General features: G+C 34.2%; 2 protein-coding genes and 1 long non-coding RNA gene across 3 annotated transcripts; 1 reads left to right on the top strand and 2 right to left on the bottom strand.

Annotated features, from left to right (window-relative positions):
* Positions 1 to 24,763: 24,763 nt before the first annotated feature.
* Shy (leucine rich repeat protein) lies at positions 24,764 to 26,589 on the bottom strand. The gene is made up of 2 exons (NM_001247517.2): positions 26,494 to 26,589; positions 24,764 to 25,822 (listed from the first exon to the last, which is right to left on the bottom strand). Exon 2 carries the CDS (start codon positions 25,814 to 25,816, stop codon positions 24,764 to 24,766), a length of 1,053 nt encoding a protein of 350 aa, NP_001234446.2. The 5' UTR covers positions 25,817 to 25,822; positions 26,494 to 26,589.
* Positions 26,590 to 31,196: 4,607 nt separating this feature from the next.
* On the top strand, positions 31,197 to 38,098 carry LOC101244105 (leucine-rich repeat (LRR) family protein). The gene is made up of 11 exons (NM_001318123.1): positions 31,197 to 31,497; positions 33,279 to 33,426; positions 33,558 to 33,629; positions 33,985 to 34,056; positions 34,713 to 34,784; positions 34,881 to 35,024; positions 35,112 to 35,192; positions 35,299 to 35,370; positions 35,495 to 35,566; positions 37,542 to 37,613; positions 37,690 to 38,098. Exons 1-11 carry the CDS (start codon positions 31,398 to 31,400, stop codon positions 37,778 to 37,780), a joined length of 996 nt encoding a protein of 331 aa, NP_001305052.1. The 5' UTR covers positions 31,197 to 31,397; the 3' UTR covers positions 37,781 to 38,098.
* A 5,425-nt stretch (positions 38,099 to 43,523) lies between these two features.
* Positions 43,524 to 47,991, bottom strand: LOC101244403 (uncharacterized). The gene is made up of 2 exons (XR_011220524.1): positions 47,815 to 47,991; positions 43,524 to 44,935 (listed from the first exon to the last, which is right to left on the bottom strand). It is a non-coding gene; the product is annotated as an uncharacterized lncRNA (long non-coding RNA).
* Positions 47,992 to 72,089: the final 24,098 nt, after the last annotated feature.

The following is a 72,089-nucleotide window of genomic DNA, read 5'->3' as shown; positions in this document are numbered from 1 at the left end:
ATACTCAACAGATAGCAACAACAAGTACTATTATCATTAATAAGTATGCCAAGTACACCCATGAGGACTCACGCCTCAATACCATACTCATTTGGGAAATAAGTTCATTAATCTGAGTATATTAGCAAAATTCAAGATTCATGTACTGAGTAGATATCATCGGCCAACTCAAAATAGAAAACAGTATATATCAGATAATATCATAAAATCAACTACAATACTCAACAGGTAGCAACAACAAGTACTATAATCATTAATAAGTACGCCAAGTACACCCATGAGCACTCACGCCTCAATACCATACTCATTTGGGAAATAGGTTCATTAAATCTGAGTATATTAGCAAAATTCAAGATTCATTCTCTTTATTCCTCTTGTGTCGGAACGTGACACTCCGATCCCCTAATACTATGTGTCGGTTCGTGACACCCGATCCCCTAATACTACGTTTCGAGTCTAACACCCGATCCCCCCTAATACTACGTGTCGGTTCGTGACACCCGATCCCCCCTATTACTACGTGTCGGTTCGTGACACCCGATCCCCCCTATTACTACATGTCGGTTCGTGACACCCGATCCCCCTAATACTACGTGTCGATTCGTGACACCGGATCCTCTAACCTCATTCTTTTAGTTCATCAAGCCTTCTTTTATACCAAGGCATCATCATTAACAAGAGGTTTTCAAGATTTAGGATTCAATAGCTTCATCATGCTTATTTCATCACAATTATATCATCACATCATGCAAACACACAATTAAGCATATAGAAGGGTTTTACAATACTACCCAATACATATCATTCCCTATTAAGAGTTTACTATGAAATAGCATAAAAACCATAACCTACCTCCACCAAAGAATTCGTGATCAAGAATCTACTTTTCAATGCTTTGCTTTCCTCTTCGTTCTCTCTTCTTGATCGATCGTTTCTCCCTCTCTCTGTTCTTTCTCTTTTTCTTATTCAAACCCTCTTTATTTTACCCTAATTAGCATATAATTAAGTATAAAAGATGATGAATTAACCCATTAAGTAATTCAAGGTTATCTCCTTTAACCCTCAAGTAGTTAAATTATTAACATTAACCCACTAGATTTATAAGTATAGAAGGAATAGTCCAAAACGCCCCTTAAAACATTTAACAGAAATCCGACCCAGCCTGGGATTACGCAGTCAGTGACGGTCCGTCGTGCCTGCGAAGGTCCGTCCTGCTGCTTCCGTCATAAAGTTCAGAGACTAAATTTCACTAAAGGATCTGTGACGGCCCGTCACGCCTGTGACGGTCCGTCCTGTCATTCCGTCACGAAGTTCAGAGAGTCAATTTCAGTACCCAAATTTCAGAATTCTAAGTGTTTTGGAACGAGACCCCCTCGATGGTCCGTCGTGCCCATGACGGTCCGTCGTGGGGTCCGTCGACTCCGACTGTTATTACCAAAAATACTATACTGCTCAAAACGACTAAACAGGTCATTACAATAGATACCAATTTACCCATCGTTCGTCCTCGAACGATCACAAGAAGAAAAACAAGGGCAAGAAGGAGTACCTGAATCTGTAAACAGGTGTGGGTATCTTTCTTGCATATCAGTCTCCTTCTCCCAAGTGGATTCTTCAACTGGTCGATTCTTCCATTGAACTTTGATGGATGCAATCTCTCTTGACCTCAACTTGCGGACTTCTCTATCTAAAATAGCAACAGACTCCTCCTCATAAGACAAATTCTCATCAAGCAGGACTAAATCCCAACGAATGATGTAGTTTCCATCCCCATGGTATCTTTTCAACATAGACACATGAAATACCGGATGCACTCCTGACAGTCCTGGGGGGTAAGGCCAATTCATAAGCTACCTCCCCCACGCGCTTCAGAACTTCAAATGGACCAATGTACCTTGGACTAATTTTACCTCGCTTACCAAACCGCATCACCCCTTTCATGGGCGAAACCTTCAGTAAGACTTGCTCACCCTTCATAAACTCCAAGTCTCTAACCTTTCGATCTGCATATTCTTTATTCCTACTTTGAGCCGCTAAAAGCTTTTCTTGAATGCATTTCACTTTGTCTAGCGATTCCCTCAGAAGGTCAGTACCCCAAGGTCTAACTTCAAATGCATCAAACCACCCAATGGGAGACCTACATCTTCTCCCATACAGTGCTTCAAATGCGGCCATATCAATACTTGAGTGATAGTTATTGTTGTAGCAGAACTCTGCTAAGGGTAAGAAGTTATCCCAATGGCTACCAAATTCTATCACACATGCACGAAGCATATCTTCCAACACTTGGATCGTTCGCTCAGACTAACCATCGGTCTGAGGGTGAAATGCGGTACTAAGATCCAACCTAGTACCCAATTCCGCATGTAATGTCTTCCAAAACTTAGAAGTAAACTGCGTACCTCGATCTGATATGATGGAAAATGGAACCCCATGCAATCGAACAATTTCCGAGATGTAAAGTTTGGCTAACTTCTCTGCATTGTAAGTCACCTTGACCGGAATGAAGTGGGCAGACTTAGTTAACCTATCAACAATTACCCAAATGGAGTCATACTTACCCATTGTCTTGGGAAGACCAACCACGAAGTCCATTGCAATTCTCTCCCACTTCCATTCAGGAATGGGCATTCTCTAAAGTGTCCCTCCAGGCCTCTGGTGTTCATACTTTACTTGCTGACAATTTGGGCATTGAGCAACAAACTCAACAATGTCACGCTTCATCTTACTCTACCAAAAATGTTGCTTTAGGTCACGATACATCTTGGTTGCACCAGGGTGTATAGAATACCTTGAACTACGGGCCTCGGTAAGAATGGTGGGAATCAAATCATCGACGCGGGGTACACATACCCTTCCCTTAATCCTCAAAACACCTTCCTCATCAATTTTTGCTTCTTTAGCCTCTTCTCGCAATACCTTATCTCGAATCCGGTTCAGTTTCTCATCAGTAAACTGCTTCCCCTTAATCTTGTCAAGAAAGGAAGATCTTGCCTCCATACATGCCAAAAACCCTCCCTTCTCATTTACTTCTAGCCTCATGAGGTCATTAGCTAGAGTCTGAACCTCCCTAGCCAACGGGCATCTAGAAACCTGCAAGTGAGCTAGACTTCCCATGCTCCCTGCCTTTCTACTCAACGCATCTGCCACAACGTTAGCTTTTCCCGGATGATACAAGATAGTGATGTCATAGTCCTTCAGTAGTTCCATCCATCTCCTCTGTCTCAAATTCAAATCTTTCTGAGTAAAGACATACTGTAGGCTACGATGATCCGTATAGACTTCACACTTAACCCCATATAGATAGTGTCTCCATTGCTTTAAAGCAAACACTACTGCAGCCAACTCCAAATCATGGGTCGGATAATTACGTTCGTGCACTTTTAATTGACTTGAAGTATAAGCAATTACATTATTCTCTTGCATTAGCACTGCACCCAAACCCGAATAGGATGCATCATAATAGACAATGAAATTCTTACCTTCCACTGGCAGGGTAAGGATTGGTGCGGTAGTCAACAAAGTCTTGAGCTTCTGAAAGCTTTCTTCACACTCGTTCGACCATACAAATGGAACACTCTGCTTAGTCAAATTTGTCAATTGGGAAGCAACGGAGGAAAATCCCGTGACAAATCGGCGGTAGTAGCTAGCTAAACCAACAAAGCTCCTTACCTCTGTAACATTAGTAGGTCTCTCCCAATTCTTCACAACTTCAATATTAGATGGATCCACCATCACTCCATCCTTAGAGACCACGTGCCCCAAGAAGGACACTGAATCTAGCCAAAACTCACACTTGGAGAATTTGGCATAAAGTTTTTTCTCCTTTAAAATTTCCAATACAATTCTCAAGTGTTCCTCATGTTCTTTCTTGCTCTTTGAGTATACCAGTATATCATCAATGAATACAATGACAAAGAGATCCAGATATGGCTTAAAAATCACATTCATCAAGCTCATGAAAGCAGCAGGGGCATTCGTAAGCCCAAAGGATATCACTAAGAACTCATAATGCCCATACCTGGTCCGAAAAGCAGTCTTGGGCACATCCGTTGCCCGTATTTTCAATTGATGGTAGCCAGATCTCAAATCGATTTTTGAGAAGGTACAAGCACCTTGTAACTGATCGAACAAATCATCGATGCAAGGAAGAGGATACTTGTTCTTAACCGTTACCTTATTCAGTTGTTTGTATTCTATGCACATCCGAAAGCTTCCATCCTTCTTCTTTACAAACAAAACAGGAGCACCCCAAGGGGATGCACTTGGTCTAATAAAGTCTTTGCTTAACAACTCTTGAAGTTGGGCCTTTAACTCTCTTAACTCCGCGGGAGCCTATCTATAAGGGGGTATAGAAATGGGGTGAGTACCCGGCTCCAGATCAATACAGAAATCATTATCTCTATCCGGTGGCATACCAGGAAGATCTGCAGGGAACACATCCAGAAACTCACGGACTATCGAAACCGACTCAATTGAAGGTACTTGGGTAGTATCATCCCTGAGGTGCACCAAGAAAGCTAAACAACACTTACTAACCATTCTCTTAGCACGAAGAAAGGAGATGATATGAACTGGAGTGGAAGTGTAGTCACCCTCCCACACTAACGGATCTGTCCCAGGCTTGGCCAACGTTACAGTTTTAGCATTACAATCTAAGATTGCAAAATTTGGAGAAATCCAAGTCATACCCAGAATTACATCGAAATCAACCATTTCTAAGATAACCAAGTCTACATGAGTATTGCTCCCCTCAAAAGTTACAAAACAGGACCTATACACCTTTTCAACTATTACAGACTCACCCACCGGAGTAGAAACACGAATAGACATGTCAAGCAATTCACAATGTAAATTAAGACCAGTAGCAAATGAGGAAGATACATATGAAAATGTGGATCCAGGATCAAATAATACAAAACCATGCAATCACAAACCAAAAGATTACCTGTGATAACAGCATCTGATGTCTCCGCTTCAGATCTCCCAGGGAAAGCATAACAATGGGCCCTATCACCTGTCAGCCTGTTGCCCCTACCATGTTGTGCCGCAGTAGTCCCAATTTGCCCGTCACCCCGGCCGTTTTGGTGACCACCATTACCTCGGACACCACGTCCTCCAGAATGACAGCCTCTTTCATGACCACCTCTACCTCTGATTATTGGGGGTCTGTAACTCGGTTTTGGACAATTCCTCCTAATGTCCCATCTCTCCACATCCATAACATTCTCTGGATTCAAGCATAGGTCTCTGTGAGAACGACGGAGTCTGGGGATAACTTCCAAACTCAGATAAATGTTGACCGGTCTGCGGTGGACCCCCAACTGCAGTCTGTAGTGAAGACTGCATAGGTCGGGCTAAGTAACCTTCTGAACCCTGCCCTCTGGAGTAAGAACCATTAAACTCACCTCCCTTACGAAACCTTTTTGATGTCGATGCCATGGTGAAGTCATCTGGTTTCACCCCCTCCACTTCTATCACGAAGTCTACCACTTCCTGAAAGGATTTTGCTGTAGACGCTACCTGTAAGGCTGAAATCCGCAAATCTGACCTCAACCCTTTCACAAAACGGCGAATCCGCTCTTGTGGACTGAAGCAAAGCTGGGTGGCATATCTGGATAGTGTATGAAACCGAGCCTCATAAGCAGTAACCGACATCCTGCCTTGCTCTAGGTTTAGAAACTCATCTCTCCTCCTATCCCTCAAAGTACGGGGTATATACTTCTCCATGAATAAGTTAGAGAACGACGCCCAAGTCATAGGTGGTGCTTGTGCGGGTTGACACTCAACATGTGACTGCCACCACATTTTGGCATTTCCCTGAAACTGATAGGTAACAAACTCAATGCCAAATCGTTCCACTATGCCCATTTTATATAGTAACTCATGACAGTCAACAAGAAAATCGTAGGCATCCTCAGATTCAGCACCCTTGAAGACTGGAGGATTCAATTTCAAGAACTTACTGAAAAGTTCATGCTGATCACTTGTCATTATAGGCTCTGTAGTCAACCGAGGAAACGTGCCTATTTCCAATGAGGCATCCATGCGGAGAGCCATAGTAGCTGCATGTTGTACCTCCGGAACCTGAGGTGCTGGTGCAGAAAACACTGGAGGTGTCTAGCCCTGATCAGATAACCCGCTAAGATAAGCAAGAACCTGATTAATCATCTCTGGGGTAGGTTAGGGTGGTAATTCCTCATTCTGCACTTGCTCATTCTCCCCTTCATCCCCCTCTCTTACTACTTCCTCAGCCGGTGGAGGAGTCACCGCCCTAGTACCAGATAGGCTAGGTGCTTGTCCTCTTCCTCTAAAGGACGTCCTCCCATGATCTCTTCCACGGCCTCTTACCACTGCTTCTCTTCGAGCTATAGCCTTGTGGCTTGCTCAGACGCATCTTGTCTTGCCTGTGTTGGTGTTGGCGCAATTTTTGCTCTAGTTCTAACCATCTGCGAAATAGAGTGAAGATGGTCAGATACCAATTTGTATCACCTAGATACCAATTGGATCCAAGTAATAGCACGAAAGAAAGAAAGAATGGAATTTTCCTAAAGTCCTATAGCCTCTCAAAGAAAAGTAAAGGCGTCCCCCTACCGTTCCTCAAGACTCTACTAGACTCGTTCTTGTGTGATGAGACCAACGAACCTAATGCTCTGATAACAAGTTTGTCACGACCCAAAACGAGCCGCGAGTGGCACCCACACTTATCCTACTATGTGAGCGAACCAACCAATCTAAACCCCAACATTTCAAACATAATGAAAAAAATACACTGCGGAAGACTTAAAACTCATTAACAAAATCAATTAATAACTTCTAAAAACTCAAACGCTTATTATTCCCCTAAATCTAGAAGTCATCACCACAAGAACATCTATACTCAAATTACTAAAGCTAAGAGTATCTAAGAAACTAAACATAAATAATAGCTAGTCTATGCATGAACTTCAAGGCATCAAGACATGAAGAAGAAGATCCAGTCCAAGCTAGAAGCTTTAGCTCACCCTGAAATCTGGTGTGATGAAGACTGGCTAGAGTTGCGGTTGAGTGGAAGACGACGGTACGTTTGCTACACTCCACAATGAACAGAAAGAAAACATACAAGTAGGGGTCAGTACAAAACACGAGTACTGAGTAGATATCATCGGCCAACTCAAAACAGAAAACAGTATATATCAGATAATATCATAAAATCAACTACAATACTCAACAGGTAGCAACAACAAGTACTATAATCATTAATAAGTACGCCAAGTACACCCATGAGGACTCACGCCTCAATACCATACTCATTTGGAAAATAGGTTCATTAAATCTGAGTATATTAGCAAAATTCAAGATTCATGTACTGAGTAGATATCATCGGCCAACTCAAAATAGAAAACAGTATGTATCAGATAATATCATAAAATCAACTACAATACTCAACAGGTAGCAACAACAAGTACTATAATCATTAATAAGTACGCCAAGTACACCCATGAGGACTCATGCCTCAATACCATACTCATTTGGGAAATAGGTTCATTAAATCTGAGTATATTAGCAAAATTCAAGATTCATTCTCTTTATTCCTCTTGTGTCGGAACGTGACACTCCGATCCCCTAATACTATGTGTCGGTTCGTGACACCCGATCCCCTAATACTACGTTTCGGTTCATGACACCCGATCCCCCTAATACTACGTGTCGGTTCGTGACACCCGATCCCCCCTATTACTACATGTCGGTTCGTGACACCCGATCCCCCCTATTACTACGTGTCGGTTCGTGACACCCGATCCCCCCTATTACTACGTGTCGGTTCATTACACCCGATCCCTCCTATTACTACGTGTCGGTTCGTGACACCTGATCCCCCTAATACTACGTGTCGGTTCGTGACACCCGATCCCCTAACCTCATTCTTTTAGTTCATCAAGCCTTCTTTTATACCAAGGCATCATCATTAACAAGAGGTTTTCAAGATTTAGGATTCAATAGCTTCATCATGCTTATTTCATCACAATTATATCATCACATCATGCAAACACACAATTAAGCATATAGAAGGGTTTTACAATACTACCCAATACATATCATTCCCTATTAAGAGTTTACTATGAAATAGCATAAAAACCATAACCTACCTCCACCAAAGAATTCGTGATCAAGAATCTACTTTTCAATGCTTTGCTTTCCTCTTCGTTCTCTCTTCTTGATCGATCGTTTCTCCCTCTCTCTGTTCTTTCTCTTTTTCTTATTCAAACCCTCTTTATTTTACCCTAATTAGCATATAATTAAGTATAAAAGATGATGAATTAACCCATTAAGTAATTCAAGGTTATCTCCTTTAACCCTCAAGTAGTTAAATTATTAACATTAACCCACTAGATTTATAAGTATAGAAGGAATAGTCCAAAACGCCCCTTAAAACATTTAACAGAAATCCGACCCAGCCTGGGATTACGCAGTCTGTGACGGCCCGTCGTGCCTACGACGATCCGTCCTGCTGCTTCCGTCACAAAGTTCAGAGGCTAAATTTCACTAAAGGATCTGTGACGGCCCGTCACGCCTTTGACGGTCCGCCCTGCCATTCCGTCACGAAGTTTAGAGAGTCGATTTCAGTACCCAAATTTCAAAATTCTAAGTGTTTTGGAACGAGACCCCCTCGACAGTCCGTCGTGCCCATGACGGTCCGTCGTGGGGTCCGTCGACTCCGACTGTTATTACCAGAAATGCTTTACTGCTCAAAACGACTAAACAGGTCGTTACAATTTGTTTACACCCAAAGTTAGAGGCATATATGTTAGTTGAGACCAAGTCAAATGACATGTTTATATATTATGTCATATCTATATTTATATATATTTATTTACTTATCTATATTATGTATTTAGAGATATGTGTACAAAAACACTTTAATTATTTTTTTTTGTTTAATACTTAAACTATTGAGAGTGTCAATTTCATACATAAATTATGACTTAATAGTTTGAGAAACGCACCTCAGTGGTGTGTAATATAATCTCTTTTATTTGCAAAAGAATTCACAAGAATAAAATATTTCACCTTGAAAAAATTAAATTAACTATTAATATTAATCAAAAATAAGAGAATAAAGTATTACTATCCAAAAATTAATTGTTTTTTTAAAAAAAATTAAAATATTTTTTTCACCCCACTCTACCATACCATTAATATTAATAAAGAGCTAAAAGATTAAAATACTACTATCCAAGAAAATATTTATCTTTTCAAAAAGTAAAAATTTGAAATATTTTTTCACCTCACTCTATCATCCCTCCACCCCGGACAATCTCTCGTCCTTCACCCCCCCCCCCCCCCCGCTCCTTCCTAATTTTTTTTGTTTTTTAATTTATTAAAATTATAATAAAATTCTACCCCCACCCTGTGTAGCCCTCCCCTCCAAATAAATTTCTACCCCACCCAACCCACTTCTTCTTAGATGTGTACATATATTTTAGAAAATATTTTTTCTACTCGTGCATCAAATATAACAGAAATAATTTTTAAAAAAAGTCTTGTTTCAAAAAAAAAATAAATAAATAAATATATATATATATATATATATATATATATATATATATATATATATATATATATATATATATATATATATATATATATATATATATATATATATATATATATACACATACATATACACACACACACACACACACACACACATATATATATATATATACATATATATATGTATACATACATACATACATATATATATATATATATATATATATATATATATATATATATATATATATATATATATATATATATATATATATATATATATATATATATATATATATATATATATATATATATCCACATGGCCTACTTGACAAACGCTAGTGACGGAGACATCGTAAATTGGTTGCAGGCATCGCGATAAGTCCTCTGTCCTACTACAGGTGCTGCGACAACCTTTACCAAGTCCGAACGATTGTCGATCAGGTGGTCTGCAATATTCACCCCGGCCTACAAGCACAAATCCTCTGCACGGAATGTAATCCTAAAGTACTCCAAAGACTCAAATATAGTAAATCAAGAAGGTGGTAAAACCCTTGCAGAGTTTCCCAATAGCATAGAGCTTGGGAAGCTTGGATCCAGTCAAGATCCAAACAACAATGAGCACTCAACTACTAGTAAAAGGGGAGAAAGTTGACTTTGACATAAGAAAGAAAAGAAGGTGCTTCTTGCCGCTTTATTAGTAAGTAAGCTTGTTTTATATCTCCTCAATAAAGGCGGAAGATCAAGTCTTTTTTGGAGCTCCTTCCAAAGAGGTTTGTAAGGCGGAATGAGGCCACCCTAGCCCATTGAGTGCTCTATCTCGGACCATCGACATCATACGCTCTACTAAAATAGATTTTGCAGAAAACTAGCTATATCCGATCTTGGTTGGCCTTTCACCCCTAGCCACAAGTCATCCCCGTATTTTGTGACATACGTGAGTTCGGTCCTCCAAGGCCTGTTAGAGCTCTCTTCAACCTGCTCATGGCTAGATCGATCGGTTTCAAGTCAAATAGGAAGAACTAGAAGATTCCACCTCTGGAAAGCGCCTACACCTAATGGCTTAAGCCGATGTTCCCATTTCCTCGCTGACCCATCAAGCAAAAGGTATGCCGTTAGCGTGAGTGCGCTTTACATAAAGTAAAGGCTCTAAGCTCCGCTCCTTCGACTGATTGTTAGCATCGGATCTCAGGTTCACTATTGCACTCCCTAAATAGGGTTATTTTCACCATTCCCTCATGGTACTTGTACGCTGACTTGGATCTTGGGTGACGGAATAAGGTGGCCAGAAGTGACGAGCAGTCGCGGTCGAAGCTTGGCTCTAACCGATAGGCTAGCTGTAAGCTTGGCTACAGCAAAGCGCTTACCAAGCGCGAAGGAAAGGGCCTCCCCCATTTTCTATAATATAAGGTAAGCTTTTTGGAACAATAGTTTTGGAGTTTTCCCCAACCAACCTATACCTTACTAATAAAAAGGGCTTCCCTTTTTTAGTTGCATTGCACTACCACATAAAAAATGGATCTGCTGGGCTGGATGAGCAACCTTCTATCTAGCCTCTGTACAAGTAGTATAGTAGCTTGCTACTTCCAATTTATAAAGGAAGATTGAGCAAGGCAAAGGAGTTTTCCCCCCTTCTCTGGTATCCCATCGCCGCATATGTAGAAATAAAGGAGCGGAGAAGGAAGGACAACCATTTTACTTTGACACATGAGGTGAAGAATTGTCTAGGTAACATAATAGAAATGTATCGGACTGCAAATCCTGAAATGACGGTTCGACTCCGTCCTTGCGCTCGATGAGTGGTGAGCAGCACCAAACTATATATATTATTTGAAGGGATTGGTGGGGGAGGGGGGTTGAGAGGAGGGAAGAGGTTGAAAGATGAATTCTCAAAAGATTGTAAGTGGAGGTTTATGTTGGGTGGGATAGAATTTTTAAAGAAAAATATTAAGATAATATCTAAATTGTTATTTGAAGGAATTGGGAGTTTTTTTTTTTTTTTTTTTTGGGGGGGGGGGGGGGATGAAGCATGAATTTTGTTTTAAAAAAGCTTTTATAAAAGAATTCTTTAAACAAAATTTGGAATGGTGGAGGACGGTGAGAGGAGGGGTGGAGTGGCGAAAAAAATATATTACATTCTATTCTATAATTTTTTAAAATATTAGTACTTTAATCTTTAAATTTAATTAATGCTAGTAATTTATTTAATTTTTGTTAAGGTAAAATATTTTATTCATGCGCAGTGTGAATCGAAATTTTTTAAAAATAAAACAGAGAATATATTATCCACACCATAATGAGAGTGTAATAAAAGAGAAAAGCATGTCAAATATGTATCTATATCTATTTATTTACTTTATCTATATTATTTATACCAAGTGAAGTGACAAGTAGGTATGGGTAGAGTTTTAAAATAAAATTTCAAAAAAAAAAACAATAGTATGAATCGTTTTAGGACAAATGCTCAAGATAATGCTGCTAAAACTTAGGGATTAGAAATTTATTCAAATTAAACACGTTCTTGAACACAAATTAATTTTGGATTAAGGCTTTACATAAATTTTAAATGTCTTGAAGATAAGTTGCCGATATTGTTTATTCATTTCCATGCTGTGGTCTTTTACATATTGTTTAATTTATATGTTGAGAAAGTAATATGTTTCTGTCCTTTCGTATACATTAGGGGTACGATCTGTATCAGTACGAACTTAGTATTATAAAAAAATAATTTTTTAATATATCTTTGTCAAAATAGTTGTTATCAATAAGAAATATATGTATAATTTATTGATTAATAAATACATGCATTGTCTATTGATGTTATAGTTAAATTCTAAATTCTTAATTATTTAGGAATATAGTATAAGCATCGGGCCAAATGTTTTTTCAAACCTTGTAGTTGATTATAGATAGGAAAATTGTATATAAGAGCAAACTATTAATTTAAATTAAATGCTATAAATATATTTTGATTTAATTGTATCCTACAGCAAACTATAGCTATTTTTGTCATTCTCCTTGGTGGAATCTTGCTCGCCTCTTTCCTTTGGTGGCAGTCTCGCTCGCCTCTCTCGCGTTTTATACAAACATAAATGTATAAAATGTGTTTGTATTTGTATAAAGCGAGAGGAATTGTTATAATACGTATATTTTTGTTCCTCTCTCTCCCTTCTCCCATATCTCGCTTACCACTATCCCTGATCTCGCTCGCCAACCTCGCCTCTCTCGCTTATATAAACAAAAATGAAATGCATAAATTGTATTTTTGTTTGTATAAAGTGAGACAAAATTGTATATACACATGCAAATACATATATTTTCGTCATATACACTTATAATTATACAATAAAAATACTCCCCAGCTAGTTTCTTTTGTCTCTCTTTTTCTCATTTTATACAAATTCAAATTGGATATAATTTCTCTCTTTCTCATTTTATACAGTTCGATTCAAATTGTATATTCCCTGCCCAAGTCTCTTTTGCCTTTCCCTCTTTCTCATTTTATACAAATTCAAATTGTATATAATCGTCGTATACACTTATAATTAAGCAACACAAATATTTCCCTATCCAAGTCTCTTTTGTCTTTCTCTCTTTCTCGTTTTATACAATTTATATATATATATATATATATATATATATATATAGCGCAATTATGCAAACTACCCACATTGAAGAAATTTAAATGTATTACTTTTTTTTATTTTGTATGACATTGTTTTTACACTTTAAAGAAATATTATTATATTTAAAAATAATTTTAACCGTAGAGATTTTAGTTTTTCAAATCTTGTACATTAAAATCTATAATTATGGACACAAATATGTTGATATTGTCGAAAATAGAGTTATCAAGCTTACTGAACCTCCATTAATAGAGGTGAGATAAATTCTCTAAATTGTAATTGAGCAAAGAGACAAATTGAAGAAGATTGGGGAAAAGAAAAGTATCTTATTCCTAGTACTGTCATTCATATATATACATTTATGAACGTTTAAGCAAAATATCTAATCTACACGACCTAATCCTAACTTACTTAACTAACTTTATATACAACAATAGTTAACTGGTCTACCCCAATTGGATTCTCTAACTAACTGAAACAGTACTAACATTGAAAAGTGTATCATCTCAACGCCCCTCTCAAGTTGGAAGTGAGGATGTCACAAGCAACTTGCTTAAGAGATGCGTATGTTTAATTCATGTGAGAGTCTTAGTTAGAATGTCGGCCAACTGATTTACAGTAGAAATGTGGTGAGAGATCTGAACCCATCTTGTATCTTATTACGAACAAAATGACAATCTACCTCAATATATTTAATTTGTTCATGAAACACTGGGTTTCGAGCAATATGGAAGCAGCTTGACTATCAAAAAACACTGGAGTGGGATCAGAAAATGGAATGGTCATTTTAACCAAGAACCTTCTAAGACAAACCAATTCTCCAACAACTTTCCTAATGGACCTATATTCTGCTTTGGCAAATGATAATGACATGGTTTTTTGCTTCTTTGATTTCCAGCTAAACAATCTCCTAGTAGAACGAGGTATCCGCTGACTGATTTCCTGGAATCTAGGCATGAGGCTAATCGGAGTCACAATAAGCCTTGAGTTCATAGTTTGGGGCATTTGAAAAAAATAAACCCAAGGTAGGATCACTTTCCAAGTATCCGAGGACATGTATGGCAGCTTTCAAGTAGGGTTCTTTGGGATATTGCATAACTAATTTAAGTGTTGTACACTATAAGCAATGTCTAAACGTGTGTTGCTGAGAAAGTTTAGCTTTCCAACTAACTTCTTATAGTGAGTAGGATTAGGTAATAATTCCCCCTCTGAAGCATGCAGTTTGACAGAACTATCAAGAGGACAAGAAACAGGAGAATATCCAAAACAATCAAAATCTTTGAGAAGATATAATGTGAATTTTCTTTGAGAATTAAGAAGCCCATTAGTCTGATAGAGAACTTCCAGTCCCAGAAAATAGCGTAATATGCCCAGATCTTTTATCTTGAACTGAAGGTGCAAGAAATACTTAAGGTCTTGAATTTCCTGAAGGTCATCTCCTATAAGAATAATATCGTCCACATACACAGCAACAAACACTTTTGAAGATGATGTTCCTTTGTAGAATAGGGAGTAATCACTTGCTAAGTTAACAAAACCTTTTGTGCAGAGAGATTCAGTAAGTTATCATCCATTGCCTGCTAGCCTATTTCAAACCATATAAAGATTTCTTCAATTTACAAACCAAGTCAGGACTTTCAACATGCAACCCTTATGGGACTTCCATGTAAACCTCTTCATGTAGATCACCATGTAAAAATGCATTGTTAACATCTAATTGATACATGCCCCAACTCTTTTTGACAACAACATTGAGCAATGTGACTATAGCCATTTTGACCACAGGTGAAGGTTTTTGTGTAATCAATGCCTTCTTGTTGGGTATATATTTTCACTACAAGCCTTTTTTGAATCTTTCAACATCGTCATCATCTTTATGTTTGAATATGTACATCCATTTATAGCCTATGGTCTTCTTACATGCAGGAAAAGGAACTAAATTCCAAGTGTGATTAGTATGTAGAGCATCAAATTCTTGGTTCATAACTACTTATCAAGAAGGGTTCATGGCAGCCTCCTCATAAGAGTTGGGCTCCCTGTCATGTGAAAAACTTCTCAAAGATTGTTGATTGTCACAACTAAGGGCAATGAAAGAAATGTGGTTTCTATTTGTAAAAGGAGCATTTAAAGTATCATGGGTCTGGAAGAAACTTAATCTGTAAAGGTAGGCATTGTGCAAACATATTCTTGGAGATATGAAGGTTTGGTATGTGTCCTGGTAGATCTTCTAGGTTCAGTTGTGAGGTTGGGAAGAACAGGTTGAATGAGGTGTGTGTTGGCAAGAATATGTGAGGTGGATGATAGTGTTGTAGTGGTACGAGAACTATCACCTGTTGTGGTCATCGACCATGGTGAAAAATTACTTGTTGTAGTCATGTGTTTCTACATGATAGGGCCTCCATGGGTCTAAACGTAAAAGATCAAAAGGTTACTGGAGATTGAGTTGCTGGTAGGAAAAGGTAGTCTTGTTTGCTAGGCCATTAGACAAATTATTTGTGAGCAAAACTCACAAGGAAGATAGATATACTTCTCATTTTCGCAAATGGTACATGTCCCAATCTAATATGCCACAAGTAATCAATACAAGTATCAATAAAATTTGAACAAATTGAAGACGCATTTGATGAACCAACAATATTATTTGTGTGAACATAAACTGTTTACAAGAGACTAGAAAATGGGAATAGGGTTGTTGGTTGTGCAGCATGTATTTTTATTGCTCCAAGCAATTAGATCAACAAACCTTGTACAATCAGAATGGTTACAATCAGACACAGAAGAAGGAATTTTAAGAACAGACACAGAATAAGAATAAGAATAACAGACATTATGATACTCGATAGAATTTGAAGTCGAACTGGTCAATTGACACTTTGAGCAAAGGTAGTACAATCCATTCCTTGCTCTACCAATCTCCATAGACTTCCTCACTGAAGGGGCCTGCAACGTACACGAATAAGAAGAAAAATTAACAATGAAGTTGAGTTGAACTGTTAAGGAATGAATGAATATGAGGTTATATTTAAAACTATGGACGAATAACACTTTGTTCAGAGTCAACTTTGGGCTCAAGAAAACATCACAAATCTTAGTTACTTTCACTTTATAACCATTAGTCAATGTGACTCAAAAAGGATAAGGTAAAGGTCGAGTGTTGGTGAGAAATTTTCTATTGTAGGACATGTGATTTGAGGCACAAGAATCTAAAAGACAATACTTAGCAGAAGAATTAAAGCACGACATATTATTCATAATCTCTTTATAAGTAGAGCAAGCCAATATACCTGTAAAGTTGGCAGCCTTACCAAGATTGTTTAAGAACTTAAGATCATTTCCTAGATGAAATTTTTCCATAGTTGCAAAAGTTGTTAGGTTATTGGCCTTGATGTTGCTAGTAATTTTCATCAGTCTCAGACCCAACTCCTTGAACATTTGTTGTTGAACATGTATTTCTCCCATTTATGAACTTAAAATTAGTTGGGAACCTATGTAACCTGTAACATTTCTCCCTAATGTGCCCCGACTTTTTACAATAGTCACAACAAATATGAGAGAGTCTTTCTGTGTGTGACTTATGTGATGATTGTTTTGCTCTATATGCATTACTTTCACTCGTACCAGCGTTAGAATTGTGAGGATTGGTGTGTTGAGTGTAGTTTGTCATGAAATTTTTTTTTCCAGTATTGTATACACAAGCATTTAGAGACGTGAACTCCATGAGAGAATGATTTGGAGGTCGGACTTCTCTTTGCTTTTCTTCCTTAATAAAAATGGAGAAAACTTGTGATATGGATTGCAGAGGGTTCATCATCAAGATATTCTTCCTCACCACACTATAGATCAAGTTAAGCCCCATCAAAAATTGAATTAATTATTTGTCTAGTTCAGTTTTGTGCACATTTGTCTATGCTCCACATGTGCAGGTACAACTACAGGAAACACTCACATCCAATGCATTTGGATCTTCCCGCAACTACTTCAATTTTGTATAGTATTAGGTGATGTCAAGTGTTCTCTGACTTAGATCAGTGATCTTTCTTTGGAGTTGATAGTTCTTCGCACCATTCAGTTGATCGTATCTATCCTCCAACTCTTGCCATAGTCCAATACAGTGTTGACGTATTGAAGGCTATCTGTAATGTCTTTGAAATGTGAATTCAGAATCCACGAAGTGACAATGTTGTCACATCTCTCCCATTGCCCGTAGATCGTATATGTTGCAGCAGGCTTGATGCATTTCCCATTGATGAATCCTATTTTATTTTTCACCGAGATACCCCACAGAATTCCTCTCCTCCAAGATCTATATCTAGTATCCTCGAAAACGACCGGCAAAAGTGTAGAATCAACACTTTCAGCTGGATGCAACCAGAGTGAATGAGTTCCTGTATGATCAACTTGAGTTTCTGTATCAATTTGAGTTTCAGTTGAAACCATGGTTGATGAATGGGAGAACGAAAAAAATATTCAATGGATTCGTAATGGAGACTGAAATTTATGTGATTAAACTTGAGAGATAAGCACACTATGCTCTTATACCATGTCAAAAACAGATTTAGCAAGCTTACTGAAGCTCCATTAATGGAGATAAGATGAATTCTCTAAATTGTAAATGAGCAGAGAGACGAATTGAAGAAGATTGATTGAGAAACGAAAAGTATATTATTCCAAGTATTGTCATCCATATATATATACACATGTATGAACATTTAAGCAAAATATCTAATCTACACGACTTAATTCTAACTGACTCAACTAACTCTGTATACAACAATAATTATCTGGTCCACTAACTTAATTCTCTAACTAACTGAAACAGTGCTAACTGAAAAGTGTATCATTTTAGCAGATATAAAGGTTTTTAATCCTAAATAACATCTGTTTATATTTTAAAGAGTAAAAATTAAGTATATCGATATTTAATTAAAGGATTTTTCGCTCTTTCTTTTCATAACTTCATTTTGATAATAAAAAGTAACTCAATTTTTTTCAATAAGAAAAACTTCTTATTAATCTTACGAAATTATTTGAGAGTTGAGTAAAACAACTTTTTCTAAAATTAAAAATCTTTCAAGCAAAAATATGTTATAATTTCTTATACTTTTGATGTTAATAAATTTCATGTTGAATATAAACTCTACAAATATATATTGATGAACTGTATTTACCCCTTACAAGGGTAAAATCTTATTTGAGTGGTTATGTCAAGTCAATAAATATATTTTGAGGTTGTTTTTAATTGATTTATATTAATTTGATGTCATTCTTGATAAAATATTTATTAGGAGTTCAATTCTTTTAATTAATTTTATTAATTATGCTTTAAAATATAATTATTTCTATTAATATCGTATATGTTATAAAATCAAGCTCATAGCAATATAAGTATAAAGAGAAGAAGACAAGATATAGAGATGAAGAAGAGAACTTTCTTCTATTTAAGTGTATAAACAAAAGGTGAAAGATATCTCGATTTATAGAGTTGAGATATCACCCCAAAGACCACCACGATAAATTCCCAATTAGTAGATAGATAGTTATTCAAATGATTCTTATCAACTTGGAAACATGTGTACATGAATACAATAAAGTCTCTAGTATATCTAAAGGACAATCTACACAATTCAATGGATTTAAAACACTTCCCCTTGGATGTCCATAGATAATGTACCTCGTTAAAATCTTACTAGAAAAAAATTCCAGTGAGAAAAAATTCAAGGGAAAGAAAAAGAGTACACATATCTTTTGATACGCATTATTTGTTGCCTCATTAAAATCCTTGTCAGGGAAACCCAGTGGGACAAAATCTCAGTCAATGAAAAAAGGGTGCAACGCATACTATACTCCTTATGATTAAAACATCAATTAATTTCGTGCGATGATGTCTCCAATCTTCGTACATTGTGGTTGTTATATTCTTTTTGAAAGGAAAACCACACATTTCCTGAGTATTGTGTGTCATTTATCTCAACCAGACGCACTCTTGACTTGGAGGGATTTTATTTATGCATAACAACATTTGCTTCATTCATCGCCAGGATATTATTGTTCCTCTACATGCAAACAAATAGCGTATTTGAGATCGTAATTTATGCGGATCAGATAAATATTTTGCATCTGCATAACCAATCAGCTCTGACTTGAATTCTTCGGGATAAAATGGACACATGTCTATTGTCCTTCAAAGATATTCAAGTATATACATAACACCATTTCAATGTCCTTTTGTTGGGGAGGAACCGAATCTTGCCAGTAAATTTACTGCAAAACAGATATTAGGTTGAGTATTGTTAGCAAGATGCATTAGTACCCTGATTGCACTAAGATATGGAGTTTCATCACCAAGAAGCTCTTCATCCTTATCTTGAGATCAAAATAAATCATCATTTATTTCAAGTGATCTCATAATCATTGGGGTACTCGATGAATGTGATTTATCCATGTAAAATCACATCAAAACTTTTCTGCGTATTTTGATTGACAGACAAATATTTCATTCGTCAAATTCTCTATCTTAGGTAAAGAAAATTTTGCCTTTCCAGAATCTTTTCATTTTAGATTCCCTTCTCATATACAAAATAGCTTTTAAGAGTGTTAGTAATTTCAAGTCTTCAACATACATAATTTATAACAAATTCAGATCATAACCTTTTCATAAATTTCAAGGACAAATAGGGTCATTCTTTTTGTACCCTTTTCTTCCTTGATTATTTTAATTTTATATAAAGATTCTTGAAGCTTTATTGAAAATGTTTCCTTCAAACTTTTATATGCTTCAGACACCTCGATTGTTCAAGGATTTCCATATAACCTTCATTGTCTAGCTAGACATTAAAATTATTCATTATATGCATTAAAGTTTTTCATATGTTGCAAGTTCAAAACAAACATCATTGCATCCACCATAGGAGAAAGCATCTCCAATAATGTCAGGTTTTTGCGACAAACATTTATGCCCCAAGGCGCAAACCGTACTTGATATCTTACGGTTATACTATCGCATAATAAGTATTTGTACCCCATTGACATTATACCTTGATTTATGGACTATCAGTCCAAAACATCACTTTTCTAAGTGAAACAAAATATACTTGAATTATGCATTTTACTTGGTCAACCATTTATCTCTCCACACTATAACAGATTTGAATTCAAGATCCTCGTCAAAATTTATATCATTGAGCTCTACCTCATATCAAAGATACCATCGACGGTTATTTTATATAAATTTTAACATGACATAACTTATCGAGATCTCTTTATTTTTCATCATTTTTCAGGTACCTGAACCTTTTCCAAGGTTTTATAAAGTGTTATGTCGTGGTGCTCTCTTATAGAACTTGCCTCATTATCATGACCATATTGATCATTTGCTCCTCTCCTTCTTCAAGAAATTTTATATTTGGAATTGATTGGTCTATTACGCTTTCGGCGTATCATAGACTCCGTCCTTCAAGGACTTCACATTGGAGCGTTTGTAGCTGAATTATATCATAGGGTCAGTATATTCATCTAGCAATTGATTTGCAACATTATGCAAATGAATTATCACTTGAACTTTAAGTTCACATATTTATTTAACGAGGACCCGATAATTCATAATTAACCTCGTAAATAATTTTCAGTTGTCAATCATCTCTCCCCCCTAATGTTAGGAAATCTAACATTCATCCCAACCTTATTTGGGAATTCATCCTTGTGCATGGTTGAACAATTAAAATCATAACTGCACATGCAATATTTTAGATGAAAATTATTTGGCTCCTGACCCTAAATCAATTTTAATGGAAAACCCTTGTTGGCTTGATGCATACATGTGTTGCAACATGTCAAATAAACTATCTCATACCAAATCTTATTTGGGAGTTTTGTTCGCATAACCATGATTTAGCTATAATTGGAGGCATACAATTTATGCTAAATCAACCAACATTATCAATATAATTTCATAGTTTGGAACTGCGCTCTTAATTTAACAATTCAAGCAAACAACCTTACAAACACCAATTTGTAAGTTGAAAATAAAGAACATGTGATATATCATTGATACATCTATCATATAGTTGTAAATGATCCACATGACAGGTGAATGGGCTCGTATTCACCTTTTTATATGTTTCAAAAACTTCAGGGGATCATAATCCCAACCTTAGCTGGTACAATGATTATTTTATAAAGAGAATAAACAACATAAGAGAATTGTTGAAAAATTTTTATTTCTTCATCATATAAGCCACCTGAATTCTCAATTGCATTTGCATCACATTTAAATCAGAATGGTCAACCAATCATGCCAACTGATCTTTATTTCAGTACACTTATAGTTTACTTTTGCTATAGTTTACTTTTGCATGTGATTCCATCAGCATGCCCATGTTTGTGTGCAACAAATATGAGGAAAAAATGGGTAATATTTATAACCCGTTTCGGTTGTAGTAATTTAAAGACATTAAATATTTTCATAATTTATAGTCTAAATATTTCTTTTCAATTCATCCGAAACTTAAAAAGTTTATTTTGAGACTTACTACAACCCATTTATTATTACTCTGGTAGTAACACAACTCGTTAAAGTTTGTTATTAATTTTGTGTACTATCACATATTGCATGAACCATCCCTATGGTGAGCATCTCCTTCAAGGAGGAAATTATATTATTGTTGTCATGGTCAAAACATTACGAGCAACACATGATTCTTGCTTTAATTTTATTGTACCATATGTACACAACCAATGACAAATTTATATTGTCACACAGTATACTTGATCATGGCCACAACCTTTATAGGCAAGAATTATTTCTTTCTTTTTGCCCTTTTAGTAGTTCATAACAAACATATCATAATATTCATGATGTATAAACGCACACTACCATTGATTGTTCATGTCAAATAAAATTTATTTATTTCTCTCAAACCTCTCGTAGAGATGAGATGTGACATATATCATTTTTTTCTTCCATAGAGGTGAGTTGTGGCATATATCCAACCCATAATGATTTTATCACATCTTCACCCTTTCTCTTATAGAATGGTCGAGCATTCACGATACTCATCACAAGTCACATTCTCTTCAAGGAATGGACTAATCATTTATATATACTTCATAAATTTGCATTATATGCACATTGCCTTGGCTTTAAAATTCATCATATTACCTTGACACACCTCAACATCACTTTGAAACATCAAGTGTACCATCACTTTATATTCTTTTCTTTCGATGGAGGATTTATAAATTTGTCAAATTATTGGGTCGACAACATTCACAAGTCCAATGACCTTTCATATCATTTCAATAATAAAAATTGCCTTCACATTTTGAAGGATTATTTGGAGAACTCATAGTGTTCTTCCTTTAATAATTACCACAATAATGACTATTATAATTTTGTCCCTCCACGCCCTTATTAATATCATTAATTATTTGTCATCTTTCAGACTAATTATTCAGTGCTACCACATTCATATGATTAAATAGAGCAAGCCAACAGGCGAATCTCAAAGTTATCACATGTTGCTACCACATTCTTTTCAAGGAATGGAGCAAATTCAATATGATAAATTTCAAGAATTTTCATCAAAAATATATTCTTTTTCCTCAATCATCATTTTATCACCACTATGATGCATTGAGACTCAAACTCAGTGGCTTATCCATACAAGGCACATTAGGTCATAGTTTTATGGTACTTGAACCCAATACAGTATCATCACAGTGCATCAAAACTCAAATTGATGTCTTACACTCTTGGTGCGATAGAATTTGAATCTATCGTCTTATCCTCAAATATTTTTTTTATGTGCAGCTAGACTTAACCTGATGTCTTACCCTTTTGGTGCAATGAAACTTGAATCCACCGTCTTAACCTTAACCAATGATATAACAAACCGATGTACAACGTGACAGCCTTTGAGTTTTACAAAACAATCAAACTAATATTCAAACTCACGCTATTAAAACATTATACCTTCTTCCATATAAGAAATTTTGTATAGTATGTCATATTCAACCAATAGTAGTATATGCCTTTGGTTCTTGGTAATTGTTAGTGACTGAATACTATTTTATTCTAAATCATAAAAAAAATTAAAAAAATACATACCTGATTTTATGCAAATAATATCTTGATTCTCATAACGAGATAAACCAAAACATGAGTTAAAGAAAAACTAAATCTCACCCTCAATTGGCTAGAGACTCGTGCTGATAGCGTGTTATAAAATCAAGCTCATAGCAATATAAGTATAAAGAGAAGAAGACAAGATATAGAGATGAAGAAGAGAACTTTTCTTCTATTCAAGTGTATTATACAAAAGGTGAAAGATATCTCTATTTATAGAGTTGAGATATCACCCCAAAGGTTGCCACGATAAATGCCAATTAGTAGATACATAGTTATCCAAATGATTCTTATCACCTTGGAAACATGTTATAAATACAATTAAGTCTTGAGTATATCTAAAGGACAATCCACACAACAATTCAATAGATTTATGTAACACCCCGTAGCCAAAATAGACCAAAAATCAGTTTTTTTTCAGAAAAATATGCAGGTGCAACCAACGGTGGCATCGACGGTCCGTCCTGCACAACCGTCGATGGGATCATAAACTCCCAAAAATTCAGCCGGGAAAATTTGGATAAGTCTTGATCGATGATCCGTAGGTCAGACGACGGTCCGTGACCGTCGATCGAGGTCCCCATTCACCCACTCTCTGTCAAGAGCTATGGAGGACCAGCACGGTCCGTAGGTCTGACCGTATGTGGAAAATTTACAGACAGTTAAGGGCAAATGCAGTTGGGTAAACTTTAAATAGTCATAACTCTTATCACAAAATGAATTATGGTCCCATGACCTACCCACATATTGATAATTGAATTAGCCTTCCATACCCACCGACCTTGCTAAAATCCGACCTCCGAGTAAAAAGTTATGTCCATTTTAGTAAAGGTCTGTCGAACAGGCCCTAACAACGAACCCAACGACGGAGCGTCAGGCAGACGATGGACCGTCAGTCCTGACCGTCGTTTGGCCTGACAACAACTTTCCCAGGGGTCTTTTGGATGAGGAAGAGAAGGAGGAAGAAGCAGCAAGTATAACGTGGTACAATTTTCAAAATTTTATATTTCAAACAAAAGAGAAGAAAACATTGCTTATTGCACATTATACTAAAGAAATAGGATTGTTAATAATCCAAAACTATATTTTATAATTTGTTTCACTTAAAATATATTTTTGTCTTAAAGTTGTTGGCTCGTGTTAATTTCTACTATAAGTTGTATTAGATTAGTAAATAAGATGAATATTGAAATTTAATTATAAAAAATCTCAACATTTTAATATTTTCTTGCACCGCGCGAGTATGTATACTTATCAGAAATTAAAGTTAAAAGAGTACTCGAAAATAAAAACAAAGGAAGTACTTTATGCATTAGATTTTTTTCATACTAGCCAGTGATTCTGGCTAGTTGGAGTCTCATATAACATAGAGATAATAAGTAAACACACTAAGGTTTTTTTTTTTTGGGTTATTGTAGACATACATAACATTTCAAATGGAGGCATTTTTGGATTTCCTTCATAATTCCTGGCTCCTTCACTGTTTTTGTACTCCCATAGGAAGAGTGGCTGTACGTTTGAATGGTACGTCGACATCTAATAAGTACTTGAATGATGAAAGGCATCCAGGTAATGGTCCATGAATCTTGTTTTGAGAAACATACAATACACTTAGCTCAGTAAGACCACACATCGTCGTTGGCAACGTCTCAACAGATAAATTGTTGTTATTGACCTTCAACATTTGCAATTGCTTTATGTTTCCCAAACTAGAAGGAATAGATCCTGTTAGTTGATTATTTGATATAGATAGTGATGAAAGTGTTGTCAAATAACCAATTGAATCAGGTATGACTCCAGTAAGTGCATTGTTGTCAAGAGACAAAGTTTTAATTGAAGGCCATTGGGAAGGAGTTAAAGGCAATTGTATTTCACCAACAAGTTGATTTTTTTCTAAGTGGATTGTGGAAATGGAATGTAGTTTTGTGATTGAAAGTGGAATTTTTCCGGTGAACGAATTGTTTGACAAGAAAAGCTTTTGAAGTGCTTGTAAGTTGCAAATATTCTCCGAAATTTCTCCTGTTAAGTGGTTGTTTTCAAGGTTCAAGGTTGTTAGAGACGTCAATGTGAATACTGACTCTGGGATTGTACTAGAGATTTGATTGGTTTGTAAGTTGAGTTCTTTGAGATCCTTGAGAACCCCAATGGACTCAGGAATTTGCCCAGTTAGTCCGACTAGTTTGTTAAGATCAATAACTTGTAGTGAAGTGAGAAGTGAAATTGAAGGGGAGATTGAACCACTCATTGTACTTGACACGAAGTTTGGAGATTCATCGTCACCAGATACATAGTGACCAGGTAAATAGATTTGTACAACTCTATAAGTTGTAGAGTTGCAAGAAATGCCTGGCCAATTGCAACAATCTTGGCCAATCCATTTGCTTAGTCTGCCTGAAGTATCAGAATGTATGCCAGCTTTGAAGTCATTGAGACCCTTGAGATCATCAGGGTGGCATGCATTGTTTGCACTAATATTGATAATCATAAGAGATATCATTGCTAGGAAACAAATAAATTGATGAGATGCCATTTTGGCCTGCCCAAAAAAGGATGATTATGTCAAATTCAACAGCTCGGTACATTAAACATCTCATGTTGTCAGTTTTTTTAATCAAGCCATGTTGATTTTTAAGAAAGTAAACAAATAGACAAGTTACTACAACATCATTTTATAAAACACAATATTTTGTCACCCCTTAGTATGTTTTTTCGTTTTTGTGGAAATAGCTTTGTAATTGCTTAGAATATTAGTACTGAAGTTTAATCTCGTAAAGTGGGATCTGAGAGGATAATGTATATAAATACATTATCCCTACCCATGTGGATAAAATAATTGTTTCTGATAGACACTCTGCTCAAGAAAACAATTCATAACAATTAAAGCAACAAAAATTAGTAAAAATGTCATGACAAATAATATGGAAAGCCTTTCTACTATTATAGTCACAAACATAGTCTTAACCAATTAATGTAGTTAATTTCGTTGATGGAGGGTATCATTGTTCCCATTCTATGATATTTTTGTTTTATCAACAAATTGACCAATTAAGCCTCTAAAAGCCATATTTTTAAGAACATATCAAATTGTTGAGCTTAACTAGATAAGTGATGCAGACTGTTTGAACGAACCCATCGAACAAAAAATTACATTGTATATACATAAATTCATGAATAAAGGAGCAATAGATAGTGCGATGAAGTAATTACCAATTGTTTATGTTCCTTAAAAAGTTTGATGTCACCCTGTATAAAAGATTTTTCGATAATACCTACTTAGATTAGATATATTTAACAATTTTTGTTAAAAATGTTTTAGGTAATACCTATTTGGGTTTACAAATATAATGTTAACATTTCGATATTTATAGGCTAAACATATTGTTGCAAAATTTGAGGTAATGCAAAAGAAGTTGAGGAAGTTAAGATACAAACCACAGACAAATTAAAATAGAAAGATAGTTTTATTGAACATTTGATATCCATTCATGTATAACAACCTTGACTTTTTCTTCTACTTTTTTTTTTTTTTTTGGGGGGGGGGGGGGATGATTTTAGGCTTTGTACGATTATCATGAAATTTATTTTTAAGGTTTTTTTTAAAAGGATAAATTAACATTTTTGGGATAAATATTGGGTTTTGTAAACTGATCAAGAATTGTATATAATATATATTTAGGACACTTCTGTTTTGTAGTCCCTTAAGAGTAAATCTTAATTAAATGTAAACCGATCCAAATTGTGATTAACTTTAAACCAATTTTTCTTTAGTAAATCAATTTATTTGGGACTACTATTATCCTCCTTTCATCCAACTCAAAACAAAAGACCGTAAGGAGTATTCTCTTTAGATAACAAAGTTGACTCAAACGAATTATATGATTGATTTTCACTTGTTTTTTTTTATATACGTCTGACAAGAATATTGGAGTTATGCAATTTTAATGATTGACAAATATAAGATGAAACGCGTCAATAAATATATCAATATTCTAAAATAATAAATTCATGAAATTTTTCAAAAATGCATGATCAATCGAGTTATTACAGTATCACATTTATAAGTTTGAAGGAGTTGATCTTACATTTTAAATAAAAGCCAATTTTAATTAAATGTGTGTTATTAGACTTCTTGAAGATTATTGAGAGAAGTATTAAAACACTCATAAATTCAGTGTGAATTATTAGCTTTGTTTTTGAACTATTGGCAGCCTTAAAAATTCTCTTTTACTTGACTAACTGAACTTATAAACATCCCCGATCTTGCAACATGAGTAAATTATATCCTTAAATTCTCACTTAGTTTAAGGCGTTTTCAACACTTTTCCCAACTTTTTATTAAGAGTTTTATACTTTTACAAAAATTTAAAATCACTTACTATGTTATATAGCACATCAAAGATACATGTATCTAAGTTTAGTTAATCAAATAGAGTGGCGTTTTTAAGATTGTCAATAGTTTAAGAATAAAATAATTTGTAAAGGTAAAAGTGATTTCAGTCTTTCTCAAAAAATTATTGGATGATACTAAATCCAAAATTTGAAAGCTTTTGATATCAATTTGAGGAGGACTGAATTCAAAATTTGAAAGCTAAAAAATTAAATAGAATCAATTTTACACATTTAAGTGGAACTATTTGGGTGAAATTTTAGATAAAATGTCAGATTACGAACAATTCTTTTTTGATACTTTCGTTGTCTATTTTTATTTATTATGTTGTCCTTTTCAAACGTTAATTTAACTAATTTTTAAAATTAAGTTATATTAATTTAATATTTGCAAAAGAAAAATTAAATATTCAAAAACTATAAAAACTATAAATTGGATTTTTTTTGCATATCAATATAATAAAAAAATACATTATAAAATGTTGATCAAAATTTTTATCATTTCATTCTATAAAAGAAACCATAATAAATAAAAACGGACGAAGGAAATATTTATTTGGATTTTGTTAGATTCGTGTAGCAACTCCAGATTTACAGATCTAATGATAATTTTTTAGTGACTCTTGCAGTAAAAGATAAAGATAAAAAAGAAGAAGATAAGTATATCTTAACTAAGGTCCTCAAAGTGGCTCTTCCTAATTTCCTATTACGAATAATTTTCAAATAAAATATACTTGAATTAGTGATTAAAAAATAACTTTTATCTTTACTTATTATTTTTAACTTATATAATAGAAAATTATTTTGTTATCAACATTAATTACTTATTTTTCAATCATATTTTAAGACGTAAGCGATAGGACTCTAAACTAATTCACATAGATATTATGATTAGAAAAAAGAGGGGATAATCATGTCACATAGCCCTTCGACAAATATTGATGATGATATCACACATTGCATAAGGTGGCATGGATGAAATGGAAGCTTGTTTTTAGAGTTTTGTGTGATAAGAAGGTATGTAACACCTAGGTTTGAGGGTAAGTTCTATACAATGGTGGTTAGACTATCCTTGTTGTATGGGGTGGATTGTTGACCAGTCAAACACTCACATATTCAAAAAATGCATGTTTTGGAAACATATATTGAGATGGATGTGTGATGATACAAGAAGCGATAAAATTAGGAATGGTGTTATCAGAGAGAAGGTGGTAAAAGCAAACAAGATGAAAGTGAGACTGAGATGACTTGAACATGTGTTGAGAAGGTGCATTGGCGTCTAGTGAGGGGTGCGAGAGGCCAATTCTTGGGGCTTTGCGAAGGGGTAGAGGTAGACCAAAAAAGTATTATAGATATATGATTGGACAAGATATGACAGAACTTCATATTACTGAGGACACGACTTTAGATAAAAAGAAATGAAGATCGCGAATTAGAGTAAAAAGGTATGAGACAAAAAGTGTCTTCCCTTGAGAAGGTCTTAAGCTTGTTAATATATGTCGTAGTACTAGTCGTGCCCTTTTAATTTTGCCATATGTTGTTATTGTGTATGATTATCAATACCCTTTTAATTTTGTCATATGTTGTTATTGTGTATAATTATCAATACTTTAATGTTTTTAGTATTTTTTTCGTAGACTTTGCACTATCTTTCTTATTAATGACTATATTTTTTTATTTTACTTCGATTTAATGCACTTTGATTAACGTCTCTATCTATGTATATTACATCCTCTCCAAAACCTACATAGTTAGATTCACTGGGTTTGTTGTAGTTGGCTGTTATAGCTCTTCAGCAAACTTATTTATAAAAAATATGTCTTTTTTTTCTATTCGGTCAGTTAAAGAACTTTTAAGATGATTTTTATTTTTAAAATTATTTTTTAAGAAGAATTTGACGAGATGTTTTGCGCATTTCTTCTTCGTTGCTTATGCTTCTTCCTCTGCTTCTACTTATGTTGCGTCTTTTTCTTTAAAATTTAGCGTAAAGAAAAAAATGAATTATTTTGAGTGAATTGTATATCAAAAGATTTAAAACATCGAGAGTATCTCATATCTAAAATTTAAAACTATTTATAAGTGATTTTGAATTGATCAAGATAGTGTAATCAATGTATAATTCGTGTATCAACTGTATAGTTCATGTATAGTTAAGTTATACTTAATTTTTTGAGTGTGTCATAATGTATTGTTAGTGTATAGCTCATATATAGGTAAACTATATTATATAGTCAATATATACTTTTTGTGGGGGTGAGGGGGAGAGGGTTAGTAAAATTCTGACGGGTCATAATGGGTAAAGACAACAAATGGTTCAAGACCCAACCCAATTCATATTTGCTTGAGTCAAGTTGGGTAATGAGTTGTAGAACCGGTCAAAACACAATCCAACCCAAATTTTATTAATTTTTACTTATTTTATTTGTTCTTTTATGATATTTTAGTACCTAACAATTTTTTTATAATTATGACTAAATATAATTTATTAAGTTTTTTTACAAGTTCTTTTGACAAGATTTCTCTTGATTCAATGTTTGTTACATATTACCTAATTTTTCATAGATTGAAATGGATCAACTTAATAAATGAGCGGATCAATAATCCATTTGAACTTAAATGAGATGGCAATTAGGCTTGATTTTACCCATCCTAACTTTTGGCTATCTACATTGTATAATCAGTGTGGGGTGGACGTTACAAATTTCTAAATTTCGGATTCAATACCTCAAAATTGATAGTTAAAATATCAAAGACATAAATTTTAAATGTTGGTTCGATAATTGCTAAATCAAACTTCGATTCGTTATGCATTCAGTAATAAGAAATTTCTTGCTAATTGTGTTACAAATATGATACTATCGCTCCAATTATTTCTATTTTTCTATGTGAATACACAATATAATAGAAGGTAAACAAGTAATAAGACATAAAAAAAAATAACATATTATACATGTAAAAATATATATGCAAAATAAAGCATAAACAACTTCTTTTGTTAATATGACAATTCAAATACATTTCAAGTAGTCAAAATTTTAATTTCTAAACATTTGCATATTTGTTAGTCTTTTAATAATATATAATATATATTTATGTAACTATATACTTCATATGATATTCGGTATTTCAATATGTTATTTCAAATACCAAATATTATACCGAATGCAATATATATATATAAGCATATATCACGACAAATACCATAATATCAAAAATCAGAATACTAAAAATTTTGGTACGATATGGTATTTTGGTATATACCATGCCTATCCCTACTTGTTGATATATGATTTTATTAACTAAATAATTTTGATATTCGGGAAATATCGAATACCAAATAATTCTAATGTCCATATTAAATTCAAGTTCAAATATCATAATTCTAAATTTTACTTTCGACTAACGTATCAAATATGAAAATATTATTAAAAAAAAATTTCAATTCAATTCGGTTATTCGATTTTCAGTATTTTATGCGCAACTTTAATAAGCATATATACATGAAATCCACCGACGCGCAGTGCAAGCTAACTAGCGCGTTGTCTAAAAAAAAACTAATTTTGAGGAAAATTCCCAAAGTGAGTATTGATTTCACATAGATCTTCTTCCTTCACTTCCATCATCTCTCTCAATCTCAGACTGCAGTAATGTACGTGTAGCTCTGCGTTTGGATTCCGGTTGATTTCAATAATTCTACTCTCCTGAAGGTGATTAACCCTATTCAAATGGCTCGCCATGGGCATCTACCTTCAGTATTTCTCCTGATCTTCTCGTTATGCTTGATCCGAAGCGTTCACGTTCACTCTAAAACCCTGAAACGTGACGGTACACATTTCGATCTATTTACTTTTTAAATTAGTGAGAAAATCAGTTGAATTTGATTGATAATAGTTTGCTTTTGTTATTTTGTAGAGTATGTATGCAGCTTTAAGTGAAATTAATTTTGTAGTTTCAGAGAAAATGTAACAATGTTGAACTTTGTAGATCTTATGTATTCTAGGTGGAAGGTTATAGTTTGAGTGGAGTTTAATTGAATTTTAAAAGTTCAAGTGAAAATAGTTAGATTTTGTTGATTATATGCCGTTTGTGGTGAAATTTTGTAGTTTCAGTGAAAACAATATTGAACGTTGTACATCTTATTTAATTTGTAAGCTTATAGTGTGAGTGGAAGTAATTGAATTTTATTGTTCAGAGTTGTAGTAATTGGATATTATCCAGTTTTTAGGTGCAAGCTTATAGTTTGACTGAAAGTAGCTGGATTTTGTAGATTATGTGCAGTTTGTGGTGGATTTATGGTTTCTGCGGAAACAATTGAAGTTTGTTGATTTTATGCAATTTCTAACTGTAAGCTTATAGTGTGAGTGGAAGTACTTGAATTTTATAGTTTGAGTTGTATTAATTGGATATTATCCAGTTTTTAGGTGAAACCTTATCGTTTGAGTGGAAGTAGCTGGATTTTATAGATTCTAGTTTGTGGTGGATTTATGGTTTTTGCGGAAAACAATTGAATTTTGTTGATTTTATGCAATTTCTGAGTAAAAACTTATAGTTTGAGTGGAAGTAAGTGGATTTTACGTAGTCCTAGAGCAACTTTATAGTTTGAGTTGTAGTAATTGGATTCTATAGATCTTTTCCAGCTTCTAAGTGCAAGTTTATAGTTTAAGTTGAAATAATTGGATTTATTCTATAAATTATATGTGGTTTAGAAGTGCACTTGTATGGTTGGAAATGATTGGAATTTATGGATTAGATGAAGTTGTAAGTGGAAGTTTATAGTTTGAGCCAAAATAATTGGATTTGCTTTCTAAGTGTATGTTTATGGCTTTCCTGGAAGTAATTGGACTTTTTAGATTTTATATAGCTTCTAAGTTCATGTTTGTATATTTTGAGTGGAAAATTTTATGCTGTTTCTACGTATAGCTTATTGTGTTTTCATCTTTTCTTACTATAATTTCCTTTTTCCTGAATGTCAATTTTCTTGGTCTAGTAATTCAAGCTTTGCAGTTTGTTGATGTTGTTGAGGAATATCTATTCACCTGTGTCATTTATTTCCGTTTTTTCTGAGAGAGATGTGTATAATCTTGATCTGTACAATGTATTATCTCTCATCTGCAATCAATAAACTAAATCAGTGCCTTGGAGTGTCATTAACTATAAATGTTTTACCCCCTTTTTGCTCGTAGAATTCTATTTTCTAGCTGCTACTGGTAAGTGTAGCTATCCTTGGAAAGTTAAACCTATTTATCATTCAATAAATATCAATTTAATTCTTATCTCTCCATGATTGCATAATATTAGTTAATTAGATTGTAGTATAAGTAAGTATACAATTGATCACGAGTATTTTTATGCTTGTCAGAAATAAGAATGTCTCATAGGGCTTGAGCCCATGATCATAAGGTTAATAGCTTTGCTCTCTAAACCTAGTGTTGTTGGAAATGTTGTGGAGTTCCAATTATATCCACTCTTTCTCTGTTAATATTTCATTAAAATGATTTAAACAGTTTAAGGCCTTCGATTGCATTCATGAGAAAACCAAGGAGTTGTCGTAGTACCTGAATGTATATGTTTACATGGACTAATTTGAACTTCTGTAATGACTGTAGTGAAAGCTCTGAATGAAATTAAGGCATCTCTTGGATGGAGAGTGGTGTATGCATGGGTTGGAGATGATCCTTGTGGAGATGGTGATTTACCTCCATGGTCTGGTGTTACATGTTCAACGCAGGGTGATTATAGAGTAGTTACTGAATTGTAAGTTTTGCTTCACCAGTTCTAGGTAGCTTTTATCTAACTAAGGTTCAAATCTGTATGAAGTTACAGAATTGAAATATCTTTACTTGTCACTTTTTTCACAATGTTCTTTTCTGTTTTACCACTTGCAGGGAAGTTTATGCTGTTTCAATTGTTGGCCCATTTCCTACTGCTGTCACTAATTTATTAGATCTTACTAGACTGTAAGATTCTTCTTCTCTGTCTTTGTACTGGAATCTAGTTTTTATAAAACTTCAGCTACTACTTACAGTTTTTTTAACTTCAAACAAATTGAGAAGTTTCCCTAAGTTCCATTGTGGATGTTTTTACAGCCTCCAGTCTTAATTGTTAATTAACGAACTTAAAAAATTGTTCTGCTTGGGTGTTGACTGTTATCCCAAAAAACGTGGGCGTTATCTATAATGTGCTTGTAGTCATTTTTTGCAAATTTGATACTACTATTTAAGGAAATAGTTAGTGGACAATTGTGCCTGTACTGTTGGATCTTTTGATTTTCATTCTGAACTTCCTAATCCATAATATTCTTTCATATGACAGGGATCTGCATAATAACAAGCTGACCGGCCCTCTTCCTTCTCAAATTGGGCGTTTGAAGCGTCTTAAAATATTGTATAATCCTTCACTTGTATACTCCTATTGAAGTATCTATATTCAATAGCTATTATGAAATGATATTTATGTTTTGGGCTTATGCTCTGTCTCTGAATAGCCTGTTTCTCTAGCTTCAGGAGTAACATATGTTTATCCATTAAAACCTAGCTAGATGGTGTTAATATGATTCAACTGTGTTGTACAAAGTGATTAAGTACATGGCTTTTCATCGAGATGAAATGCGTTAATAACAAGGAAAAGTCCACCTGATTAATGATTAATCCCAAAGAAGGGAGTGAGAGGGAGTCTGCCTGATATAATGTCACCGAAGAAGAAAGAATTTTCAACTGAGAGAATATATACTAGTAGGCTTAATTTCTAGAAAATATAAACAGAGTAGGTTTATAGTCAAGGAAATGTCACTTAACTAAGAAGGCCTTTTATACTATTTTTAGGATTGTATTAGATGTATATCTACTTTTTGTTGCCCTTATCATACCTTTAAGTTTTCCTTTGTCCATAGGAACCTCCACTTTGTCCCAGAATTTTAACTTCAAAAGTTACTTTTATTGCTATTTTACCCAACATACTAATATGAAATTATATCCTCTAGTTCCTAGTGTGTTGTAATGTTACACTATTGATTAGTTCCTTCTCCTGATTCTCTTTACCAGAAACGTAAGGTGGAATAAGCTGCAAGATGTCATTCCACCTGAAATAGGTGAACTAAAGCAGCTAACACATCTGTGAGTGCTTTTTCAGCTTCTCGAGCTGTACTCTTTAGTCTTTATCCATAGATCTATTTTGCTGTTATAGACTAATATCTGATGTATATTTTTCAGCTACCTAAGTTTTAATAATTTCAAAGGCGAAATACCTAAGGAGCTTGCTAATCTTCCTGAGCTTCGTTATCTCCATCTGCATGAAAATCATTTTATTGGAAGAATTCCACCTGAGCTGGGTTCCTTACAGTATCTTCGACACCTGTATGATACCATCTTAACTTCTTCTCTTGTTTAACATATGGAACCTGTGTCACACATGGATTTCACTGTGATCTCATGCAATTCCAGGGATGTTGGTAACAATCGTTTGGTTGGAACTATAAGAGAACTCATACGTATTGAAGGATGTTTTCCAGTTCTCCGCAACCTGTAAGTTGATTATTCTTGTTTAATTGTCATATCGCTTGAAGTTATCCTGCTGCTAGTATTATGAATTATATGCTTATTCAAGGATAACTTGTGCTGTAACTTCCAGATACTTGAACAATAATTATCTTACTGGAGGCATTCCAGCGCAACTTGCTAATCTGACGAACTTGGAGATCTTGTAAGTTTCAGGAAGAGAGTTTCTCCCTGATTACTGCTTGTCTTTTGGACAAATAACAGCTAATTTCTCCTGTACTGGTTGATAAATATTATTATGCTTAATTTGATTGCTTTGGTTATTGCAGGTATCTATCCTACAACAAGATGACAGGAGTTATACCATATAGCATTGCTCATATTCCTAAGTTAACTTACTTGTAAGTCCTTCTTTATGCTCTTAGCTACTCATTTATTATACTGTATGTGGACAGTTTGGACAGAGAAAATTCAGAAATTTCGGAAGCAAATACAGAAACATCCTTAGCCTTAAGTTGAGATCTTTTTCTTTGATAGCTTTTTGGTGCAACCTGGTCTTTGTGCATGATTCAGACGCCATGTCAGATATGATCAGGGACCTGTGTGTTATCATGATGTAGTTTAGTGCCGTTTTCTGTTATCAATAGACTGCTGTATTAACCTATCAAAATATTAGCATATTGGATGTGATGTCCCAATGATTGTCTAGTGAGTGCAGTCTTTCAAGGATCTTTCTTTCTTAAAAAGATGAATTTTGAGGATTGTTCAACTTAAGGATGAACAAAAACAACGTACTTACTACTTAGTGTAATGCTACAAGTGGGGTCTGGGAAGAGTAGTGTGTACCCACCAGAGCTTACCCCTACCTTAAAAAGGTTGAAATGTTGTTTCCAATAGACCCTCAACTCAAAACAGATGAACTCGGGACTAGTTGGCTAATGTGGACTTTCTTTCTTAAGGAGATAAATTTTGAGGATTGTGCATTTTATGGATGCTGTGACAAAAACACTAGTAGATGGACTTGAAGTTTGTTGGCCGACCTTATTGGACCTTATCCGTAATGATTTCCTCCTACAAGTAGTAATGTATAGAATTGCCTGGAGAAACTAAATGCAAGAGTGTTCTCATCCTAAAAGGTTCTAATTTTAGCACAAAAAACACAATCCATTTCAACAGTAAAACTTCTCATGTACTCAAGATTTCAGTTGAGCTATGTAGCAACAGCACACTGGTAGAGAGATGCATGAATGACATGTTAAACTTTAATTATAGAAGATTGTCTGTTAGAACATAATGGTTTTATTGGTATAACGTGGTAAAAAACTGTATGTATAATTCAAAAAAATATGAACACTGATGCATGCAAATCTTTAAGTGATTAAACAATTTTGCACCTGGTTGTCAATATCCATTCCGTTTCCTACCCATTTCTTCTTTCTTCCAAAATCCATGGTCTTTCAACACTTACATTCCCCTCCATCCCCCAGATTAGAAGTCATTATTTGTACAAGTGAGGCTTGGAGGATGCAGAAGGACCTGCATTTTGCTGGTCAAACAACTACAGAATGTCAAGAGACAAGTCTACTTGTGTCAGACACATATGACTGCTCAAGATATGCTGTGTTGGAAACGGGAACCTTGTTATGAAGCTTAACCAACATATTTCCTCTGACATAACCTTTTATCACAATATTTTCCTTTAAAGTGTTGGAGCTAAACCACATGAACTGAAACTAGGGCGTTCTCCATTTAAGTGGTTGTTAGTGTTGTCAATGTGATGCTTGAGCCATGAATGAGGCTCAGCACAAGTTTGCTCCAATGAAGGTGGTAACTGGTATGGGATATTTTCCCAAAACCAGCCAAGCAACCTCTTTTCTGAAAATATAGATCAATTTGTGAGGTCCATGGGTTTCTTCTTGGATAGGGTTGCATTAAACAACAAATATTCAATAGATAGCGTGCAAACCGATATATTAGTTGTTAGCGAGACTGTACTGATGATACATTATTGATTAGGAGCAAGAAGCGGTGAATCTAATGCAAGAAAGCTAGTGACTAAGTCTGTGTTAGAATTTGAAGGTAGATATGTTCCTTAAACCTTGCCACTCAGATTCAAAATGCAAACTAGATGCCCAATGATCCTTGCAAGTTGCAATATCCTAGATGTTCCCTTAAAGCCCAAATGGTCCTTGCATTTGTGTATGTGTGAGTGTTTTGTTCCTTTATTTATTTATGTTTACGTTCTTCACTCTTGACAAATCGGGGGTGGGGGTGGGGGTGGGGGTGGGGGGGGGGTTGGGTTGTTACAAATCATTCCTTCACTCTTCTTATTGTATACATTTGATAGTTGATGTCTGAAGCTGAATCTGATTTCAGGTATCTCGATCACAATCAATTTTCTGGGAGGATTCCAGATGCCTTCTACAAACACCCTTTCTTGAAGGAAATGTGAGTGTTCACTTTTTCTGACTGACCATTCTTTGGCTTTGCACAAATCCTAATAATACGTTAAATTATGTCATAGGTACATTGACGAGAACACATTCCGGCCTGGTGTAAAACCAATCGGCCTGCATAAAGTGCTAGAACTTTCAGACGCAGATTTCCTTGTTTAGAAAAAGCCAAGTACTGTTATTTATTCATGAGCAAAGTGTACCTAGGTTGTCGAATGAAGCAGCCGGTCCCTGTTCTGTCAAGTGTCTATTCTTTAGTTGCCAGATGAGAAAAAAGGTTCCATCTTTTTGTGCAAAGAAGTAATCAACCAAACTTAGTTACTGTTGCTGTAGTTAAATAGTACCACGTTATGAATCATGAAGTAATTGCGACGTACGTCTTGATCAGTTCTCACTTGCCTTGAATTCTTGCATTTGGTTTTTGAGTATACATGATACGATTTCAGAGTTAATATGAAAGGGTAGAAGAATATGCTCTGATATAACAGGTTTTGGATAGGTTTTTCATTTTTTAGTTGAATTATCATATTATTTTTATGAGTTTCACACCCTAATTATAGTTGTTATCTATGTGCAAAAACACTTCGTTGAGTAGCTGGCTTTATTAGGTGCCAAAGTGGCACTCCATGTGGATAAATATTTTCACTGGTATAGGTTAAAAACAATTACATTATTACACTTCATATCTCCACTATTTAGATGCTAGGTGGATCCATTTGTATTGGGTGTTGGGGGGGGGGGGGGGGTAGGGGGGGTTTGTTCTCACGTGTCTATTGTCAAGTAATTTCCAATATTTGGCTAACTTGGTGACGAGGTGTATTTTAATACATAGGGTGACATTATCATTAGGTATGAAATGTATATATTGGATAGTTAAGCTATGAAACTTGTGGAAGTGTTACTGTTTAAGGGATCGTTTGATAGAGTGCATTTAATAAAAGTGATGCACATTACTATTGTATATATATAAAATATATTGATTGTGTATTAAGGTGTGTGTTACTAGTCTCATGGATGTCTACATATAAGTAATGTAATAGATTTCAATGCATGCATTAGCATGGTTAAAGATTATATTGCCACTCGAAATCTCTACTACATCATTTTCATCTTGATAGTGAAAGATATCTTTGTAAATTAATATATTTATGCAATCTAAGCTAGTTTAAAACCAAATCAAAAAATGCATAAAAAATAATCTATGTATAGTTAATGTAATCATTACTAACACAAGCATTCTTAATGCAAGCAGTACTGCTATTGTTTGTCATGGTTTCTAGTTTAGAGTCAAACGCTAAGAATTTTGACTAACATTTTAAGATGTATTTTTTTATCATATTAATATGCAAAAAAATTGCAATATATAGTACTTTCATATAGTTTTTGAATTTATAATTTTTTTTGTTTAAAATATCGAATATAATTGTCACGACCCAAATCCGGGCTGCGACTGGCACCCACACTTACCCTCCTATGTGAGCGAACCAACAAATCTAACCTTAACATTTCAATATAATATAAACATAAAGTAATGCGGAAGACTTAAACTCATTAATAAAAACCAATTCAATAACTATCAATATTCAACATCTATTATTCCCAAAACCTGGAAGTCATCATCACAAGAACATCTACTTTAAACTACTAATTCTAAGAGTTTCTATGAAGCTAAAAATACATAAGAAGCTAGTCCATGCCGGGAGTTCAAGGCATCAAGACATGAAGGAGAAGATCCAGTCCAAGCTAGAAGCGTTAGCTCACCCTGAAGATCCGGTGTGATGAAGACTGGCTAGAATTACTGTTGAGTTGAGGACGACGACACGTTTGCTGCACTCCACAAATAACAAGAAGAAAAACATAAAAGTAGGGGTCAGTACAAAATACGGGTACTGAGTAGATATCATCGGCCAACTCAAAATAGAAAACAGTATATACCAAGTAATATCATAAACTCAACTATGATACTCAACATGTAGCAACAACAAGCACTATATCATTAACAATTACCGTCAAGTTCACACATGAGGACTCAAGCCCCAATACCATACCCATTTGGGAATCATGTTCATTAGATTGAGTATATTAACATCTTTCAAGATTCATTATCTTTATTTCTCTTGTGTCGGTACGTGACACTCCGCTCCCTCATATTCATTATTCCTCTTGTGTCGGTACGTGACACTCCGATCCCCTAAATCTACGTGTTGATTCGTGACACCCGATCCCCTAATTCTACGTGTCGGTTCGTGACACCCGATCCCCTACATGTGTCGGAACGTGACACTCCGATCCACTAATATCATTCTGTAAATCATCAAGCCTTCTATATACCAAGGCATCCTCAATCCCATTACTTTAATTCATCAAGCCTTCTTCTATACCAAGGCATCATCATTAATAATGTATATTAAAGTTTCTTTTCAAGATTTGGGATTCAATATTTTCATCATGCTTATCTTATCACAATCACATAATCATATTCATGCAAACATACAATTAAGCATATAGTAGAGTTTACAATACTACCAATACATATCATTCTCTATTAAGAGTTTACTATGAAAGCATGAAAACCATAACCTACCTCCACCGAAGAATTGGAATCAACAAGCAATCTCCCAAGCTTTGATATTCTTCTTCCTCGTTCGACTCTCTCTCTCAATTGATCAATCTCTCTCTCTCTTTTCTTTTCTCTTTTCTTATTCAAAACCCTCTTTCTTTTACCCTAATTAACATATAACTAAGTGTAAAAGATGACAATAATACCCCACTAATTAACCCAAAATTACCTCTTTTATCCCTCAAGAATTTTGAGTTATTAATGTAAACCCACGAAATCTATAATTAAGGAAAGAATAGTCCAAAACGTCCCTTAAAACGTGTAAAGAAATCCGATTCTAACTGGGATTGCGTAACCTGTGACGGGCCGTCGTGACTGCGACGGTCCGTCACTCAGGTCGTCGTGAGGGCAGGACTTTATTTTCACCAAGGACACTGTGACGGTCCGTCACACCTGTGACGGTCCGTCCTGCAAGTCCGTTACGAAGTTCAGAGAGTCGATTTTCAGTACCCAATTTCAGAATTCCTAAGTATATTGAAACGAGACATCTGTGACGGACCGTCGTGCCTGTGACGGTCCGTCGTGGGTTTCGTTGTTTCAGCCAATTTTTCAGAAATAAAATCTGCTGCTCAAAACGACTAAACAGGTCGTTACGATAATATAATTTAATTTAACTTTAAAATAGTTTAATTGATTTTCGAAAAACGTAACAAGACAAATAAAAGTAAACGGAGAGAGTAATTTACTCCATTTAGTATTATTTATTCTTATAAGTTCTATCAAACGACCTTTTAATTTATTCACTTTTTTTTTCATTTCTATATGGTCAAATGCAAATTTAGATAAGAACAGTGTTTACTGAAAAACTGTACAATTGAATTTGTTATGGGGGGTTGATGAGATGCATGTGCTTTGACTTATAAAATAGATTAAGTAAATAAATCATCATTTAGTGGTAGTATGTAGAGTGTCAGTAAAGTTAAGCGAACGAGGAAAGTGTTAAATGATCAGAAAATTTGGTCAAAAATTTAAAAAGTTTGGGGAAAATGCACAAGTATCCCCTCAACTTATGTCCGAAATTTCAGAGACACACTTATACTATACTAATGTCCTATTCTCTCCCCCCCCCCCCCCCTCAACTTATTTTATAAGTAATTTTACCCTTTTTCGGCTTACGTGGCACTAGCTTGAAAAAAAAAGTCAACCAATATTGTGGCCACAAGATAGTGTCACGTAGGCCGAAAATGGGTAGAAAATTATTAATAAAATAAGTTCAGGGGTAATAGGACCTTAGTTTAGTATAGGTGTGTCTCTGAAATTTCGGACATAGGTTGAAGGGATAATTGTGCATTATTCCAAAAGTTTATAAATAGAATTTTTTAATTAAAATTTATTAAAGTTACAAAGGTAAAAATATTTTTTAAAAATAAAATAAAATAAGTAAAATACCATTCTAATCAAATTCTAACCTAATTTTCTGACCAAAAGAATACCATTATAAAATCGTTGCTTCATTTATGATTTTGATATTGACTTTGTTAGTTGTGATAGTTTTCACTCTCTTTTAGAATACTTCATAAATTCTAATTAGAACATCAAATCTTTTTTTTTTATCTTTAAACCATGAGAACATAATTTTTTTTCTTTTTTTTTACTCGATGTCTAATATTCACATTAGAGTCTGACTAAGTTTGAAATCACAGTGAAAAGTCCCTTATTTCATGCCTTCGAATAATAACAAATTAGATCTTTCAGAATTCTCAATTACGTTTATTACTGCCACAAATTTCATAACACCATTCTAGTGGCGACCATCTCCTTCAAGGAGAAATAATTATTATTGTCATGATTAAAATTATTATATAAAAGATTTATTTCTTGATAACCAATGACAAATTTGCTTGACCACACAACAACATTTATTTTGATCATGGCCACAACCTTTATATGAAATAATTATTTCTTTCTTTTGTCCTCCAAAAGTTCATGATTTAAGGTATATATATGACTAAATGACCATTTATGTCAAAATATTTATTTTCAATCTCTGAAACCTCCTGTAGAGCTGAGATGTGACATTTATCCAACTGAACATGTTCTTTTCCATACAGATAAAAGTCATATTTTTCTTCAAGAATGGACCATAACCATTTGTACATGCTCCATAAGTTTTTATTAGAAACTCATCGTTAGGCTTTGACATCATCAAATTTATGTGATCCACCTCCACATCACTTTAAAAGGTTAAATGTACTTATATACTAACACTCTTGTATTCCTTTATTTTGATGAAGGATTTTCAAAACTTTTCTAATTGGATTGCACCAACAACAATGTGCCTAATAACCTTTTATGCACTTCATAGTATTTACCTTATCTTGTTCCCGAGAGAAAAATAAACACATTATTTTTAACTTTTTATACCTACTTTGCTTCAATCCTTCAATGGTAAAATATTTGTGCTTATAACGTGTTACAAAACTAAAGCAAAATAAGACAAGAAATATAAAATATGATAATAGATATAGAGAGACAACATATGATAGTTATTCTTATTCTTCTAAATATTTAAGCGTTCACCAAATCTTCCAATATATACAATATGAATGTTATACCTCTATTTATAATGCAATATAGAGGCATACACAAAAATAGTCATAAACATGAATATAATGAAGGAGAGATTATGGAGGTGAAAGGATACAAAAATAATGATTATAAAGATAGAGGTTGTATTCGTAATGGAGGAAAGCAATGGAGATAATCAGTCATAGTAACTTTTTGGTATAGTAGACATCCATATGGTAATATTTTATAACACAAACATCCATCTTAAACTTTAAACATTCAATTATTTTGAATAATGAAAAAAAACTCTGAAAATTCAGTTGCATGAACCAAATATTTTTAGCTTTTTGGACGAAGAGTTCAAAATTTATGTTTTTCCGTTTGCTTTAAAAAAGTGAATTTTATTCGGTTTATTTATAGTTTTGATTTTGAATCGAGCACCAAGATTACATTCTTGTTTGTTATTTTGTATTTAGTGAGTTAAAAAAGAAAGTCATTTATTTCAAATTGATGTTAAAATAACAAAAGCTAAATTGTAAAAAAAAAAACACTTGATTTGCTTTTTCCAAATATTATCTATTGACCACTAAGATCTGCGGGGAAATTTTTTTTCAATCCTAGGAGATGATTTCAATAAGCTCAAACGACGATATATTCAGTATAATTCCACAAGCGAAATCTGGAGAGGATAGCATGTATGCAAAAGTTACCCTACCTTGAGCGATTAGAAAATTTTCGATCGGCTCAAGAAAATAACTGGAGTGAAGAAACCAATAATAAGCTCAAACCACATTATGAAATGGTCTATTGTTGAATGAAAGAACATGATAGAGGAACCATGTTTTGTTATTGAGGCAAATTCTTCTAATCATCACTATCTAAACTCTATTTAAAAACCAACCTGACTTATCTAAGCTAAGGTAGGGTTTGCAATTTTGGTTGGAAAAAGAATATGATAATCACTACATATTGAGATTAGAAGAACTAAGGGCTCGTTAGGTTGGGGAATAAGTTATCCCAGGATTGTTATCCTACCCTTCAATGTGGGACAAAAATAACACTACAATCCCGGGGTAATTTATCCCAAACAAACTAGAATAAACTCATTCCAAAATTAATCTCGAAACTAGTCATCCCTCGTACCAAATGAGCCCTAAGGTCTTAGACCTTTCATGAAACAAGAAACTTACACCATCCTTGATATGAGAAAACTCTCAAACAAATTGAAAGAGAGAACATTTCAAGTTGTGATCTCTTTGATCAGCCACTCTAAAGCAGGATAGGCAAAGTACAATACTAGGAAAGATGGGAGTCCAAAGAGGATTGTGATCAGTAAGTAGAGCGCTAGGACGGCTGCACACGAAGGTATTGCAAACATAACAAGCAGAAGAAGCACGAGAACTAACGGAAACTTGGATGTAATGCGGATAAAGAGATCGAGGGACTTGTGAAGAGAAGAGTGGGCCCTCTGGGATGCAGGTGTACCACTAGTATGATTATAAGTACTGGTGCTTGATCCTTGAGATCCTAGACGACGAACCCTCCTATAATTCATGACAGAGGTGTTGTTCCCCGTAACTGAAGTGCACCGGACGGACATTTCTTGCTGATGATCCCTACATATGGTAGATGAAGATTTCCCCCTGTCACCATTTTTGCTTTCCACCATCCAGAGGAGGAAGAAATTCTTGCTAGGAGATTTGAGATTCCCGCTCAAGGACAACCGAAATGTCAGCATATTGCACCATGGGCAGGAAATGAATAATGGAATCTGGACCTGTTGAGTGGAGAACTTCCAAGAAGCTGATTTAAGCCCCAACAGACAGTGCTTGCAAAGTGTGTGGCCGCACCACAAGACATAGGGGATGTTTTCGACAATGTTAAAAGACTCCCAGCATATAGGGCATTCAAGCCCTTCTTCCTCGCTGCTGGCATTAGAATAGGCATCATCGTCATCTGAGAATTCACGGCAAGCTTGACTGGGCGCACCACATTCCTTCTTCTGTCCAAAGCTTGTGATGGCATTTGAAATAGATCTCCACATATCAGGGGCAACTTAAATCGCTATTGCTGATAATTACTTGAGTTTGGAACTTGGCATGTACTTGAAAGATGAACCACTGACCTTCAAAGGAGCATCTTGGTTCAATCTTAAAAATTTCTTGCTTCTCTTCTGAACCTGAATTACACTGAAGATAACAAGTCATGAATTTACCATTTCAAGATAATAGCAACTTCAACAATCACAAGCAATTATACATGAATTAAGAGCTCGATCATGTTAACAAGGGTCTCTCAAATAAAAAGAAAATACAAACTGTTGCACTTTATTGTCCCATTTTGAATTAATTACCAACAAAATACAGGAATACTCCATTCTCTACAGAACTAGCAAAAAAATCAATCATCAAGCGCGCACAAAACAAATCGGGTCCCGGCAGACGGAAAATGGATATTACCTACCTGGCTGAGAGGTGTAAATTGAAATAAAGGTCAAACAAATTGCTCTTCATCAACTGTTTCTAAAGTAGAAGGAACAAAGCTTCCAAATGGCTGGCACACCCTTTGTGCTATTGAGGGATTCAAATTTAAGGAAACCAGCAAACCACTTTAAAAGCATTAACATCATAAAATTTCGTCTGTCAGGACTGCTTCTTGGCATTGAAATGCATCATGTAACAATATGTCAATTAGTTACCACAAGAACAGAGGTCAACAAAAAACTTAAGATTATCGGTTATATCACACAGTTGATCTTACATCTATATGTGATTTGTTCTACATTATCTGCAACATTTCCCTCTACATATACAATAGATGCAAGCATATACTACCACACACCAAAAGGCTTTGGAAACCGAGAAACAACATATAATTGGTATTTCACCCTTGACATTATTTACATTTTGTGACACCAAAGGGTGTGATTCAATGGTCAATAAAGTGTATTGACAACTATGACCTCTCAATATCAAACCCCAGCAGCAGAGGCAAAAACACTGGTTGTTTTTTCTCATTGTCCAAGCTTTGGTTGACAAAGTTACCCTCTGAGCTAGAGCGAGGTAGTAGGTACCATGAGGAATTAGTCGAGGGCAGGCAAGGCGGTCCTTCTTAAACATCAGGCTTTGGCCCAAACTCATGACATTCTTCACATTCTAATTTCACTTTGCATAGTCAGTAGGGAGAATTCTTGATTATCCATCTCAAAATGTGCCCCGAATAGGTAGTTCAAGCTCCCCAACAAATTAAGCAAACAAAAGGCAAATATGCAGAATGAAAAATCATGACAAAAGAATCACGTTGGTTTTGTGCATACCAAATTCAGATGTCGAGAAAGTCTCAACGTGTTTTCTCTGTCTCAAAATAAAGAGTATTTTGTTGTAAGGTTATTCCATCAGGTACTCTGGGAATAACTACAGTTTGGCCAAGCAACTTGAAGACCTAGTTGGCCACACTTTTACCCACATCACTCCTTCACTCTTTTGCTATAACTCGGCACAGGTTTCATTCATGTCAAATTCACCAATTTCAGAATTTGACAAATATACTCAAGCCTGTTTTCTCCTCTCAAAATAGAGAGTATCTTTACAAAAAATTTGGTGTTAGGGACATACTTGTGTGAAGTACCTGTTTGTGGGTGTTTATTGTGAGGTTATTCTCATGAGGTATTTTGGAAAGAATTACGTTCTGTCTAATTTTATCTATGTAACCTGTTGGCATAGTGAAATTGCTTATCACTAATCATGAACTAGGCCACATCAAAAGAACCACGCAAATTGTATGCCTCCTTTATTTGTTTTTGTCACCCTTATTTACAACAATAGTAACATACATAGTGTAATCCCACAAGTGTGGTTGTACTCCGACCTTACTACTAGCTTGGGAGGTAGAGAGTTTGTTTTGGATTAACTTTAGTTAACCTTATTACAACAACAACATACTAGTGTAAACCCACAAGGGAGGTTGTACACATACCTTGCCACTACATTGGGAGCTGGAGAGGTTGTTTTCGATAGACTTTAGCTACCTTTATTACAACAACAACAACATACCTAGTGTAATCTCACAAGTGCAGAGGTAGAGAGGTTGTTTCAGATTAACTTTAGTCACCCTTATTACAACAACAACGACATACCTAGTGTAGCCCCACAAGTGAGGTTGTACACACACCTTACCATCTACAGTGGGTGCTAGAGAGGTTGTTTCCGATAGACTTTAGCTACCCTTATTACAATAGCATATCTAGTGTACTCCTACAAGTGAGGTTGTATACAAACCTTAACAGTAGCTTGGGAGGTAGAGAGATTGTTTCCGACAAACTTTAGTTACCCTTATTACACTAGTGTAACTCACAAGTTAGGTTATAGGCAGACCTCACTACTAACTTGAAAGGTCCGCAGAAATGAGTTCTCCGGTACTCTGTCAATCTAAATTCCTGGTCATCTTTTTCAATTGTATTTGTTGCAACAATAAAAGAATAAAGAAAGTCCCAAGCACACTGCTCTCATCCTGTCGTAACAACGAAAGGAAACTCCACATACCGGAAAAAAAAAGTTATCTAATTCCTAGAACAGAATATAGGTATTTTCCTTACTATTATAAGTGGATGACTATAGTATATACATCTGTCTTTCTTATTTTTGATAAACATTATTTACCCTCATCATCTTTGCCTCAATTCCAACCTAGTTTTCTTCAGCATTTGTAAATCCACTCTATTCATTCAAATCCAAATTTTGCAGATCAAACAAATCCAAATTTTGATGAATATATAAAGCTTAAAATGAAGTAGACTCAATTATTGTGGCACATTAGCATCATCTCTTAACAAATCAAAACTAAAATTAAGATACAAAAACAAATCTTCAATTCCACATACTTAGCTAATCCATTGTACGGAATTAATCACAAAACGCATACATAAATCACAACCAACAGCAAATTTCAAAATAAAAACGGATGCATATAATTCAAAAAATACAATTTGGAAACGAAATTGAACAAAAATCGAACAATTTCACTTTACAGATTCACAAAAAAAAAAGTTTGATAATGTGAAGAAACTTACTTGTACAGAAGGATGGAAAAAGAAAAGAGAGATCAGAAGAGAAATGCATTCTCTTTCGTCTCGTCACTTTCTCTATGCTTTTGGAGAAAATTGAAATTTGAGAGATTTTATCGTAAAACATTTACCAGAAGACACGCTCATCCAACTACAAACGGTGTCGTCTATTTCCTTTCTGTTTTTTGGTGAGGTGGATTTTTTTCCCCCAAAACTTAACATTTGTTATTTTGTATAAGATATGTAAAAATTGAATTGATTGATAAATTAAATTTTTAAAAAATATTATTGACTTTTTGCTATTGCGTTAATCATTTCGTAAAAAAAAAATATATTGAGTTGTAAGTTCGGTTTTTTATTTTTAAATGTTGTGTTATTAGGTAAGTCGATAACTCATTAAGACAATAGTAGTTTAGTAGTTTACCCTAGATAAATATTAAATATTAATCTCAGTGCATAGTAGTTAACGTGTTTTCCTTTAGCGTTTAATTCACATTATATAAAACGTCAAAACCAAATTAACAATCCTATGCCTCTTAATTTCTCTTTGTGCTGCGCACTTTTATATAGTTATTACTTCCTCTGATCCAATTATTGTGACTTACTATCCATTTTAGTTAGTCCACAAAAATTAATCTTCAGTCCGATATTGTTTGTCATAATTTCTATGTTTAGAGCCAAATTATAAAAACTTTGACTAATATTGTAATTTATAGTACTTTCATATAGTTTTAGAATATCTAATTTTTTTGTTTAAAGTATCGAATTAATGTAATTTAATTTACCTTTAAAAATTAGTCAAACTACCTCACAACAATGGGACGGAGGGAGTATTTTTTCTATTTTATGAGCATTTTGTAAAGTTATATTATTATTATTTTGTCGCGTTATGTTATTGGAGAAGTCATATATTTGTTTTATAAGCATTTTCTTATTGGTTTAACAAAAAAATGAAACATTTAAGAACAAAATCAAAAATCAAAATATAGAACCGTTAAAGACTAAAACCATTATATCCAATCAAAATATTTTATTGACTAGACAATTGAAGGCCCGTTCACGAGCCCAATATAATTTTTTTCAATTTCAAGTTAAGATTTTTTTTACCTAACTTCAAATTTTATTTTATTAGCATTTAAAAAAGGGCAACTTTCACATATAGCAAACAAAAAATTCATATTTGTATGCTATAACAAAGTTTGCATAATTACGCTCCATAGCAAATATAAAACTGTATAATTCGCTATACATATACAATTGTATAATTCGTTGGCCTAAATTGTATAATTCGCTGGCCTATTTCGCTGCAATTGTATAATTCGTTATCCTATTTCACTGCAATTGTATAATGCACAATTGTATAATTCGCTGCCTATTTCGCTGCAATATTTTTATAAAATTTGCTTTGCATACAATTGAATCGAATTAAAATGTATGTATATTGCATAATTATAAGTGTATAGCAAGAAGATATATGTTTTTCTCTCGCTTTATACAAAAATAGAAACACAATATATACACTTCTGTTGTATAAAGCTAGAAAAATTGTATTTCACTGGAATTGTATAATTCGCAATTGTATAATTCATTGGCCTTTTTCTCTGCAATATTTGTATAAAATTTGCATTTGTCTACAATTGAATTGAAGTAAAATGTTTGTAAATTGTATAATTAAGTGTATAACACGAAGATATATGTTTTTGCATGTGTATATACAATTTTCTCTCGCTTTATACAAAACAAAAACAGAATTATATACTTCTGTGTATAAAGCGAGAGAGGCGAGCAGTGGAAGAGAGGCGAGCGAGAATGGGAGAGTGGCGAGCGAGATTTTTGGGAGAGAGGCGCCTGACAAACTTTGGCTAACGTTTGCTATGGAGCACAATTAAATCAAACCCTAGCTACTCCATTTATTTTAGGTTATTGGTTTGCTATTATATACAATTTTCCCTTTAAAAATTACAAAAATCCACTCTCAGATAAATTTCTATTCTCTAACAGATAAACAACTATATCCTCACGGATACATCGATATCCTCTCTCAAATACATCTTTATCCCCTCTTGAATACATCTTTATCCTTTCTTGGATACTTCTCTCTCTTGGATACATCCATATTCCCTCTGTAATGCACCTTTTCCCTCTCGGATTCATCCGTCAGCTATGTACCTGCGAGTTTTCCGAATAGCAATGTATAACAATCGATGTATTCACCTGTTCCTTCTCGAATTTAAAATGAAATACTAAAGTTTTTTCACAATTATTTTTTATAGTATTTTTAATCAATATTTTGTCAATAATAACCAAAATTTTAATTTAAATAAGGCAATAAAGTAGCTTAATTTTGAAATTCAAGTATTGATATCAATTGAGAAAACATTTATTTTTAAGTTGTAAAGCATTCATAATTTAATATTTAATATGCTACTTACTCTCGAAGAATGATACTAATTTATCATAATTCATGATTTCAAGAAGTAGAAATCAAAACTAAAAAATTGCAACTGACTATTATATGAAGGTTCACTTGTAGTTTATCTATTGTCGAAGTTTCCTAAGTATATATGATATATAATTCTATGTCAATTTAATTTTTGATTCCTTATATTTATACAATTTCAAATTTTATCCCATTAATTGGTTATGTATTTTTTTTAAACTACAGTTATGCCGTCATTATTTTGTCCATTATCTTAAATTCTTACATCATTAACTCTATTTTTTTTCAATCTCTTTAAATTTGCGATATTTTTATTTGCTTATTCAAGTCACAACTTTGTAAGATAAAATAAATACTATTTTAAAGATAAAATAAGTTAAATAAAATATATGAGTACTTATATTTAAAAAATATTATATATAGTTTATTAGGAAAATACATCAGGAAAGATTATAGGATTATACTGAATATGTTGTTGTAGTAATAAACATAGATGAGCGATGTGAATTGTGAAAAATATAAAGAGATAAATATTTTTTTACATTATTATTATAATCAAACAAATATATTAAGTTCTAAGCATAATCATAATTTATTTACTTTCACAATAACTCATACAATAATAAAGAAATAACAAAAAATAAGGTATTACTAATTATAATAACTAAAGATGTTTCTAGAACTATTTAAGAGATAATGCACAAGTACCCCTCAACTTATGTCCGAAATCTCAAAAATACACTTATACTATACCAAAGTCCTATTACCCTCCTGAACTTATTTATTAATATTTTTCTACCCCTTATCGTCATACGTGACATTATCTTGTGGGCCAAACGTTGGGTGACTTTTCTTTCAAGTTAGTGCCACATAGGCCGAAAAGGGGTAGAAAATTACTAATAAAATAAGTTCAGGGGGGTAATAAGACCTTAATATACTATAAAGGTGTCTCTGCAATTTCCGACATAGGTTGAGGGGGTACTTGTGCATTTTCCCAACTATTTAATTTTCTTGTTATCATTCTTGGTAGATTTTTTTTTGCATGAGGTTACATTTTTGTCTTTGATCATCATTCATTTCATATATAGAACTATGTTTCTAGAATTATTTATTCTTAATAAATCTTTGTTAGTATGAAATTACAATTTTATTCTTGGTCGTATTTAGTACAAATATATCATCTATATATTCATTTTTATTTGTAAAGTTACTTTTTAACATTTTTTTCTTTAATTTTAATCTAATATATATTATTAATTTTATCACACTTATTTATTTGTAAATATATTAATTAGAGTCAAATAGATAATGAATTCATGATAAATTTTTATATAAAAAGTAGGCATTTTTTATAAGCATAATGAATAGAAAAAAATTAAGAATTAAATTAAAGTAATAGTAAAATAGAGTAATAATAAAATAGATATCAAAATAAATTAAAAAAGAGGAAGAAAGTGAAGTAATAACAAAATAAGTTAATGATAATAACAATAACTTGAGATCTTTGTAGAACTATTTTTTTTTTTTATCATTCTTGGTAGATTTTTGTTAGCCTAAAATTACATTTTTTTTCTTCGTCATTATTCTTTCATATTTAGAAAGATGTTTCTAGAATTATTTATTATTTTTCTTAATAGATTTTTGTTACAATGAAATTACATTTATACCCTTGGTCGTCCTCCCACTTCACTCTTCTATATAATAAATAATAAATATATAAATATAAATTTGGTTATTGATTTAACATATTTAAAAATCAAAAATCGATGAGCTAATTGGTTATACTTTAAATTGAACCGAACAGATCGATGCACACCCCTAACTAAGTGAAAGAGTATCTTGAGGGTCAATGTAAATTAATATGAAAATACTTATTTTAATGTTTAAAAATATTTATAGCTATGAACCTATAAGATTCCAAATTGAAGTAGGTGCAAAGGATAATTTATGAACTGATAGAGGGTTGATGCAGGAAATAAGAGATGGATTCAGGATTTAAAAATCATTGAATATTACATGCGCATAAAGACCATAATAACGCAGAAAGACCATAAAAAGAGTTGTGCTTGACCCCATAAGTGTCACGACCCAAATCCGGGCCGTGACTGACACCCACACTTACCCTCCTATGTGAGCGAACCAACCAATCTAAACTCTAACATTTCAATATAATATCAACAGTAAATAATGCGGAAGACTCAAACTCATTAAATAAAACCAATTCATTAACTTCTAAAATTCAACATCTATTATTCCCCAAAATCTGGAAGTCATCATCACAAGAACATCTATGATCAAATTACTAAACAAAGAGTATTCTAAAAGCTAAAACAAGTAAAAGCTAGTCCATACCGGAACTTCAAGGCATCAAGACATGAGGAAGAAGATCCAGTCCAAGCTAGAAGCATTAGCTCACCCTGAAGATCTGATGTGATGAAGACTGGCTAGAATTGCGGTTGAGTTGAAGATGACGGTACGTTTGCTGCACTCCACAAATAAACAAGAAGAAAACATAAAAGTAGGGGGTCAGTACAAACACAAGTACTGAGTAGGTATCATCGGCCAACTCAAAATAGAAAACAATATATATTAAGCAATATCATAAAATCAACTAATATCCTTAGCATGCAGCATTTACAATTACCATAACCCTTGGTTACAACACCAAGCTCATCAATGAGGACTCACGCCTCCTCATCATACTCATTTGGGAATTAGGTTCATTAGATTGAGTCTATTAACATCTTTCAAGATTCATTATCTTTATTCCTCTTGTGTCGGTACGTGACACCCCGCTCCTCATATACTATCCTGGTGTCGGAACGTGACACTCTGATCCTCATTCTATCCTGGTGTCGGAACGTGACACCCGATCCATATTCTATCCTGGTACCGGAATGTGGCACCCGATCCATATACTATCCTGGTGTCAGAACGTGACACTCCGATCCTCATATACTCTCCTGGTACCGAAACGTGGCACCCGATCCATATACTATCCTGGTGTCGGAACGTGACACTCCGATCCTCATATACTATCTTGGTACCGGAACGTGGCACCCGATCCCCTAATCTCACTACTTTCGTTCATCAAGCCTTCCTTTATATCAAGACATCATCATTAACAAAGTAGATTAGGGTTTCTTTTTCAAGATTTAGGATTCAATAGCTACATCATGCTTATTTTATCACAATTACATAATCACATTCATGCAAGCATACAATTAAGCATACAGAACGGTTTACAATACTAACCATACATATCATTCGCTATTAAGAGTTTATTAAGAATAGTATAAAAACCATAACCTACCTCCACCGAAGATTCGTGATCGAGCAAGCAGTTTCCCATGCTTTGTTTCTCTCTTCCTCGTTCGATTCTCCCTCTCTCTCTTGTTCTTTCTATTTTCTTTATTCAAACCCTCTTTCTTTTACCCTAATTAGTATATAATTAAGAATAAAAGATGACAATAATAACCCACTAATTAACTTAAGGTTACCTCTTTTAACCCCCAAGTAATTAGACTTATTTACATTAACCCTCTAACTTTATAATTAAAGTAGGAATAGTCCAAAACGTCCCTTAAAACGTGTAAAGAAATCCGACCCAGACTGCGATTACGCAACCTGTGACGGCCCGTCGTGCCTGCGACAGTCCATCCTGCAGGTCGTCGTAAGGTTCAGAGAATGGATTTTCACTGAAGGCTCTGTGACGGTCCGTCACGCCTGTGACGGTCTGTCCTGCCATTCCGTCACGAAGTTCAGAGAGTCGATTTTCAGTACCCAATTTCAGATTTTCTAAGTATTTTGAAACGAGACCCCTCGACGGTCCGTCGTGCGCATGACGGTCCGTCGTGGGTTCCGTCATCTCAGCCTGTTTTTCCAGAAATAAAATCTGCTGCTCAAAACGACTAAACAGGTCGTTACAATAGATACCAATTTACCCATCGTTCGTCCCTGAACGATCACAAGAAGGAAAACAAGGGCGAAAAAGAGTACTTGAATCTGTAAACAGATGTGGGTATCTTTCTCGCATATCTGCCTCCTTCTCCCAAGTGGCTTCTTCAACGGGTCGATTCTTCCATTGAACTTTGATGGATGCAATCTCCCTTGATCTCAACTTGCGAATTTCTCTATCTAGAATGGCAACATGTTCCTCCTCATAAGACAAATTCTCATCAAGCAAAACTGAATCCCAACGGATAATGTAGTTTCCATCCCCATGGTATATTTTCAACATCGACACATGGAATACCGGATGCACTCCGGACAGCCCTGGATGCAAGGCTAACTCATAAGCCACCTCCCCTACTCGCTTAAGTACTTCAAATGGACCAATATACCTTGGGCTAAGTTTACCTCGCTTACCAAACCGCATCACCCCTTTCATTGGCGAAACCTTCAACAAGACTTGTTCACCCTCCATAAAATTCAAGTCTCTAACCTTCCGATCTACATACTCCTTCTGTCTACTTTGCGCCGCTAGAAGCTTTTCTTGAATAGATTTCACTTTATCTAACGATTCCCTCAGAAGGTCAGTACCCCAAGGTCTAACTTCAAATGCATAAAACCACCCAATGGGAGACCTACATCTTCTTCCATATAGTGCCTCAAATGGGGCCATATCAATGCTTGAGTGATAGCTATTGTTGTAGGAGAACTTTGCTAAGGGTAAGAAGCTATCCCACTGACCACCAAATTCTATCACACATGCACGAAGCATATCCTCCAACACTTGAATCGTTCGCTCAGACTGACCATCGGTCTGAGGATGGAACGCAGTACTAAGGTCCAACCTAGTACCCAATTCCGCATGCAATGTTTTCCAAAACTTAGAAGTAAACTGCGTACCTCTATCTGATATAATGGAGAGTGGAACCCCATGCAATCGCACCACTTCCGAGATGTAAAGTTTGGCTAATTTCTCTGCATTGTAAGTCACCTTGACCGGAATGAAGTGAGCAGACTTAGTTAACCTATCAACAATTACCCAAATAGAATCAAACTTGCCCAATGTCTTTGGAAGACCAACCACGAAATCCATTGCAATCCTTTCCCACTTCCATTCAGGAATGGGCATTCTCTGAAGTGTTCCTCTGGGCCTTTGGTGTTCATACTTTACTTGTTGACAGTTTGGACATTTGGCAATAAAATTCACAATATCACGCTTCATTCTACTCCACCAAAAGTGTTGCTTTAGGTCACGGTACATCTTGGTTGCACCCGAATGTATCGAATACCTTAAACTATGAGCCTCTGTCAGAATAGTGTTGATCAAATCATCAACGCGAGGTACACATACCCTTCCCTTAATCCTCAAAACACCTTCCTCATCGATTGTCGCTTCTTTAGCCTCTCCTTGCAACACTTTATCTCAGATCCGGATCAATTTTTAATCATTAAACTGCTTTCCCTTAATCTTGTCAAGGAAGGAGGATCTTGCCTCCACACAAGCTAAAAATCCTCCCTTCTCATTTGCTTCTAATCTCATAAGGTCGTTTGCCAGAATCTGAACTTCTCTAACCAATGAGCGTCTAGAAGCTTGCAAGTGAGCTAGACTTCCCATGCTTTCCGCCTTTCTACTTAAAGCATCCGCTACAACATTCACCTTCCCCGGATGATACAAAATAGTGATGTCGTAGTCCTTCAGTAGTTCCATCCATCTCCTCTGTCTCAAGTTCAAATCCTTCTGTAAAGACATACTATAGGCTACGATGATCCATATAGACCTCACACTTAACCCAATATAAATAGTGTCTCCATTGCTTTAATGCAAATACTACAGCGGCCAATTCCAAATCATGAGTTGGATAGTTACGTTCATGCACTTTTAATTGTCTTGAAGCATAAGCAATCACATTCTTCTCTTGCATTCGTACTGCACCCAAACCCGAATAGGGTGCATCACAATAGACAATGAAATTCCTACCTTCCACTGGCAAGGTGAGAATTGGTGCAGTAGTCAACAAAGTCTTGAGCTTCTGAAAGCTTTCTTCACACTCGTCCGACCATACAAATGGAACATTCTGCTTAGTCAAGTTCGTCAATTGGGAAGCAATGGAAGAGAATCCCTTGACAAATCGGCGGTAATAGCTAGCTAAACCAACAAAACTCCTTATTTCTGACACATTAGTAGGTCTTACCCAATTCTTCACTGTCTCAATCTTAGAAGGATCCACCATCACTCCATCCTTAGAAACCACATGCCCCAAGAAGGACACCGCATCTAGCCAAAACTCACACTTGGAGAATTTGGCATAAAGCTTTTTCTCCCTCAACATTTCCAATACCCTTCTCAAATGCTCTTCATGTTCCTTCTTGCTCTTTGAGTATACCAATATATCATCAATGAATACGATCACAAAGAGATCCAGATATGGCTTAAAAATCCCATTCATGAAGCTCATGAAAGCAGCAGGGGCATTCGTAAGACCAAAAGACATCACTACAAATTCGTAATGCCCATACCTGGTTCTAAAAGCAGTCTTTGGCACATCCGTTGCCCGTATTTTCAATTGATGATAACCGGATCTCAAGTCAATCTTGGAGAAGACAAAAGCACCTTGTAACTGATCGAACAAGTCATCAATGCGAGGAAGAGGATACTTGTTCTTTATGGTTACCTTGTTCAACTGCCGGTAGTCTATGCACATCCGAAAACTCCCATCCTTCTTCTTCACAAACAAAACCGGAGCACCCCAAGGAGATGCACTTGGTCTAACTAAGCCTTTGCTCAACAACTCTTGAAGTTGGGCTTTTAACTCTCTTAACTCCGCGGGGGCCATTTTATAAGGGGGTATAGAAATGGGGCGAGTACCCGGTTCAAGATCAATACAGAAGTCAATATCCCTATCTGGTGGCATACCAGGAAGATCTGCAGGGAACACATCCAGAAACTCACGGACCACCGAAACCGACTCAATCGAAGGTACTTGGGTAGTGTCATCCTTGAGATGTGCCAAGAAAGCTAAACACCCTTTACTAACCATTTTCTTAGCACGAAGAAAGAAGATGATACGCACCGGATTGGAAGTGTAGTCACCCTCCCAAACTAACGGATCTGTCCCAGGCTTGGCTAACGTCACCGTTTTAGCATTACAATCCAAGATCGCAAAATTCGGAGAAAGCCAAGTCATACCCAGAATTACATCAAAGTTAACCATTTCTAAGATAACAAAATCTACATAAGTGTTGCTCCCCACAAAATTCACCAAACAAGACCTATATACTTTTTCAACTATCACAGACTCACCCACCGGAGTGGAAACACGAATAGGTATGTCAAGTTATTCACAAGGTAAATTTAGACCATTAGCAAATGAAGAAGATACATAAGAAAATGTGGATCCAGGATCAAACAATACAGAAGCCATGCAATCACAAACCGAAAGATTACCTGTGATGACAGCATCTGATGTCTCCGCTTCTGACCGCCCAGGGAAAGCGTAACAATGGGCCCTTTCGTTTATTTGTCCGTTGCCCCTACCATGTTGTGATGTAGTGGCTCCAGTTTGCCCCTCATCCCGACCGTTTTGGTGACCACCATTACTTCGACCACCGCGTCCTCCAGAATGATGACCTCTTCCATAACCACCTCTACCTCTAACATTTGGAGGTCTGTAACTCTGTTTTGGACAATACCTCTTAATGTGTCCGATCTCCCTACATCCATAACACTCTCTGGGTTCAAGCATATGTCTCTCAGAGAAGTGTTGACCGGTCTGAGGTGGACCCCCAACTACAGTCTGTAGTGAAGACTGAATTGGTCGGACTGAGTAACCTCCTGAACCCTGTCCTGTAGAGTAAAAACCATTAAACTCACCTCCCTTTCGAAACCTTTTTGATGTAGTTGCCATGGTGAAGTCATCTGGCTTCACTCCTTCCACCTCTACCACAAAGTCTACCACTTCTTGGAAATATTTCACTGTAGCCGCTACCTGTAAGGCTGAAATCCGCAACTCTGACCTCAACCCCTTCACAAAACGATGAATCCGCTCTTGTGGACTGAAACAAAGTTGGGTAGCATATCTGGATAGTGCACGAAACTTAGCCTCATATGCATTGACCGACATCCTACCTTGCTCTAGGATCAAGAACTCATCCCTTTTCCTATCCCTCAAAGTCCGGGGGATATACTTCTCCATAAACAAGCTAGAGAATGAGGCCCAAGTCATAGGTGGTGCCTCCGTTGGTTGACACTCAACATGTGACCGCCACCACATTTTGGCGTTCCCTTGAAATTGATAACTCACGAACTCAACACCAAACCGTTCTACTATACCCATCTTGTGTAGTAGCTCATGACAGTCAACCAGAAAATCATAAGCATCCTCAGATTCAACACCCTTGAAGACTGGAGGTTTCAATTTCAAGAACTTACTGAAAAGTTCATGCTGATCATTTGTCATTATAGGCCCAGTAGTCAGACGTGGAAACGTGCCTATGTCCAATGAGGCATCCATACGAGGAGCCATAGTGGCTGCATGTTGTACCTCTGAAACAGGAGGTGTTGGTGCAGAAAACACTGGAGGGGCCTGACCCTGATCAGACAACCCACTATGATAAGCGAGAACCTGATTGATCATCTCTGGGGTAGGTTGGGGTGGCAATTCCTCATTTTGCACTTGTTCATTCTCCCCTTCCTCACCCTCTCTTACCACTTCCTCAGTCGGTGGAGGAGTCACCGTCCTAGCATCAGATGGGCTAGGTGTTTGTCCTCTTCCTCTAGAGGACGTCCTCCCACGACCTCTACCTCGGCCTCTTGCCGTTACTCTTCCTCGAGCCACAACCCCAGTGGCTGGCTTAGTTATATCCTGCCTTGCTGGTGTTGGTGTTGGCGTAGTCGTTACTCTAGTTCTAACCATCTGCGAAATAGAGTTAAGATGCTCAGATACCAATTTGTATCACCTAGATACCAATTGGACCCAAGTAATAGCACGAAAGAAAGAAAGAAAGAATGGAATTTTCCTAAAGTCTTATAGCCTCTTAAAGAAAAGTAAAGGCGTCTCCCTACCGTTCCTTAAGACTCTACTAGACTCGTTCTTGTGTGATGAGACCAACGAACCTAATGCTCTGATACCAAGTTTGTCACGACCCAAATCCGAGCCGTGACTGGCACCCACACTTACCCTCCTATGTGAGCGAACCAACCAATCTAAACTCTAACATTTCAATATAATATCAACAGTAAATAATGCGGAAGACTCAAACTCATTAAATAAAACCAATTCATTAACTTCTAAAATTTAACATCTATTATTCCCCAAAATTTGGAAGTCATCATCACAAGAACATCTATGATCAAATTACTAAACTAAGAGTATTCTAAAAGCTAAAACAAGTAAAAGCTAGTCCATGCCGGAACTTCAAGGCATCAAGACATGAGGAAGAAGATCCAGTCCAAGCTAGAAGCATTAGCTCACCCTGAAGATCCGATGTAACGAAGACTGGCTAGAATTGCGGTTGAGTTGAAGATGACGGTATGTTTGTTACACTCCACAAATAAACAAGAAGAAAACATAAAAGTAGGGGGTCAGTACAAACACAAGTACTGAGTAGGTATCATCGGCCAACTCAAAATAGAAAACAGTATATATTAAGCAATATCATAAAATCAACTAATATCCTTAGCATGCAGCATTTACAATTACCATAACCCTTGGTTACAACACCAAGCTCATCAATGAGGACTCACGCCTCCTCATCATACTCATTTAGGAATTAGGTTCATTAGATTGAGTATATTAACATCTTTCAAGATTCATTATCTTTATTCCTCTTGTGTCGGTACGTGACACCCCGCTCCTCATATACTATCCTGGTGTCGGAACGTGACACTGCAATCCTCATTCTATCCTGGTGTCGAAACGTGACACCCGATCCATATTCTATTCTGGTACCGAAACGTAGCACCCGATCCATATACTATCCTGGTGTCGGAACGTGACACTCCGATCCTCATATACTATCCTGGTACCGGAACGTGGCACCCGATCCATATACTATCCTGGTGTCGGAACGTGACACTCCGATCCTCATATACTATCTTGGTACCGGAACGTGGCACCCGATCCCCTAATCTCACTACTTTCGTTCATCAAGCCTTCCTTTATATCAAGGCATCATCATTACTAAAGTAGATTAGGGTTTCTTTTTCAAGATTTAGGATTTAATAGCTTCATCATGCTCATTTTATCACAATTACATAATCACATTCATGCAAGCATACTATTAAGCATACAGAAGGGTTTACAATACTACCCATACATATCATTCGCTATTAAGAGTTTACTAAGAATAGTATAAAAACCATAACCTACCTCCACCGAAGATTCGTGATCGAGCAAGCAGTTTCCCATGCTTTGTTTCTCTCTTCCTCGTTCGATTCTCCCTCTCTCTCTTGTTCTTTCTATTTTCTTTATTCAAACCCTCTTTCTTTTACCCTAATTAGTATATAATTAAGAATAAAAAATGACAATAATAACCCACTAATTAACTTAAGGTTACCTCTTTTAACCCCCAAGTAATTAGACTTATTAACATTAACCCTCTAACTTTATAATTAAAGTATGAATAGTCCAAAACGTCTCTTAAAACGTGTAAAGAAATCCGACCCAGACTGGGATTACGCAACCTGCGACTGCCCGTCGTGCCTGCGACGGTCCATCCTGCAGGTCGTCGCAAGGTTCAGAGAATGGATTTTCACTGAAGGCTCTGTGACGGTCCATCACGCCAGTGACAGTCTGTTCTGCCATTCCGTCACGAAGTTCAGAGAGTCGATTTTCAATATCCAATTTCTGATTTTCTAAGTATTTTGAAACGAGACCCCTCGACGGTCCGTCGTGCCCATGACGGTCCGTCGTGGGTTTCGTCATCTCAGCCTGTTTTTCCAAAAATAAAATCTGCTGCTCAAAATGACTAAACAGGTCGTTACAATAAGCAGGACCAATCATGTTGCCTCTAGAAGAAGAACCTTATATTTCTTCTAGAAAATCGCTCAATTGTTTTAGAGCAATTAAAAAGAGATTCTTTAATCACATAATTAAATTAAATTTAGAACAAAATTTAAGAACTCAAGAAGTGATACAACATCATTATTTGAGAAAATATAATATAATAAAATTAAAACATACAAAAAAAAAAGCTTTTAAAAATGAATAGTTTTCTTTTTATCTTAATCGAATTAAAGTAGGAGAATAATCAATTTCCCACAAAGAAAAAGGGCAAAAAGAAAAGAGAAGAGAACTACTTCTAAAATAATTAAACGAAAGAAAATGAAGAGAACAATAACAAATATTTATAAGAATATTTCAACTAACTTTATTTCAGATTCATATAATACGTTAATATATTGAATTTTTAAAAAAAACTTTGTCGAATTATTACATCATATGAAGTTTTCCTCTATTGAGGTTTCAGTGTATAGGGAGGAGGCGATAAATTGTGTGATGGACTTGGTCCCGCTGGAACATCATGCAAGGATGACTTGAAGTTTTTTGAAGCTCTTAACTCTACCAAAGATCGAAAAAGCTTTTTGACTTTTAACGATTTGATTGAAACATCCTCAATTCTGATAGCAACAACTTCTAGTGATGTATTGAGAAGAAAAAGAACAACAACAAATAGAAAGAAATGAAAGTTATTCATATTGAAATTAAAAGAGATGTAACTTTGCTTCTTATGTGTTTGTTTTGCTTGTATATTCCCTTCTTTATATAGTGATTCAATTTTTTTGTCATTTTAATTTATTGTCCTAATTTGTGACTAAAAGATTCTGCATTAAAATTGTCCTTATTATTTTTCTAAAACTTCTCCCCTTCTATAAATTGTTTTCTATTTATGGCTAGAAAATTTTCATTTAAGTTATATATATTTCATTTATATCATCTCTCCTTATTTTTATATATTTATTTGTTAGTATCTCTCCCATTTTTAAGTTTTAATTTTTTATCATTTTGATTTATTGTCCTAATTTGATGACTTAAAAATTCTGCATTGAAATTATCCTAATTTTAGTTGAATACATTTCATTTATATACTCTCTCGTTATTTTTATATATTTATTTTGTTAGTATCTCTCCCTTTTTAAAGAATTTTTTGTCATTTTGATTTATTGTCCTAATTTGATGACTAAAAAAATCTGCATTGAAATTATCCTTATTATTTTTCTAAAATTTCTCTTCTTTTATACTTTAAGTTATTTTCTTTTATGGCTAGAAATCTTCATTGAGTTAAATACAAATCATTTATATCATCTCTTATTATTCTTTATCAATTTATTTTCTTAGTTTATCTCCCTTTTTAAAGTTTTAATTTTTTGTCAATTTCTACCACTTAGACATGAATAAGTGCATACTGTTTTTTCATTCTTCTAAATCTATATTAATGTGATATGACAAGTCTTCTAAGAGCATGTTTGACATTTATAAAAAAAACTACTCATTTTTAGAAGTATGTTTTAAAAATAACCTTTTAGAAAGTGTTTTTTTTAAAAATTATTTGAATTTGGCTAATTCACTTGAAAAATATTTTTCATAAACAAATTGTATTTGACTAATCTTTTTAAAAAAGTTCTTTAGAGAGTCAAATTATCAGTATATTTTTATATTAAGATTATTTTATAGAGAGAGACTATGTTAAATATAGTAGTGTGCGAAAATCGAACCGATCGATAAATCGAACCTAAAAAAAATGTTAATGGGTTATTGTTATTGGGTAATTGAGTTTTTAATGGATTTATTAAAATAAAGTTATTGAGTAATTGGTTCGGTATCGGATTTTACTATTGGATTATTGGATAAATCGATATCCTAATAAAAGGGTAAAATTTACTATTTTACCCTCCCTAATAATTAAATATTAATAACTTAATATATAACAAGACACTATAACTATATCAAATTATTAGTTTTCTATCCACTTCACACTAGGCCGCTTACTAGTTTTTATTGTTTACTGAAAAACCTAAAGACTAATGTAAGGGTTCACAAATGTAGCTTTAGATTTTAGTGTAGTTTTAGTCTTGTAGGATTATTTTATTTTAGTTTTAGTTTGTAATTGTAGGTTTTAGCATTTGCAAGATTGTAAAGGTCCGTAACTTGATTAACATAAAAAATCTCATACTATTTTTTGGCGGTAACATGTTATTATAACCTTCGTACTATATTTAGATAAATAAGAAGTCATAATTTTTTATAGATATTTGCTTATTGGGTATACCGAAAACCAAATCGATAACTATCAAAAATTGATAAACCAAAAATCGATAAAGAATATCTTATTGAATTTTTATCAGGTTAGCATATTTAAAAATTGAAAACCGATAAATCGAACCGATAATACATAAAACCGAACTGAATCGACCGATGCACACCCCTAATTAAATATCTATTGTAAATTATTTTATTAAGTTTTTATTTTTATTAGATTAAAATGTACATATTAAAATTTTCAATCAATATTATAACTCTTTTTTGGAAGAATATAAATCTCTAATTGTTACTTTTTTTTCCTGTAATCTTGCAAGAATATTGTTGTCACCTTTTTTTTATTAAAATTTGCAATAGTACGTAAAATAATATATAAACGTAAAATAAAATATAAAATGTATATATAAATATTTAAATAAAATTCTTAAATAAAATCTTCCCAAACTTATGAGTTTATAATAGATATATTGGTAAATATATATATATATATATATATATATATATATATATATATATATATATATATATATATATATATATATATATATATATATATATATATATATATATATATATATATATATATATATAAGAAAGAGGATGTTTTATTCTTTTAAAAAAATAATTTTCTGCTTTTGTTTCTGTTTTTTTTAAGAAGCTGAAATTATTAGCTAATTCCTTACAAAAAAAAAAGTTATTTTTGCTTTCATTTAAAAGCAATTTTATTGATTTGTCAAAAGCTTAAAAAAGAGACAATGAATATATTCTTAATTTAATAATATAAGTATAATTTAATGCTTGTAAATTAGTTCTTGTACATTTTGATATTTTCCTAACTTTTTAAATATTTCTTTTAAAAAATAACTGAAAACTTTCATTTTAGCTAAGTTTTTCAAATTAATCTCCAATTTTAGCCAATTTTTCTCGCTTAATAAGCAGCTAAGATTGATTAGCTTGGGACAACATGCATGTTTCAACGGTTAGAAGCATCTTATTTATTATTTATTATTTTTTTCGAATTATTTATTATTTTTCTTAATAGATTTTTGTTACAATGAAATTACATTTATACCCTTGGTCGTCCTCGGACTTCACTCTTCTATATAATATATAAATATAAATTTGGTTATTGATTTAACATATTTAAAAATAAAAAATTGATGAACTAATCGATTATACTTTAAATTGAACCGAACATATCAATGCACACCCCTAACTAAGTGAAAGTGTATCGTGAGGGTCAATGTAAATTAATATGAAAATACTTATATTAATGTTTAAAAATATTTATAGCTATGAACCTATAAGATTTCAAATTGAAGTAGGTGCAAAGGATAATTTATGAACTGATATAGAGTTGATGCAGGAAATAAGAGATGGATTCAGGATTTAAAAATGAGAAAGAGGTCTGATATACCCCTCAACTTTGTCATTTGGAGCTGATATACCCCTCGTTATAAAAGTGGCTCATATATGCTCTTACCGTTATACAAACGGCTCACATATACCCATGTCGTTACAAAATGGCTCACATATACCCTTCATTTAACGGAAGTTAAAAAATTAGGTTTTAATTTATATTTATTAATTCTAATTTTTTTTAAAAAAATATTTAGGAGTATATATGTCACGACCCAAAACGAGCCGCGAGTGGCAGCCACACTTATCCTCCTAGGTGAGCGAACCAACAAATCTAAACCCCAACATTTACCAGTATATCAATTATGAAAAAAAAATAATGCGAAAGATCCAAAACTTATTAACGAAATCAATTAAATCAACTTCTAAAGTTAAATACTTATTATTCCCAAAATCTGGAAGTCATCACACCAAGAACATCTATCCTCGAATTTCTAAATCTAAGAGTATTTAAGAAGCTAAAAATAGTAAAAAGATGGTCCATGTCCGAACTTCAAGACGTGAAGGAGAGAATCCAGCACGAGCTAGGAATAATAGCTCACCCTGAAATCTGATGTGCTGAAGACTGGCTAGAGTTGAGGGCGAGTCGAAGTCGATGGCACGTTTGCTGTACTCCACAAATAACAAAGAAGAAAATTAGAAGTAGGGGTCACTACAAGGAACACGTACTGAGTAGGTATCATCGGCCAACTCAAAATAGAAAGCAATATATACTGAATAATAATATAAAATCAACCATAATACTTAACAGGTGGCAATTAACAAGTACAAGAACCATTGACAACAACACCAAGCACACCTATGAGGACTCAAGCCTCCACACCATACTCATTTTGGAAATAGGTTCTTCGAATTTGAGTATATTAACATAATTCAAGATTCATTCTCTTTAACATTATCGTGTCGGAACGTGACACTCCGATCCCCTAGTGCTACCGTGTCGGAACGTGACACTCCGATCCCCTAATGTTACTGTGTCGGAACGTGACACTCCGATCCCCTAATACTACCGTGTCGGAACGTGACACTCTGATCCCCTACTACTACCGTTTCGGAACGTGACACTCCGATCCCCTAATGCTACCGTGTCGGAACGTGACACTCCGATCCATTTATCTCATTATTTTAGTTCATCAGGCCTTCTTTATGTCAAGGCGTCATCTTAATAGAGAGGATTTAAGATTGAAGATTCAAGAGTCTCATCATTCTGACCACCATAATTACACAATCACAACATACAAACACACAATCAAGCACATAGAAGACTTCACAATACCACCAAATACATATCGATCGCTATTTAGAGTTTATCTATCACATAGAAAAAAACCATAACCTACTTCCACCGAAGAATCGTGATCAAGCAAGCTACTTCCCAATGCCTTTGCTTTCCTCTTTGTTCTCTCTCTCTCGCTCGTTCTCCCCTCTTCCTGTTCTTTTTATTTTCCTTCTGCAGATTCTTTTTTTTTACCCTAATTATCATATAATCCGTTATGATAAAAGTAACCACTATTTATTTTCTTATTATCTTCTTTAACCCCCAAGTAAATAAATTATTAAACTTACCCCACTAATTCCATAATTATAATCATGAATAGTCCAAAACACCCCTTTAAAACTTTTAGCAGAAATCCGACCCTGTTGGGGTTACGCAACTTGTGGCGGTCCGTCGTATCTACGACGGTCCGTCCTGCAGGTCCGTCACTAAGTTCAGAGAGTCGATCCCAATACCCAGATTTCAGAGTTGAAGTGTTTTGGAACGAAGGCCTTTGACGGACCGTCGCGCCTATGACGGTTCGTCCTACCTGTCGTCGAGGGTAATGAGGAGAGCAGCAGAAGAAATTACACAAGTATGGGACGACGGAGTCTATCACGGTGTCCGTCGCGTGATCCGTCGACCCAGTCAGTTTTTATTAAAAATTGGTTCTACTGCTCGAACCGACTAAACAGGCCGTTACAATATATGATTCTTCTATCAAAGTTCAAGGTATATTTTAATTTTTTCATACATTAATTATTTTTTGACTTCTTTTATTATAATTATTTGAGTTTCTTATTCTTATTTTATTTTTCTTACATTCCTTAGTTTAAAGAAAAAAAACTATTTTTTTGTGTGTTGTAATTTAATTTCGTATTCGAAGAAAAAATTTGGTCACCTACAATAAGTTTTACAAGAATATTAGTGAAACATAAATAAATTTGATTCATAATAAGGGAAAAGGGTCTGATATACCCCTCAACTTTGTCATTTGGAGCTGATATACCCCTCGTTATAAAAGTGGCTCATATATGCCCTTACCATTATACAAACGGCTCACATATACCCCTGTCGTTATAAAATTGCTCACATATACCCTTCATTTAACGGAAGTTAAAAAAATAGTTTTAACTTTATATTTATTACTTCTATTTTTTTAAAAAAAATTAGTTAGGGGTATATATGATTCTTCTACCAAAGTTCAAGGTATATTTTAATTTTTTTCATACATAAATTATTTTTTGACTTCTTTTATTATAATTATTTGAATTTATTATTCTTATTTTGTTTTTTTCTTTCATTCCTTAGTTTAAAGAATAAAAAATTAAACTATTTTTTTGTGTGTATTGTAATTTAATTTCGTAATCAAAGAAAAAATTTGGTCATCTACAATAAGTTTTACAAGAATATTAGTGAAACATAAATAAATTTGATTATCAAAATAATAATTATAAATTATTCATTGAAACAAAAAAAAGTGAAAAAAAGTATGTTTGACGAGGATTAAATTTACTCATACGTGATTATATTTTTTTTAAAAAAAATAATAAAAATTTAGATTAAAATTATTTTTTTTTTCATTTCTGTTAGAGAAAAAGGGTATATGTGAGCCATTTTTTTTTACAAGTAGGGGTATATATGAGCCACTTTCATAACATGGGGTATGTCAGCTCTAAATGACAAAGTTGAGAGGTATATCAGACCCTTTTCCCAAATAATAAATATAAATTAGTCATTGAAATAAAAAAAAAGTCAAAAAAATATGTTTGACGAGGATTAAATTTACTCATATAGGATTATATTTTTTAGAAAAAAATTATAAAAATTTAGATTAAAATTATTATTTTTCATTTCCGTTAGAGAAAAAAAGGGTATACGTGAGTCATTTGTTTACAAGTAGGGGTATATATGAGCCACTTTCATAACAAGAGGTATATCAGCTCCAAATGACAAAGTTGAGGGGTATATCAGACCCTTTTCCATTTAAATATCATTGAATATTACATGCGCATAAAGACCATAATAACGCAGAAAGACCATAAAAAGAGTTATGCTTGACCCCATAAGCAGGATCAATCATGTGTCCTCCAGAAGCAGAATCCTATATTTCTTCTAGAAAATCGCTCAATTGTTTCAGAGCAATTAAAAAGAGATTCTTTAATCACATAATTAAATTAAATTTAGAACAAAATTTAAGAACTCAAGAAGAGATACAACATCGTTATTTGAGAAAATATAAAATAATAAAATTAAAACATAAAAAAAAGCTTTTAAAAATGAATAGTTTTCTTTTTATCTTAATTGAATTAAAGTAGGAGAATAATCAATTTCCCACAAAGAAAAAGGGGGAAAAGAAAAGAGAAGAGAACTAGTTCCAAAATAATTAAACGAAAGAAAATGAAGAGAACAATAACAAATATTTATAAGAATATTTCAACTAACTTTATTTAAGATTCATATAATACGTTACACATTGAAAGAGATCGAATAATACATTGAATTTAAAAAAACTTTGTCGAATTATTACATCATATGATCAAAAAAGCTTTTTGACTTTCAACGATTTGATTGAAACATCCTCAATTCTGATAGCAACAACATCTAGTGATGTATTGAGAAGAAAAAAAACAACAACAAATAGAAAGAAATGAAAGTTATTCATATTGAAATTAAAAGAGATGTAACTTTGCTTCTTATGTGTTTGTTTTGCTTGTATATTCCTACTTTATATAGTGATTCAATTTTTTTTGTCATTTTAATTTATTGTCCTAATTTGGTGACTAAAAGATTCTGCATTAAAATTATCCTTTTTATTTTTCTAAAACTTCTCCCCTCCTATAAACTATTTTCTATTTATGGCTAAAAAATTTTCATTTTAGTTGTATACATTTCATTTATATCATCTCTCGTTATTTTTACATATTTTTTTGTTAGTATCTCTCCCTTTTTTAAGTTTTAATTTTTTATCATTTTGATTTATTGTCCTAATTTGATGACTAAAAAATTCTGCATTGAAATTATCCTTGTTATTTTTCTAAAATTTCTCCCCTTCTATAAACTATTTTCTATTTATGGCTAGAAACTTTCATTTTAGTTGAATACATTTCATTTATATCATCTCTCGTTATTTTTATATATTTATTTTGTTAGTATCTCTCCCTTTTTTAAGTTTTAATTTTTTGTCATTTTGCTTTATTGTCCTAATTTGATGACTAAAAAATTCTGCATTTAAATTTTCCTTATTATTTTTCTAAAATTTCTCCTCTTTTATAATTTAAGTAATTTTCTTTTTATGGCTAGAAATCTTCATTGAGTTAAATACAAATCATTTATATCATCTCTTATTATTTTGTAACGACCATTTTCGATCGTTTTGAGCATTAGAACTTTTTATGTCTTAAAATACATTCCTATAGATTTAAATGAGTGTCTTGGACTATTCATAATTATGATTATTAAATTAGTGGGGTAATTTTAATAATTTTTTTAGTTGGTGGCTAAAGAGGTTAATAGTAAAATAAATAGTGGGTCACTTTCACCACTTTTATAATTGGTTATACAATAATTAGGGTAGTAAATAAACTGTAGAAAAGAAGGAAAAATTGAGGAGAAAATAGTAGTGGCGACTATACACGGAAAGAATAACATTCAGATTGTTAATTTGAAAAAGGAAGAAACTTATATGTAGAGGAGCCGCACACGATTAGAGGAAAACAAATTCCATCAACGACTTAAGGTGAGAGTTTTTCTTTAAAATTTTCTTGTTACATGTACTATGCGTAGGTGCAGGAATGATGATTAGTTTTGAAAGGAAATTAAGTAGATCCAATAGGGTAATATGGAGATGGGTGGTATCGATTATTGCCGCCTTCGTTAGATAATTAGTAATGGAAACTTAGTTGCAGATAAACTTGTTCCCTGGAATTAATTTTAGGACGAGAGAATTAATTATGGAATGGAAGTGCACATATTAGTGCAATTTGTTATGCAATTAAGGCAAAGGGACACCCATACATTCCAGTTAATAAGAAAAATATAGTAAAAATAATAATGACCACATGATGAGGCAATTATGAGTGAATCATTAGAAGGAATAATGTACTGTTAATTGCATGTTGATATGCAAGTAGTGGATTGCATAATGTAGTAAGATTTTAATGTTCCTTAGAATATTATAATTATAATTATAATTATTATTGTTATTATATGTGGGCATAGCAAGGATATATATATATATATATATATATATATATATATATATATATTTATTTATTTATTTATTTATTCATTTAACTACTATATATTTTGATAATAGTTATAATACTAAAGAATTTGGTGTTAAAGTGGTGGAAATTTGGATACACTAAGTTCTGTAAATTTAATGTATGCATATGCTATAGTTTGCATATGTTATAGTTGAGTTGCTATTGGTCTGTAGCCACTGGTTCTGTGACCATTGGCATTCATTTTTACATATTGATATCGTGTTTTTACCTTATAAATTATTTTTTAATATATTGAGATAGGTAGTTAAGTATTAGGTGTATCGAATTATTTAAATTCCTTTAAAGTTATGCTAAATGGGGGAAGTTAAATTTACCCTTCGGTTTGAACTTTATGAAATTATTTATAGAATTAGGTGAATTTTTGGATCTAGACTAGATAAAGAATAATATGAGTATTCCTAGACTCGTTAACTTATAAATTATGCACACATAATTGATAGATTGGAAGGGTTCGGAGGCATTGAGGAAAGGAAAAGCATTGGAGAATTAGTTGCTTGACTTTGGTTCTTCGGTGGAGGTAGCTTATGGTTTATTTCTATTTGATAGATAAATTCTAAATAGTGATTGATATGCATTGAGTGATATTGTAAAGTCTCCTATGAACTTGATTGTGTGGCTGTATGTTTTGATTGCGTGGTTTGTGGTTGGCCTAAAATTATGAGAGTGTTGAATTTATAATCTTGGACCCTCTATATTAAAATGACGTCTTGAATAAAGAAGGCTTGCTGAAATAAAATAATGAGATAATTGGATCGGAGTGTTACGTTCCGACATAGTATTATGGGATCAGAGTGTCACTTTTCGACACGGTATGATGGGGTCGGAGTGTCACGTTCCGACACAATAACATTAAAGGTAAGGAATCCTGAAGTAACTTAATATACTTCAAGGAACCTATTTTCCAAATGAGTATGGTGTGGAGGCATGAGTCCTCATACGTGTGCTTGATGGTGTACCTATTATCGTGTTGTTGTTGTCAATGGTTCATGTGTTTGTTGCTTGCCACATGTTAAGTATAGTAGTTGATTTTATATTATTATTCATTATATATTGATTTCTATTTTGAGTTGACCGCTGATACCTACTCAGTACGTGTTCCTTGTACTGACCCCTGCTTGTATTTTCTTCTTTGTTCTTTTTTGGAGTGCAGCAAGTGTACCATCGACTTCGACTCGCCCTCACCTGGATTCTCTCATTCACGTCTTGACGTCTTTGAATTTCGAACATGGACCGTCTTTTTACTTATTTTGGTTTCTTAAATACTCTTAGATTTGGTAGTTTGAGATAGATGTTCTTGATGTGATGACTTCCATATTTTGGGGATAATAAGTGTTAAACTTTAGAAGCTCATTTAATTGGTTACATTAATAAGTTTTGGATCTTCCGCATTATTTTTGTTATTCATAGTTGAACTATTGGTAAATGTTAGGGTTTAAATTTGTTGGTTCGCTCACCTAGTATGTTAAGTGTGGGTGCTACTCACGACTCGTTTTGGGTCGTGGCAAACATGGTATCAGAGCGTTAGGTTCGTTGGTCTCATCACACAATGAAAAGTCTAGTAGAGTCTTGAGGAACTGAATAGGGACGCTTTACTTTTCTTCGAGAGGCTTTAGGACTTTAGGAAAACTCCATTCTTTCTTTCTTTCGTGCTATTACTTGGATCCAATTGG

This window comes from Solanum lycopersicum, chromosome 1 (genome assembly GCF_036512215.1).
Source record: "Solanum lycopersicum chromosome 1, SLM_r2.1".
In the NCBI taxonomy this organism is placed as follows: domain Eukaryota; kingdom Viridiplantae; phylum Streptophyta; class Magnoliopsida; order Solanales; family Solanaceae; genus Solanum; species Solanum lycopersicum.
This window is presented reverse-complemented; position numbering and strand designations above follow the sequence as displayed.

What these genes read in the sequence shown, in the direction of transcription:
- Shy (NM_001247517.2), bottom strand. Translation starts at nt 25,816, where the DNA reads ATGGCATCTCATCAATTTATTTGTTTCCTAGCAATGATATCTCTTATG.
- LOC101244105 (NM_001318123.1), top strand. Translation starts at nt 31,398, where the DNA reads ATGGCTCGCCATGGGCATCTACCTTCAGTATTTCTCCTGATCTTCTCG. An exon ending in TAAAACCCTGAAACGTGACG is followed by an intron (nt 31,498 to 33,278) that starts GTACACATTTCG and finishes TAATGACTGTAG; the next exon opens with TGAAAGCTCTGAATGAAATT. An exon ending in TATAGAGTAGTTACTGAATT is followed by an intron (nt 33,427 to 33,557) that starts GTAAGTTTTGCT and finishes TACCACTTGCAG; the next exon opens with GGAAGTTTATGCTGTTTCAA.